Genomic DNA, 60,948 nt, shown 5'->3' on the forward strand with positions numbered 1-60,948 from the left:
CTCTTGTTTCTAATTTTGTTTGGGGAAAAACTTTACTAAAATATTTTTTATACAAAATTAACAAATAATTAGATTTATTCTTGGCTTTTATTAAGTTACATTTTAATGAGTTAAAACTACATTACGTCATAATACCTTTTTAATTAGATTTATTTTCTGTAAAACTTTTACTTGATTTTTGAAGGAAAATAAAACCTAATATTATTTTAATAAATATAATTTTATGCCTAAGAATAAAAAAAATGTGCCCGAACAAAGAATAAATTATTATTGACTTCATCTTTATAATTTCATTTGCTTACTAAAGTAATTATAAAAATCGGGAATATAAAGGACAGCAGTGTGAGATAAATTGGCAAATAAAAAACTTAACTTATTTTTAGAAAGAATCAAAGGTTAGAATAACCAACTAAAGGCAAAGATAAGTTGGAAGAGATTTATTTTAGCTTAATTTTTTATTTCCTAGATATTGTTCAAAGAGGAAATATTTTAGGCAAACTTGCAAAACTCTGATGATTCTCAGAGTCGAGTTTTTATTGGATACTTGTAAATAGTACTCTAACGTTCAAGAGTCACAAGATATTTTTAGTATTTATCTTCTATTAATAGTTGAAATTTTTATTTAATTGTTTGATAAATATTTTTTTTAGTAATTTTTAATGCTATTTAAAATAGTATTTTTTTAAAAATGCTATGACTTGTATATTCTAGTCTTTTATATTATTTTTTTTGTTTTTGGACATTTATTAGATTTTCTTTTTAATCTTTTCTATTTAAGGAAAACATTTGTATCTATTTATGTAATTTTATATTTTTTAACTAGTCCAATAGATAATTTTATCAAATACTTATTGTTCAATAAAATAATTTTTTAATTAGCTTTCAGTTAACAATAACTTTTCAGCATTCAAGTAAGTTTTCAGTTAATTTTGTCTAACATAACCTAAAGTTATGTTTCATAAGACATTTTTTAGATTAAAAAAATTATTAACTAAAAAATTTATTTGATTGTTTGGTAAACAGTATTTTTTTTAATAATATGTAGCGCTTTTTAAACATACTTAAGTAATATTTTTTAAAACGATAGCTTTTAAATTTTTATATTTTTTTTCATTTTTATCCTTAATGTATTTATTCAATTTTCTAATTATCTTTTTTAAATAAATCATAATTTTATTATTTTTTTGTTATTATATTTTTTAATTACTTCAACCGTTAATTTTAATGAATACTTAAAATTTAATAAATTAATTTTTAACTTTCAATTAATTTTTCTCTAAATCAATGTTTACTTAAACATATGGGAGAAATTGAGAGTACTGTACGTTAGGCTAGTTAGGCTTACATCTTCAGCCGAGGTGGCGTCATGATTAATTTGTGATATTTTTTATTAACAAACTGTGTTCATGAACTAATATTTCAAGCCCGTATACAAACTTTGTGCATAATAAGAAAGATTATATTAATAGGATTTAATTCATATAATTGAATAAGATATATGAATATTGTAATTTTTTATTACCGTATTCAATTCTTACTAATAAAAAAAAGTTATTGAGTCAGTCATGGGAAACATTAAATTGTTATATATGATCATGTGACAAATAATTTGGCATGGTAGCACTGAGTCAACGTATTTGCTTTATTAATTCATTTCTATGGGCCTAAGTAGGCCAGACATGGACCAGAATACAAGAGTTGCTTGAATTTATATTTTTTTTTTAAATACTCGACGATTTAACACAGATGTAGCATGAATAAAATTTGTAAGATTTAAATATATTTTTTATTCTGACAAATGTATAAATTTTTTATTTCTAATAAAAAAATTAATTGTTGATTCTTTGATAAATTTAAAATCTTGTTTTTTATTTTCTAAACTTATTTAGATAGTGGTTTAAATAGAGAAATAAAATAATTTAGATGGTGCATTAAGAATAAAAGTAAAACTTTAAATTTATCAGGACAACAACGATTTTTTTTAATAAGAATCAAAAATAAAATTCGGTCACTTATATAAAAAAAAATATTTAAGCTAGTTTATAATCAGGTGGATCACTCAATGTGTGCTCCTTGGCTATTGCATTTCAAAACCTCATAATAATTCCACATTTTTTTTATTTGAGTTGGTGAATCGCTTCCGAGAAAGAAAAGAAAATCAATTGCCATCTGAACACTGATGTAGAGCATGATTGGAACCGCGTCTTCCACCCAATAAATTCACGTCCAAAGGCTCTTTGCAGCAGAAGCTAGAACTAAGTGCTTCAGCTTTGACGTGGAAAACCACGTCCCGGATTCTAAACCAAATACACTAGTAATTGGGGGTAGCTTGTGCGTTAAAAGTAAATTGATTCTCACATGTGGATATTTTTAATTTCACGTCGGTACCCTTCATTCATACTTTTGGTAACGACATTTCAACAGTACGTCACCGGCATCCACTTTTTAGCTAGGAGCCATTTCTATCACTTATTATTGATTGGTTTAAGAGATTTTTAGTCATTGGAGAAGGTAGCATGATAGGGGATAATAAGTGATGAATCCCAAAAATTTTAGTTGTAGAATAATACTCAATAATCAAACGCAAGTCTTAAGAATTCTTTTCCCTAACTTGCTTGTATTGAAAAAAAGTTTTCTATAAAAAACATAATACAATCTTTCATTTCAAATGTTTTATTGATTAAGTGACACCCGTATTTGAACTGAGAAAAAAGGATTTACACATTTATAAATTAGTGAGAGCAAAACTTATATTATAATTTTTTTATAGAGGTAAATTACAAGCACACAAACATGTTATATTAAAGAAGAAGAAAAAATTAGTGGGGGCTATTACCTTCTTCCTCTTCTATGTAGGATAATTATGGCGAGAAGATCAGTAATATTACAAGAGTACCTATACGCTCAAGAATTTAACAGCTAGGATCTTCCAAAATTTCTAGATCATTGGATGCCACCTACTCATGTTGCTACAAAAGGAGATCAATTGACTAATTGTAATGCAAATGGAAAGGCTTGTTTCTGGTCATGCACCTGATCATTAGCTTGAAGTGGCTAGTTTGTGGCAATACATATTTTATTTTACTTTTTAACTTCGATATCAATGAGTTTACAAAAGACTACATAAAGAAAAATATGTGAATATTAAAACCTTTTTGTTAAATATACACACAATTAATTTTAAGTTAAGTTTTCAAACAATATTTTATAATATAAGAAAATCCAGTGGCGTATCCAAGAACTTGATGAGTACAGGTAAATTATAAAAATTGAAATTATATAAAACTAAATACGGTAAAATACAAAAATATAAGATTTAATTATTTGTATTTTTTTTCAAAAAATCTTACTTGAGATTTTTTCAAAATTAGGTGGTGCACTTCTACACCCTCTATCGTGTAGGTCTACTACCAATGCAAAAATTAATTTTCTAATATACGATATTTATACAAAATCACATTATTTTAAATTAATATTTATTTAATATTAATTCTATAAAATCATTTTTTATTACAACTATATATAAAAATCACGTTGATCCATAACTATTTTTACAAATATGCATCTAAATGTAATAGACAAGCATGCTATATAGTAAAGTTGTGGCTCAATTGATCAAACAATGAGTTGTAGTTCAATTGGTCAAACAAAACACATCCATAACTTATTATAAGTTTTAATGTGTATCTATATTTGATTCTTAGGGATAAAAAACATATTACAACCTTATCTACCTTTTAAATTGTTTAAAGGATGTTTCAGATGCATTCCACTATGAATCAAGTAACGAAATTATAATTTTTAAGATTGTAAATCCAACCCTTCATAAACTATCAACCCTTGAAAATGGTTGTGGTTGTCGTTTTGACTATTAATGGTGTGAATAGTCTACTCAACAAAAAACATCGTGTGAACAGTGGGTTGGTCCCTCCCCCGTATAATCTTGGAAAAAAGTGTCGTGAATTTTATAATTTAGTGGAAAAAGAACAAATTGTGAAAAATTGATTGAAAAACTAAGAGTTATTTTTGAAAAAAATATTCTCTATTTTTAGAAAGTAAAATATTTTTTGTTCCTTAAAATATTTTTAAGTTTAATTTTAGTTTTTTATATTAAATTTGATTTTAGTTTTTATATTAAAAAAATTATATACTTTTAGTCATTGCAATTTTTTTTAATTTTTTTTGTCTCTCATGATGACTAGAATTACATCATTTTTTATATATAATTATAAGGACTTAAAAATACTAAATTTTTATATGGATTAAAATTAAAATTCAAAATATTTAGGAGGAAAAAAAATACTTTACCCTTATTTTTAATTATAAAAACATATAATATTTATTTAATTTTTAAATGTTTATATAAAAAAATTAAATTTATTTATATTATTTTATATATTTTTTAACAAAAATATGACATTTTTAATTAAAAAATAAAAATATTTTCTTAAATCATGCTGCTATGCCTAACTATATAGCTTCTACTTTAGTGGAAGTGGATTTGACAATTTAATTTGTAGAAAAGTAGTTATTTGTTTTTAAAGTTGCTATAATATCAAGTAATTAACGGTGAGTTATATTAAGTTACAGGGTTGAAATTGAACTATTATTAGCATGTTTGGATGCCCTTTAAAATTATGGTGACTATCTCAGAAACCATGGTGTCATCATGATTTTTCCAAAGAAACTATATGTTGCTTCACATTCCCCGTGATTTGATAATTGATTTTTATTCATCTTATCGTCACCCCAAACATATTATATGTAGGTTGGTTGAGAGGGCAGAGGGTAAGGTGGGAGACTGAAACATGTCTTTCACCATGAGAAAGAGTTTTTACATCATTAGATATATTCATTTTAACATAAATGGACGAGTTTTATTTCTTTTTCGATTTATATTCAATTTTTTTTATCCCTATTTTCGAGTACCATAATACCCTCATCTTTGACAATATCCTCCTTCATCTCCTAGACCCTCGTTGTTGAGCCCATAGGTATAAACCTCATGGACTCCACCTCCGTAAGTCAAGTGTCAGGTTAATTATAGAGAAAATCACTCATGAAAAGTTCATGTTGCTAATAAGCCTTTTCAATTTTTATAAAGAGACGAAACTCATACAATAGTTTATGCATCATCATAATATTTTTTGTGTCTCTCTTGTTGGAGCAATAAAGTTCTCACACACACTCACATTATGCACTCACTCACTCTATGTTAGAGAATAAGAGAAGATGATGAAGGAATTGATTGAGAGAAAATAAAGGAAACTTAGAATTTTGAATTAAAATTTCTGCATTCTCATTCATCTCATTCATGATCACTATTATTTTTATATACACTGTACATGTAGCTATAACAACCTTCATAGCTGTCAAACTAACTTCAAAATGAATTACTAACTAACTCCTAACTAACTAACTGAATTACGACATACATCAACATCCTTCCTTAATTCAGATTTGTCAAGGATGTCACTCCTAACTTGTCTCTCAATTCCTTGAACTTGATAGACTTCAATGGCTTAGTTAGTATGTCTACAACTTGATCTTCATACATACAAAACTCCAATTCAAGCTTCTCCTTACTCACTTGATCATGCAAGAAATGAAACTTGGTTTCAATATGTTTACTCCTGCCATGTGCCACATGATGCTTAGCTAAATCAATTGCTAATTTGTTATCAATCAACAACCTCATAGGACTGCAATCTCTTAAGTTGAGTTCTTCCATTAAAGCTTCCAGCCATAGAGCTTGACAAGCTGCCATAGTAGTAGCAATATATTCTACTTCACATGTTGACAAAGCAACTACACTTTTCTTCTTTGAGCACCAAGAGATTGGTGTTGTTCCAAATTTGAAAACATACCCAACAATGCTTTTCTTATCATCCTTATCACCACACCAATCTGAATCACTATAACCAAACACTTCTCCTTCTAAATTCTTCTGACTGTAAGGATATAAAATGTCAAGATCCAATGTTCCTTTCACATACCTCAGAATCCTCTTTACTGCCAGGAAGTGAGGTGTCTTTGGTTTCTCCATAAACCTGCTTATCAACCCAACACAATAGCCAATATCAGGTCTGGTGTTACATAGGTACCTTAATGAGCCTACAATTTGCTTGTACAATGTAGGATCAACTTCTTTCTCATCCCCATCTATTTGCAGCTTAATTCCAGTTTCAGTGGGTGTGATAACAGAATTGCACTCCATCGTATTGAACCTCTTTAGAATATCTTCTACATACTTCTTTTGATGCATGAAAATCCCTTTACTAGTATAAACAAATTCAATACCCAGGAAGTATGATAGTTCACCAAGATCAGACATCTCAAATTCTTCCATTATTCTTCCTTTGAACACTCTTATATCTTCTTTACTACTGTCAGTCACTAGCAAATCATCTACATAGAGACATATTATCAAAAGCTCACCAGAATTTGTGTTTCTGACATAAATTTCATGCTCAGTAGTGCACTTGGTGAAATTTTGTTGGACTAGAAAGCTATCAATTTTCATATTTCAAGCTCTAGGAGCCTGCTTAAGGCCATATAGTGCCTTATTCAACTTGTAAACTTTATCCTCTTGTCCTGCCACTACATAACCAGGTGGTTGAGTTATGTAGACTTCTTCTTCAAGTGGCCCATTCAAAAATGCTGACTTCACATCAAGTTGATATAGAGACTAGTTTCTATTGCTAGCAGTTGCCACAATGAGCCTAATAGTTTCAAGTCTTGCAACTGGAGCGAAAACCTCATTGTAATCCAAGCCATGTTTCTACAAAAATCCCCTTGCTACTAATCTTGCCTTATACTTGGATACATCTCCATTAGGCTTTACTTTTGTCTTATAGACCCACTTCACATCAATTGGTCTTTTTCCTTGAGGTAAGTGGACTAACTCCCAAGTCTGGTTCTTCTCAATTGATCTCAATTCTTCTTTCATAGTTGCTCTCCAATGTGAACTTTGTGAGGCTTCATCATGTCTCATTGGTTCTGATTCAGCAAGTAGGGCAAAGTGCACAGAATCCCCTTCTATAGTGATTGTTGTATCAGGATACAATTCATACTCTCTAAGTGTTTGTGGTACTTGTCTCTCTCTTTGTGATCTTCTGAGTTGCTCCCCACATGATGGTACATCATCATCTTCACTTTGTTTGTCTTCAAGGTTCACAATCACCTTTCTTTCACCACTGTTAGCAACATTTATTTCCCAATTCCAGCCCTTTGTTTCATCTATCAAGACATCTCTGCTAATCACAACCTTCCTCATTCTATGATCATACAACTTGTAGGCACCAGTTGGATGATATCCAATGAGTATCATTGGTTCAGCCTTGTCATCAAGTTTCTTTCTGATCTGCTCAGTCACATGTTTAAAACATAGTGAACCAAATATTCTAAAATGTCACACTAGGCTTTTTTTTCTGACCATGCTTCTTCAGGTGTGTATCTCTGCAATCTCTTAGTAGGACATCTGTTCAGAATATACACAGCAGTAGAAGTTGCCTCTTCCCATAAATAATGAGGCATTCCCTTCCCTTTCATCATGTTCTTGGCCATGTTCAGAATGGTTCTGTTTCTTCTCTCAGCAACACCATTATGCTGAGGTGTATAGGGAGATGTCACTTCATGAATTATTCCCTCTTCATCACAAAATACTAGAAATTCATATGAGTTATACTCACCACCTACATCTGTTCTAAGCACTTTGATTACCTTATCACTCTGTTTTTCACTCAACAACTTAAACTTCTTAAAGATGTTAAACACTTCGTTTTTTTGCTTAATGAGATAGACCCACATTTTTCTAGTAAATTCATCAATGAATGACACAAAGTAACTGTTACCTCCTAGGGATTTCACTTCAAAAGGATCACACGCATCAGAATAGATCACTTCAAGCTTTCTTTTGGATCTGATTGGAATTTCTTTCTTGAAAGAATTTCTTGGTTGCTTTGACACACAACACTCAACACATAACTGTTTTGGTATCTCAATTTGAGGGAGACCATGAACCATTTTCTTACTTTTCAATTCACTTAAACTCCTGAAATTTAGACAACCAAACCTATGATGCCACATCCAGCTTTCATCACTTATAGAAGCAGCCAAGCATTGAAATTCTGCAATCTGAATTCCAATCTTGAATGTTTTATTTCTTGACAAAGGGACCTTTAGAATCAACCTCCTATTGCTATCAAATATCTTCATTTGATTATCCTCCATCTGCATTGAGTAGCCCTTTTCTAGCAACTATCCCAAACTCAACAAATTATTCTTCATATTGGGAACATATAACACATCATTGATAAGTGAGTGTTGTCTATACTTCCTCTGAATCATCACTTTTCCAATGCCTTCTACAGTTACAAAGCTGTTATCTTCAAATTTGATCTTGCTCTTCACCTTATCATCAATGTTTACAAACCACTCTCTATGTCCAATCATGTGATTGGAGCAGCCTGTGTCAAGATACCACAGATTAACACTATCTTCTTGTGAGTTTGTTATTTCCATTAGTAACACTTTAACAGAGTCAGAATCCTCATCTTGTGCCAATTGAGCATCATCTGCATTTCTTGGAACCCTTTTATTTCTGCATTCATATGCAAAATGTCCCCATTTCTGACAGTTATAACACTGAATCCCTTTTTTGTTGAATTTCTTCTTGCCCACTTTGTGATTCCCTCCATTTTTCTTGTTAGTTTCTTCATTCTGGTTATGATTTCCAGAACTGCTGGAGCCCTCACCTGACCCCTTCCACTTATTGTTCTTCCACTTTCCCTTTCCCTTCTTATTCTTGCCACCATCATAGTTGTTCCCTTTGGTTGTTTGGGCTTGCATAGCTTGCTCGGCTGAACTTTGTGAGTTTCTTTCATTGAGCCTCATCTCTTAAGCTTCAAGTATTCCTTGCAGTTCTTCAATCTTCATTTATTCAGGATCCTGGCCTTGCTCAATTGCCACCACTATATGATCGAATCTTGGTGTCAAGGTTCTTAATACCTTGTCAATGATCCCCAAGTCTGATTGTTTGTCACTATAAGCATTCATTTGATTTGTAATTGCCAAGATTCGAGAAAAGAACTCACCAATGCTTTCTTGATCACTCATTTGTAGAAGTTCATACTGCCTTTTCAAGGTCTGCAACTTCACCTTCTTGAGTTTGCTATCCCCTGTACAAGATTTCTCTAGAGTATCCTTTGCCTTCTTTGCAGTATCAGCAGATCTAATTTTCTGGAAATTATCTGCATCTACACACTGATGAATAATGAATAATGTCTTTGCATCTCTTTTCATCAAATCACGGTGAGCCACCTTCTGTGCATTAGTTGGGTTCTTGTCAAGTTCTTGAACCCCTTCTTGCACCACTTCTGTCACATCTTGAAATCGAAATATTACCTTCATTTGAGCACACCAATCATCATAGTTCTTGCCTATGAGAATAGGCATAGATGCTGGAAAATTTCCATTCGAGGAAGTCATCTCAATTTCGATATCGAAACTTGAACCTCAGCTCCGATACCAGTTTGTTGGAGCAATAAAGTTCTCATACACACTCACACTATGCACTCACTCACTCTATGTTAGAGAATAAGAGAAGGTGATGAAAGAATTGATTGAGAGAAAATAGAGAGAACTTAAAATTCTGAATTAAAACTTCTGCATTCTCGTACATCTCATTCATAATCACTATTATTTTTATACACGCTGCACATGTAGTTATAAGAACCTCCATAGCTGTCAAATTAACTTCAAAATGAATCACTAACTAACTGAATTACACAACATACATCAACATCTTTTTTTTAAGCAAAAACAGAAAATATATTAAAGGAAAAAGGAAACATAGCAACAAAACATGAGGAGACCAAGTCAATACCCATGAAAAAGAAAGCAAGATAACCTATAACAACGAATACCTATGCTATTGCTACAGTAATTCTCCAAACAAGAGGGAGAAGCATAAAACAACAAAAAAGCAAAAATGCAAGCTCTAAAAACAGAGATATCAATTCCCGCTACATAAAGAAGACAAATGATGTGTAGGAGAAACATAGGTAAAAAAAATGTTGTGATACAAACTGATGTATCAATTGTTAGACAAATAACATTTTTCTTTCACAAATTATCCAGTCCTTACTATTTTTCTTTTTCAAATTGGAAATGGCTCCTAATGTTTGACGAACGATCAAACCTCGCTGGTATACATGTGCAAATGAAATTTACATTATTAGCAAATACCATCAGATATTTACATTATCTCGGCTTGCTCTTTCATTTCTTTCATTCACTTCTTTGTTAGTTTCAAATTTCAAACACAACTATCACCAAAAAGAAAAAAAGAAAAAAAAAAGAATCAAAGAAAGAAATACAACTCAAAATCTTACGATTTTCGTTCCTTTTACATTTTTTTTTGTTTTCTAATAACCATATTCACTTGGATTATATTAAAACAGGGCGGCTAAGCATTTATTTGTTTCTTAATCGTAATGTTCCACACCATACTCTTTGGAAGATGATTATCCTAATGTGCTATTTAATTGACCATTTATTTGCATATATTAAAATTCAAACGAATCTTTTATACATTATTAAAGTTTAGGCGTTATAATTTTCATCTTCTTATTTTTTAAAATCTATTATTTTAGTTTTTTTATTTTTTAAATTAGACATGTGATCCAATACTTTTTAAAAAGTTGGCAATTTTAGGGTTGTATTTTTTAATTGAAATATTTTATTTATCATTTTAAAAAAATCTATAACCACTACAAAAAAAAAGAAGAATTACTGGCCGTTTATTTGTGGCAGCTGTTAAAACCGCCAGAAAATATCAAGGCATATGAATAATGTCCTTGGGTTTCCTAAGTTCAATACACACAAATTTTGGCAAAGAAGATAGAAGACCAACTTGTAAAGCACCTGATAAAGGTTAAAATATAGAATTAGTAATTACTTTAACATTTTGTAGTAATATGAGTCATTGTTGTTAACTGCTGAATTATTTGTATTAGTCAGATGAAAACAGTATCCATTTATGCAGGTGTTGAACCATGGTATTAGCTCTCAACTACAGAGAGAGATCCTTGACATGTTGGACCACCCTTTTCCTCTAGCATTATATGCTTCCTTTCAGGTTTGAAACTCCAGTGCACTTCAAAGTTAAATAAATAAATATTTCGTTCTAAACTTTGTAACCTTTTAATTCACTTTATTAAGGTGCCTAGCGATGGAGATTGAAATTAAACATTATATTTTTTTTTCTCTAGAGAATCAAGCATTATAAATGATATAGTCACAATTCAGAATTTGGTCAGCCAAATGCAATGGCTTCAAAATAGAAATACGTAAACCACTTTTAATTTATGTTATACTCTTGTTAAATATAATTGTAGCAAGCTTTCTGTCTTGAGCTTCCTCTTGCATTAATCTACCAGAAAGAAGTGAGGAGTTAAAAGAAAAATGAAATTAATTATATTGGAAAGTCAGAAAAATAAATTTTTTAGAAAAGGACATTCATGAAACAACCTTCATGAATTGAAAAAAAAAAAAGAAATAGTGAGAATGACTCCAAATATTATGGAAATAGAATGAAAAAAAAATGAAGTGAAGTTAAAGATCGAGTGAGAAAGATGGAAAGATATACAAAATGTTAAACTAGATGAAACAATACAAATAATGGAGTGTGTGGTTACAATATTGTTTTCAGAGAATGATTGTGGGGTTACCTCACATCTTTAATGGTGTGTAGTTACTCCTTATTTGCGGTACCAAATTTAAATTTAAATGAAAGATTTTTTGAAATGTGGAAACAAATTTTTCACTCACCATATCTGCACCACTCTCCGCATTATGTTGTTGTGTTGTTGCGGTTATACATGAGCAGATGAAGGGAAGGATATTAACCGCTAATTTCTTGATTAATTTAGGGGCAAAATGGGGCAACTAAAAGTGGACATCGAAAGGGGATATCTTCTTTATCTATTGTTATAGATAAGTCATTCATAGTTTATAATATATCAGTAACACTATTTCTTAAGTTCATTTTAATTTTCATTTGGTTAAGTTATAATTTATATTTCTATTGTTTCTGCGACAGACTAAGAAACCTTAAGAAAATAGTTGCAAGAAGATATGGAAGATAGTAGAAAAAGATAGTAAGTTTTTGTGGGAAACTCATCTCTTCAGATTCAATGTTTTTTCAATATTAATCTGATTCAATTTTCTAAGTCATTTTTTCACTCTACTGCAACAATTGTAAGTTTAAGAATGAAAAAGTAACTTGACGGGTGTAAGGTGATTCATGCAATGAGATACTAATTGAGCGAAATATATATATATTTTTATTTTCTCTAAAACCTTGTCCAATGGAAAGTTGCTTGAACTCTTGCTTTCTCCTTCGACCTTGTTTATGGAAGCATTAAGCTCAAGTACCTTGTTTGCATATACATTGTGTTGGGTTACAAGTGTGAGGTGAAGTCCCACGTCGAGTAGAAGTGGAAAGGTTGAACACCATATAAGTGAGGAGAAGACTCATAAACCTGAGCCTTAAGGTTTTGGGTTAGAGTGTGGTGTCAGGTCTCCTTATGTGGTGGTTCGTGGTCCACAGGTGTACCCCTCGAATCTCCCCAACAACTGGTATCAAAGCTTTTGGTTACTCCATGGGATTTCCTTAGTTTAAAGGAATGCAGGCTTAATGAAGGCGTTATCAGATATGTACGAGAAGCCGTCGGCAGCCAACAAAGTATACTTGATGCGCCGGTTGTTCAACCTCAAGATGGGAGAAGATATCTCTGTAACTGATCATATTAATGCATTTAATGCTATTCTTGCCCAGTTGGAATCTATGCAGATTAAATTTGAGGATGAGGTGAAGGCATTGATTCTATTGTCATCACTACCGGATAGTTGGGCTACTGCAGTTAGTAGTTCTACAAGGGAGAACACATTAAAGCTTAGTGACATCCGTGACTTGATCTTAAGCGAAGATGTTTGCAAGAGAGATTCAGGAGAATCTTCCAGTCATGTTTCCAATTCAGCATTGAATACTGAAGGCAGGGGAAGGACTACCCAGAAGGGTCAGAATGGTCGAGGCAGATCAAAGTCAAGAGGGAAAGGTCAGAGAAAATTTCAAAGTGACGTTACTTGCTAGAATTGTGACAAGAGAGGTCACTTTAGCAATCAATGCAAGGCACCAAAGAAGAACAAGTTGCACAAAAACAAGAAGCGCGATGATGATGAATCTGCAAATGCAGCAACTGATGAACTTGATGATGCATTAATTTGAAGTTTGGATAGTCCTGTTGATTCATGGATCATGGACTCAGGTGCGTCGTTCCACACTACTCCCTCTAAAGATTTATTGTCTAACTATGTTTCTGGAAGATTTGGAAAAGTTTACCTTGCAGATGGAAAATCTCTTGACATTGTCGGAAGAGGTGATATCAACATCAAGACCTCCAGTGGATCCCTATGGACATTGCACAATGTCAGACATATTCCTGCCTTAAAGAGAAATTTAATATCTATAGGGCAGTTGGATGATGAGGGACATCACACCACTTTTGGAGATGGAGCTTGGAAGGTAACAAAAGGCAATCTCATTGTGGCTTGTGGAAAGAAGCGAGGATCTCTTTATATGATTGCAGATAAGGATATGGTAGCAGTTACTGTGGCTGTCAATAATTCAACCATGTGGCATCAAAGACTTGGACACATGAGTGAAAAAGGAATGAAGCTTATGGCGGCAAAGGGTAAGCTATCAAGCCTCAAGCATGTTGATGTTGGTGCTTGTGAACATTGTATCCTTGGAAAGCAGAAAAAGGTCAGTTTCTCAAGGGCAGGGAAGACTCTTAAAGCTGAAAAGCTAGAATTGGTGCACACAGATGTTTGGGGGCCAGCCCTAATGAAATCTGTTGGAAACTCACGCTATTATGTCACCTTTATCGACGACTCTACCAGAAAGGTATGGGTTTATTTTCTTAAAAATAAACCTGATGTGTTTTCTGTGTTTAAAAGGTGGAAAACAGAAGTTGAAAATTAGATAGGTCTAAAGGTTAAAAGTCTGAAATCTGACAATGGCGGGGAGTATGATAGTCAGGAGTTTAAAGACTTCTGTTCAGAACATGGGATCAGAATGATCAAGACAATACCAGGAACACCTGAGCAAAACGGTGTTGCATAAAGGATGAATAGAACCTTGAACGAGAGAGCAAGGTGTATACAGATCCAATCTGGCTTGCCTAAAGCATTCTGGGCAGAAGCAATAAACACAACAACATATCTCATCAATAGAGGACCATCAGTTCCTTTGAATTATCAGTTGCCCGAAGAAGTATGGTTTGGAAAGGAGGTAAAACTTTCACATTTGAGAATTTTTGGTTGTGTTTCATATATACTGACAGACTCTAATAGTAGAGATAAATTGGATCTGAAGGCGAGGAAGTGTTATTTTATTGGTTATGGATCTGACATGTATGGCTACAGGTTTTGGGATGACCAAACCAAGAAAGTTATCAGAAGCAGAAATGTTACTTTTAATGAGAACTTATTTTATAAGGACAAATTTTCTGTAGAATCTACATGTGCAGGTAAACTGTCAGAAATTTCTGAGAAAACAACACTTGAAGAAATTTCAGAAAGTGATGTAGCCAACAGAAACCAGAGTACAAGCGTAGAGGTTGAGTCAGAACCAGAACCATCAACTCCTCCAAGAAAATCTAGCAGAATTTCAATACCACCAGATAGGTATTCCCTTTCATTGCATTATTTGTTGTTAACTGATGCTGGTGAGCCAGAATGTTTCAGTGAGGCTACACAGGGGAATGACACTATTGAGTGGGAGCTAGCGATGAAAGATGAGATGACATCCCTTCAGAAGAATAAGACGTGGTCTTTAACTAAATTGCCAGAAGGAAAGAAAGCGTTACATAATAGGTGGGTCTATAGGCTAAAGGAAGAATCTGACGGTAGAAGAAGATACAAGGCGAGACTTGTGGTGAAAGGGTTTCAGCAGAAACAAGGAATTGATTTCACAGAGATCTTCTCTCCAGTTGTAAAGATGACTACCATCAGAGTTATTCTGAGCATAGTAGCTGCAGAGAATCTTCACTTGGAGCAGTTAGATGTTAAAACTGCATTCTTGCATGGGGATCTAGAGGAAGACATCTATATGACCCAACCAGAAGGTTTTGAAGTGCCAGGCAAGGAGAATCTTGTATGCAAGCTTCACAAAAGTTTATATGACTTGAAACAAGCACCGAGGCAGTGGTACAAGAAGTTTAATGAGTTTATGAGCAACTCAGGATTCAAAAGATGTGACATGGACCATTGATGCTATGTTAAGAAATATACTAATAGTTATGTTATTCTTGTCATGTATATTGATGACATGTTGATTGCAGGATCTAGTATGACAGAAATTAACAAGTTGAAGCAGCAGTTGGCAGAAAACTTTGAAATGAATGATCTTGGTCCAGCTAAACAAATCCTTGGTATGAGAATTCTTAGAAACAGATCAGAAGGAATCTTGAAGCTGTCTTAGGAGAAATATATACACAAATTGCTTGACAGGTTTTACCTTGGAGATTCTAAGACCAGGAATACTCCTTTAGGATCTCATTTGAAGTTTTCAAAGAAGCAATCTTTGTAGACAGATGAAGAAAAATGTTACATGTCAAGAGTACCATATGCATCAGCAGTTGGGAGTTTGATGTATGCTATGGTGTGTACCAGACCTGACATAGCACATGCAGTGAGAGTTGTCAGTAGGTTCCTATCAAATCTAGCAAATGAGCATTGGGAAGGCGTAAAGTGGATACTCAGATATCTGAAGGGTACTTCAGAGATGTGTTTGTGCTTCACAAAAGACAATCTCACTTTACAGGGATTTTCAGATGCAGACTTGGAAGGAGATTTTGATACCAAGAAAAGCACCACAGGCTACATTTTTACCTTGGGAGGTACTGTTGTGAGTTGGAAGTCTAAACTTCAAGATAGAGTTGCTCTCTCAACCACGGAAGCCGAGTACATAGCTATCTTAGAAGCAGCTAAGGAGATGATTTGGCTAAAGAATTTTCTCAATGAATTAGGGAAAGAACAAGATGATGCTCCAATGTTTAGTGACAGTCAAAGTGCTATAAGTCTTGCTAAGAATCCAGTCTTCCATTCTAGATGCAAGCATATTCAATTAAGATACCATTTTATCAGGGAGTTGATAAATGATGGAGACTTATCTTTATTGAAGATCTTAGGATCATAGAATCCAGCAGATATGTTGACTAAAGCTGTTACAACTGACAAACTGAGGCTTTGCATTGCCTCAGTTGGCCTTCAAGGATAATTGAAGATGAAGGCGCTACACTAGGTAAAGAGTCGATGAACTCATTGCTTACAAGGAGCTGCTAGAGTTTGGAACTTAGACCCCAAGTGGGAGAATTGTTAGAGTTTGTGGTCTTAGTTCCTTTGTCCCACATCGTTTGGTCTGTAAAACTTGTGTGGTCTTAGTCCCACATCACTTGGTTTGTAAAAACTTGTGTCTCATTAGTGTTATATATAGAGACACCTTGTAAGCTTTTATGTGTAAGTAATAAAAAGTTCTCCTAGTGTAGCCGTGGACGTAGGCACATACATTGTGTGCTGAACCACGTTAAACATGGTGACCGGCTCAGACGAGTATGCGAGTACCGTAGGTGGCCAGAATGACTAGCGAACAGGGAAAGTACCGCAGGTGGCCATGGCTATACTCGTGGATGATAAAGACTTCCGCTCGAGGGGGAGACTACCATGTGGAAGAGACTCACACTTGAGGGGGAGATGTGTTGGGTTAAAAGTGTGAGGTGAAGTCCCACATCGGGTAGAAGTGGAAAGGTTGAACACCATATAAGTGAGGAGAAGACCCATAAACCTGAGCCTTAAGGTTTTGGGTTAGAGTGTGGTGTCAGGTCTCCTTATGTGGTGGCTCGTGGTCCACAGGTGTACCCCTCGAATCTCCCCAACAATAAATGTGTTGCTAGGACACCTTTGTCTACTAACCACTCAACATTTAATTTACCTTTATTCTTGTGATTTTAAGGTGATTTTTCTAGTTCTATTTTTTTAGAATTTCCCTTATTCACACAAGTTTTGTTTTATCTGTCATAAAAGGTTATTATTTGTATCAAGTATATATAGTGTGACCATTATCAGAAATGAAATCAGAAATAAAAAGAACAGATAAAAGCTTATTGTAATTTATTCATCAAAGTTGGTTTATATATAAAGGCAGTAACTAACTAACTTGAGTAACTAACTAACTGCTTAACTAACTTCTTAATAACTAACTAACTGCCATAACTAACTGCTTAATCGTGATCTCCCCTCAAGTTGGCGAATAGATGTTAATCATTCCCAACTTGACAATGAATTTACTAAAAACAGGCCTGGAAGTGCTTTTGTAAAAACATTTGTAACTTGGTGTTGGCTCTTGACATGGACAAACTTGATTACTTTGGACTGAACATACTCCCGGATGAAATGATGATCAATGTCAATGTGCTTGGATCGTTCGTGATGAGCAGGGTTTGAAGCAAGACTTATAGCAGATTTATTATCACAAAATAGCATCACAGATGGCACATCAACTTCAAAGTGAAGAAGTAAATTGCTTAACCAAACAATTTCACTAGTAACAGAAGACAAGGCATGATATTCAGCTTCAGTGGATGATTTTGAAACAGTTGGTTGTTTCTTAGAACGCCAAGAAAGAAGGTTGTTTCCCAGAAAAACACAAAAGCCAGAAATGGATCTTCTAGTATCAACACAGTTGGCCCAATCAACATCAACAACAGTAGTGAGGTTGAGAGAGTTCTGAGCAGGGAAAAACAAACCTTGTCTAGGAGCAGATTTGAGATATTGCAGAAGATGATGAATAACATGTAGGTGAGGAACTCGAGGTGCTTTCATATACTGACTTAATCGATTCACAACAAATGTGATATCAAGTCGTGAGATGGTTAGATAAAGCAATCTACCAATTAGCCTTTTGTACATTGAGGGATCAGGGACTAAGTCTCCATCATGAAGATTGAGTTTCAGATTGGGATCCATTGGTAGATTGGAAGGTTTGCAGGCCAAGAAACATGTATCCTCCAAAAGGGATAGAGCATACTTTCGCTAGGATAGTGAGATACCTCTGTTGGATTTGACTATTTCTAAGCCAAGAAAATATTTCAAAGGGCCAAGGATCTTCAATTGAAACAAAGACTGTAATTTGGTCTGAACAACTTGCACAGAGACAGAATTTGGTCCTGACAGGATGATGTCATCTACATATACTAGTAAAATGACTAAGGAATTTCCTGAGCCAATGGTGAAAAGGGAGTAATCATGCTTGGATTGATGGAATCCATGACTAAGAAGAGTAATGGAGAACTTACAGAACCATTGTCTAGAGGCTTGTTTAAGTCCATATAATGATTTGTTCAATTTGCATACCAAGGAAGGATTGGCTGACTTGTAACCCTTGGGAAGTTCCATATAAACTTCTTCAAACAAATCTCCATTCAAAAAAGTATTGTTAACATCCAATTGGAGGAAGCACCAGTTTCTAGCAGCAGCAATGCAGAGCAAAACTCTCACAGTGGTAAGCTTGGCTACTGGAGAGAATGTATAAAAGAAATCGATCCCAACTTGTTGAGTATATCCTTTGGCAATCAATCGAGCTTTGTATCTATCTATAGAGCCATCCATTTTGTATTTCACCTTATACACTCATCTACATCCAATATAGTGCTTATCAGGTGGTAATGGAACAAGTGTCCAAATGGAATATGCTTCAAGAGCTTGGATTTCCTCATTCATTGCTCGACGCCATTCAGGATAAGAAGCAACTTGATGATAAAATTGAGATTCATAGACAACTGAAATGTGATTAATGAAAGCTCTGTAAAGGGGGCTAAGAGGCAACAAGGAGCAATAATGTTGGATGGGATATGCAGCCTGAGATTGTGAAATGACATAATCAGACAAGTATAAGGGAGGCTTAGAGTGGCGTGTACTCCTTCTTAAAGTAACAGAGGGCAAAGGGTGAGGTTGATCTGAACCAGAGATTGAGGGTGAATCATTTGGGTCATGGTTAAAGCTATTAGGTGGCTGTGATGATTGGCTAGTAGTCTGATCAGGGTTAAGTAAGGTATTATTGAGGGGAATAGGGATAACCAAATCAAGCAAGGGATTAGGAATGACTTGGGGCTGTGAAATGGTTTGAAATGGAAAAATGGATTCATGAAAGACAACATCTCTAGACACAAAAAATTTCTTAGTGTCAAGGCTATACAATTTGTATCCTTTATAACCTTGGGGATAGCCAACAAAAATTGCAGGCACTACTCTAGGAGAAAACTTGTTTCGTGTTGATGGAAGAGTGGAAGCAAAGACCAAACAACCAAAACTTCTTAAGGCATGATAGTCAGGTTCCTTCTTGAACAGAATATTGTAAGGTGAGCTGTGTTGCAGTAATGGTGAAGGGGTTCTGTTAATGAGAAAAGCTGCAGTGGTAACACAATCTCCCCAAAAAGAGATAGGAACTTTAAACTGAAAAAACAAAGCTCTTGCTACATTGAGCAGATGTTGATGCTTCCTTTCCACAACTGAATTTTGTTTTAGTCTCTCAACATAGGAAAATTGATGAAGAGTGCCTATGGAAGCCAAAAACTGAGTGAGGGCAAGTTTCTTAGCATTATCAGACCTGAGGCATTTGATAGATACATCAAACTGAGTCTGGACCATGGTGAAAAATTGTTTCACATAGATTGAAGCTTCAGATTTGTGCTTAAGCAGAAATAGTCAAGTGAATCTTGAGCAGTCATTTACCAGTGTAAGGAAAAATCGCTTTCTCTCATAGGTAGGGTGAGCATAGGGACCCCATATATCACAGTGAAGTAAGTCAAATGGTAATTCAGATAAATGGTTAGAGTTAGAAAAAGATAATCTTCTAAATTTAGCAAGTGGACAAATAGAACAATTAAAACAAGAGAAATTGGGAGAAAAATGTAAACCAATTTTATGATTCAAATGTTTTAAAACTTTGTCTGAAATATGACCAAATCTAGAATGCTAAATATGAGCATTTTTACAAGGAATGAAATTTGTATGTGAATTTATAACAGAAACAGTAAATTTGCAAGCAAGAGTGTCCTTGAGATCTAAGACATAAAGGCCTTGGATGAGATCCCCTCTACCAATCCTCTTGCAAGCTTGCTTCTCCTGAATATCAAATGCATTTTGGGAAAAAGAAATGGACAAATTAGGATTGGTTAGAAGGGCACTAACTGAAATTAAATTGAATTTGAATTTAGGAATGTAGGCAACATTATGCAAGATTAAGGTATTGGTTAAGCAAACCGAACCAATGGCAAGGATAGGTATAACATCATTGTTAGGCAGAGTTACAGTTTTATCAGAAACAAGCTGGTAAGATCGAAAATGATGAAGGGAGCAAGAAATATGAATGCTGGCACCATAATCTAAAAGCTAGCAATCATGAAGAAAATTAGAAGTGGATGTAGAAAGGATCATACCACTGGCAGAAGAAACACCTTGAGGTATGACAACATTGGTAGCATGATTTTCTAAAAAATTCATCAATTGACTATATTGTTAGGCAATAAGCTGAAACTGGAAACCCGAGTCACCAGAGGAAGGTTGTGAAGGATACATATTAACAGATACTTGTTGAGCAACCTTGTGTGGTGGTTAAGAAGAAGAAGAATGTTTCTTGACTTTTGAGGAAAAATCAGTCCTCTTATAATTTGGAGGATAGCCATGCAACTTGAAGCAACAATCCTGAGTATGACCCAACATACCACAATGACCACAATGAGCAGAAGAAAGGCAAAAGCATGTGAAACTTCACTAGCAGAAGTTCCAGACGTGGAAGCACCAACTTCTTTGTGCTTTTCTTCTTGAACAACTAAGGCAAAAACCTTAGTTACTAAGGGAAAGAGATCCATGGATAAAATTTGACCTCGAATAATAGAGAAGGATTCGTTCAGTCCCATCAAGAACTACATAGCATACTCCATTTGTTCAAAATCACACCAAGGTTTCATTCCTCCACAGGTGCTGCTATGTGATGGCTTCAGTTCTGATAGTGACTCCCACAGAGAACGAAGCTTGGAATAGAAAGAGGAAACAGACATGGATCCTTGTTGCAGAGTGATCAATTCATGCTTAAGCTTAAAAATTAAAGGATCATTTCGTTGTTCGAAACATTCTTGGAGATCATCCTAGATTGCTTTAGCAGAAGAACAATGTAAGATACTTACTTGCATCTCTTTTGATAAAGAATTAAGGAGCCAGGATGAAATGATACTATCGTTGAGATGCCATAAAGCATGAGTTGAGTGACCCAAAGCAGGTTCAAGAATTGAACCATCGACAAACCCATATTTGTTCTTCCCATGAAGTGTCATGCGCATTGCTTTCTTCCAAGAATTGTAGGTGTCACCTGTAAGAGGGTGAGAAACTAAGGCAATGCCAGGATTGTTGGATGAATGAAGAATGAAAGGGTTAGAATCATCAATGGCAGTCATGGCCATGAGAGAAGGAAAAAAAGACTAGCTTCAAGAGGAAGCAAGAGGCATGGAAGCAAAATTTTCTGATACCATATCAGAAATGAAATCAGAAATAAAAGAACAAATGAAAGCTGATTGTAATTCATTCATCAAAGTATTACAAAATTGGTTTATATACAAAGGCAGTAACTAACTAACTGCTTAAGAACTACCTAACTGCCTAATCGTCATAACCATAAAGTTTCTGTATAAAATTTCTAGCATGTCCTACTTTTCTTGCATGAGATTCTCAAAGGCACTTTGATCAATTTGCATGCGGATTCTACAGAACCAATATTTAATGAGATATATGCTTAAGTTTACTGTGATATGGCTAGGGAATTGTGCTTTCCTTGCCACAGTGCCTAGGAGTTAAAGACCCTTGTCTAGGACATATAATAAGGTTTCTCTGCTGCAATATTAAAACTGAGGTAGAGTGGTAGAGCACTAGGATTAACTACTTTATTAGAGGCTTTCGTGTTTTGGGTTGCAATAAGCCATTAAATGAAACTTCATTCTGCTTCTGCAATCTGCAATCTGCATTTTATTTTGCTTATCTTTTTGTTGGTTAAATTTTGAAGGCTAGTATAGGTAGCTGCAGTCATGATTTATGGATTTCAACGCACTCGCCCCTTTTCTCTGGCTGCAGTAACGCCAGTGTCAATTTTGAAAGTAAAGATAATTCCAATCTTCTGTAAATTTTCATATTCTTTTCTTCCTCAAAATAAATTACAATCACAACAAAGATCCTTAATCTATTATTGGTATCTCTTTTCTTGGATCCTGATTTCTTCCCCGTGAGATTCTTCTTATTGAGAAAACTAATAACTAGTTACTGTGTATGTAGATTTGATATCAATGAACTTCTCCTTCACTTTATTTTCCTTTAACAAAAACAATGTAGTTCTGCAACTATGCTTCAAGATGCAGTAAATAAGATCCACTTGGTGTTTTTCGGATGTAATATGACTTTGTTGGTACTTTAGTATTTTTGTTTATATATGTGCATTTGTAATTTTTGGATATTTCTATGACTAAATATATGAGCCAATGACATTTGGTTATATATGAAAAGGATAACATTTGTTATTTGCTTCCATTTTATTTATGTTTTCAATTTTTATAATATTAAATGGATTAAAATTATTATCCAAAATTTAGGTATAGGTTATAGGAATACACAACACATGTTGTTATATGTTAGTAAATTTATTCCCACACTTATTAAATAAGAATGAGAATAATTATAGAACTAATGCAAATGATTAAAACTAGAAAAAGATTAATATAAGTTTTTTTTATAAAAAAATATTGTTTTGGCGAAAATAAAAATTGAAACAAATGCAAAACCACACTTTGTGGCGGTTTAGTAACCGCGAAAAATGAAAAAGCTTCAGAAATAAATATGAAAAAATGAACTCTGTGATGGTTTCTAATAGCGACAAAATTTCTGACAAATCATTTCTGGTAGTGATCTTTGGTCCTTGTGACCAACCAATTTTAAACGTTAATTTATTAAACCTTGATTGATATTTGTCTATTTATTATCTATACGATAATTTTTTGAAAATTATTTAATATTAACAACATATTTTATTAAAAAAACAAATATAGACAACTTTAAAATTGAAAAAAAAATGGATTAAAATCACAGGATTTTTTCAAAAGTGGGCCGGGGAATAAATGTCAAAATTATAAAAGTAAGAAGATTAAAATTATGAATATTTTAAAAATGAAAAACAAAATGTCTTAATTGAAAAACAAGAAAATTAAAATCACATATTAAAAAAAATAAAAAGTCTGCTTTTTTGTCTAAAGTTTATCTTTGGATATCCCCAAATATATTTTTTTTATAATTATAGTCACATAAGTCTATTATCCGTCGCAGGTTGTCATTGTTAGCGAAGAAATATAGTCCTTCACTCCTTTCCCTCACTAATTTTAATGTTTCTAGTAGTGTAAGCTAAATGCATTAATTAGAAAAACAAAAGGGATCATCTAACATGTACACTAAACAATCCAATATATACGCACAGGCTAATAAAACTGTTTCACTCAAACCAATGCATTAACATATCGAGCCAAAACTGATACTTTGTCCAATTAATATTAACGGCACCAGCGGTACCATATTACAACCAAAAAGCCTTCGAGGCTATAGTTATGAAGAGAGAAAGACAGTGTGATTTTCCTACTTTTGCCTATAAAAAGGAGTTTTATACATAGTGCAAATATAATTTTGACTAGAGTCTCTCTATTCTATTTTCCTACTTTAATCCCTAGCTATCATTTCAACGTATAACACGACATATATATTACAAGAAAAAAAATATAAAAACCGCCATATTCGGTTTAACTAAAAAATTCTACCCGGCTTAAAACTAAAACAATGTGATTTTCTTATATCGAAAAAACATGAGTTGACATATACCTCATTCATTTTTAGTGTAAAAATCAGAATAAAATAAATAATAAATTATACTCGCACTTCCTCTATTTTGTTCAAATTACACTTGATATTTTTTTCTTTTTTTACATTACTTTTATCTCATTCTGCTAGCGTCAATTAAAATATGTGAACAGATGAAATTATCCTAACATCTTTATTAAATACTCAATAACAAATTAACAATTAATTATGTGAATGGATCTTTCTTAAAAGTTTTTTCTTTAATATTTGACTCTTCATTATTACTAACACTTAAAAAAGATGCAACTCTTGATTGAAACATTATATCAAACATATAGTCATAAAAAATAAATATTTCAAAGAAAAGAGTTAAAACACAAATGTAAAAGCAAAACACTAAAATTGGAAACAAATGATCATATTCAATCAATAAACATTGTTGGGAATAGGTCTAACAAAAACACAACAACCAAATGACCAAACACGCACAAAATAAATTGAACTAAGAAGAAGAAGAAGAAGAAGGAAGAGTGTTAAGACATGCGTACCAACAAGGTAAGTTTACATCCAGCAAAATGTTGGGTTCACGTCTAATTAGAGAAATAGAAAAAGAATGAAGAATATTAAAATATTTTCAGGTTGAAAATAGTAACATGTCTTTTATGGAGTTAGGAGAAATAAGATGATGATATTTTAAACATAAATTTTCATTAAAAGTCATTTGATCAATATGTGTCTACTTTCTGTTAAATTATTAAACAATATTTAAAAGGAATGAAGGTCTCGATATAATGTGAGTTAAACAATTAAGAAATCTTTTGTATGGTAAAAAAAAGAAAAATATCAAGTACAATTAAAAAAAAAAACCAAAGATATGAGTGTAATTTACTCTAAAATCAACCCTATATTTACAAACTCACTAGAGTCAAATAAATACACCCACTTTTGTAACTGAAAATATTATTCCTATTCTAGAAGCTTTTGCCTTTAAATAAATCGAGAAAACAATAAATTATTTGAAGGTCAACTATGGTTAAGTTTCTTAATCTCCACTAAACCAAAATTCACTAGTTTATTTCAATAATTGGTCTTTAATTTGAATATTAGTCCGCAAAAGACACCTAATCAAAAGCAGGCTCAATTCTATAGGAAATATATAGCAATATAGTAGGTAAGAGATAAATAAAATAAACTAATGATTCCTTTTCTATCTCCTGAAGACATGGGAATCTCTTAAAAGTAAAATGCGATCTCTATCAGAAAAGGAAAAAAAAATGTACCATAATTTCATAAGGTCGATTTGTTACATATAATAACATCTTGGGATCCAACCACCTGCAATTATAATGCTAAATTAATGATATTTTAAAACCATATACAACCAATCTTCCTTTGGTCTCCCTAGATAAATACTTGTTAACTAGTACTCCTCACCACTAATCACTAAGACAGTACTAATAAACACTATCATATACAATTTATAGTGTCACAAAGATGAGTGATGATCAAACGGCAGTGCGTTTTGGTATTCTTGGATGTGCTAACATCTCCATCAAGCTATGCAAAGCCCTAAGCAAAGCACCAAATGCCAAGCTCCATGCCATAGGCAGCCGTTCCCTCGAGAAGGCGACGGCGTTCGCGGCTGAGCACGGCCTTCCCGAGGCTGTTAGGGTTTACGGGAGCTATGAGGGTGTGTTGGAAGATGAGGAGGTGGACGCCGTGTACATCCCTCTTCCGACGGGTTTGCACGTGACATGGGCGGTGAGGGCCGCGGAGAGGCGGAAGCACGTGCTGCTGGAGAAGCCGGTGGCGATGAATGTGGCGGAGCTTGACCGGATTCTTGAGGCTTGCGAGGCTCATGGGGTGCAGTTCATGGATGGCACCATGTGGGTGCACCACCCTCGAACGGCTAAAATGAAGGAGGCTTTGTCTGATGCTCAACGTTTTGGTCAACTCAAATGGGTATGTGCATATTAATTAATCAATTCATATATATGTTGGATCGTCGTATAGTATGGTATTTGGTTCATTTTTGTTCTTTTTCTTGTGACGAATATAGCTTCAACTTAGAATTGAATTACCCTAGATAATGCACTCATGCACGCGAATATATATATATATACACACACTTAGTAAAGACAGTTAGGGAACTTTGAATAGAATTACTCGTATTTTAAGGTCTCCTAGCCTCATAGGATTTGTGAACTGGGCGAATTAGGGGAAAGGTTTTGAAGTTTTTTCATTTTGGGGATTTGATGAAATTCTTCCATATGTATCAAAGTTTTAACATAATTTCGTTTTTGACTGTAAAAAAAAATAATTTCATTTTAAAGACTTAAACTCAAGATCATTTATTAAAATGGAATAATTTTATTATTCGGTCTAAACATTAATTAGTGGACAAAGGCAAAAATTATTATTAAAATTTAGAATAGTAGCCAAAAATGGCTGCACCACTTTCCTCTCCTTTTCTGCAAAAATAAAAATGTTTTATTTCTAGGAAGAATGAAAAGTTTAGGCAGACCCTTTGGGAAAAAAATTATTATGATTTGTACGTCTTTGACAAAAAGGTTAGAATAACACCTACTAGGATTGAGTCTAGTGAAAAATATAATGTCAAGATTTGAATCTCTACCAAAAACGTATGCACATATATTTAGTGTCTCAAACAAGATCCACTTAAAAAAAAAATGCACGTAGCAACCAAGAAGATGTATTTTTCTATAACATCAAGAGGAAAAAAAATAGTCAAAACAAAGTGTACATTTCTTTCTTAATTATACGTATTTTTAGCTTTTAATTATATATATATATATATATATATATATATATATATATATATATATATATATATATATATGCGCGCCTGCGCGTGTGCGTGTGATTATTTTCTTTCCCTAACTATAGGTCTTTAAAATGCCGAATATATTTTAAAATTAAAATTGATAGGCTGCAAAGTATATTAAGCAATTTGAAAATCACTTGATTAATTAGAGTATGACTGTGTTTTATACAGAGTATAAACTGTTGAGTGGAAAACTCACATTCTATCAATGACTCACTGTGGTCCGATCATCACCTGATATATATACCCAAGTGATTATACATTTTATAATTGATTAGTTCAAATATTTATTAATAAAACTTGTAACAAAATGTCACATTACTAACGTTACTACCATTTAAATAAGCTATCAAATTTATATATTAATTATATCTGCACTATACTAACAACCAAAACTTCTGTTTGTATTCTATAAGTTTTTTTCTTACAATTTTAAAATGGAAGTTATCTTTTTCGTTTAAATGAAAACAATAAATTTTATGTTTTACTTATCTACTTTCTTCGTCTTTTTCTTCAATTTAAAAAACTCAATGCTTTCTTTCGTCTTCTTTCACAACTTTTTGATTATTTTAAAATTGTATACACGCGTATATGTTTGTCTTTTGTCTAGCTAGCTAGTTTTTTTTATGAGACACAACTACACGTTTATACTTTATGCCAAGCTAAATTGTGATGCTCGAAGCAAATGGAAAGATAAATCTAGTAAGTAGGTCCTCGTTTATTTATTTAATTCCATAATATAAAAAAACTAAATTAAACTGAACACGATTTGTCTTTTGGTGTCAAAAGTTTGTCAGTACTTTACTAGACACACGGTATTGAGCTTTAGTAGATCGATAAGAATGCCGACTATTTATTATAGTTCCCAAATTTTACACGTGATAACACTGTTTTGATTAAATAAAAATATATCTAATGTGACCTTTTCTTGGTAACCAAGTTTGGTTCGAAATAGAATGGTTATAAGAGAAAGGTGTGGTTTTCTTTGCGTCCATTGGTGATTTGTATATTGTCGATGTGTTAATATGAAAATGTTGTCACGTGTAATCAGCATTACATTTTTCGTCATAAACATGATTATGGAAGATTCAGAAGTTAAAATAATATGTATTCTTGTCGATATGTGGATCCAGAAATTATCTGATATTTTTATGTTACTATGACATATGTGATATGTGATTCATTTTTGTTTATCATTTGATGAGTGCCAATATGTGTCTTCTAGTTATTCTTGAATATACACAGAAAACATAATGATTTTGCTCTTTTTGAGAATCGTTTAGTATTTGATCCGCCTACTTGTTTATGGATGATTCGTTAATCTAACGAGTTGAATAATATTTTGGAGAAATAATTACTTATCTTTTTAAAAGTTCCTCATAAAAAAACTAATAAAAATAAGTAATTATTTCTTTAAATAAGTTAAACTAAGCACATTCCATCATGGATATTTTACTCTATTAATTGTTGATATATATATATATATATATATATATATATATATATATATATATATATATATATATATATATATATATATATATACACACACAAAATTATCATACACCATATTCCTATAATGTTCTATATGAAAAAACCTTTTTTATATAAAAAAATAGTAAAAATCACTTTGAGAATTTCAACCCCTCAATAGAGATTATTTTCCAATTGTCGATTAGAGAACATTAATATACACATAAAAAATATATATGCAAGATTTTTTTTTTTTCCTATAGTAATACTTTTGTAATAGTACTTTGTATGGCTTCTAAGAAACACAACCCCAAATCAAGTGTTTTTATCCCATTAATTAGGTCAATTACGTGGATCAACGAATGTCATATTATTTTATTGTGAATATTATATCTATAATATAATAAAACGATGCCATATTATTTTATTCTCTACCTCTAGGGGTACTATATAGAGCTATCTGTCCTTTATTTGATCTAATTTTCTTGTTTGGACTTTTATATGTCTTGTGTTCTCCTCACATATCTAAACAACCTGAGGATAGATAACTACTTTTTTTTTTTTTAGATATTACTCTTTTCTTTCTAATACATTTATTCTTCATCCTTTCTTATCTAATACGTATACACGCACAAGCATTTAATATAACATTTTCATTTATGTTAAATTAAATTTATTTTGTTTTTTTTTACTGCCCTACACTTAATTCTAAATAATATTATAAGTCATATACTATTGTAACCAAAAAATATAAATAATAATTTTTCTAACGTTATGAAATTTTAGTCTCAATCTAACACACTACTAAACTCTTAGTTGAATTCATAAAAACAAATTGACCTAACGTAGTGTAGGTTTTTTGTAACTAGGAAATAGGGACAGGGTCTAGAGCAGTGGGACTTCTGCTGGGTGGAAACAACAGTGGGTTTAACCTTTTAACTCTCTCTCTCTCTCTCTCTCTCTCTCTCTCTTTATATATATATATATATAAAATAAATATTTCATTTCATACTTTAAAAAAGTTCATTTGGTTTTTAAAGAAAAATATCGATCAATATAGGCTTTCAAGATTATAAATGTAAAAATACTTTAGTACAGTAATTTTCTTTCTATTTTCTAGTATATTTAGTTCCTATAAAAATAAATATGTATCTAAAACGGAAGAAGAACTAAAATATCTCACTTGTAATTTTAAATGACTATTTAATGAATTCTCATCCTATAAAAAATTCTTTGACAATGACAATCACCAATGGTGAAGGGAATTAATTTTTGATCCAATGAGTTAGGAGACATTTGGGATCTATGATAAAAAAAAATGAATATTGAATGAATTTTATTTTAATGAACTAAATTAAGTCAAATAACTTTTTGACAGAAGAAATTGAGTGTTCTCTCTCTCTCTCTCTTTTTTTATACGAACGTCTACTTTTTTTTCGATCCACAACGTCTGGACGCTCTGGTGTTTTAACATATTGGGCCAGAATTAAACTAACATGGCCCAACAAACGTTTGCCAACTCTTCACTAAAAAGAAGATATCTAATGTTACAAAAGATTCAGCTCTCATTATTTAATAATAAATATTTAAGTTAGTTAGTTATTAAATGAATAATTACAAAAAACTGGTTATAGTATTTAATAAATTTAAAATGTTTATTACAAAAATACGTAATTAATAAATATTTAATATATTTTATGTATATAAAAAGGAGTGTTATAATCCCTTAACTTACTTTTTTTTTAATTTAGCTCCATAATATAATTTTTTACGTTATAAAACATGTGATATAATGTTTTTGTATATCTTAATGTACAATTTCACGTAACTTGATATGTTCTTATAATCTCAATCATCTTTTTTTGCATGTGTTCTTCATCAGATACACTCGTGCCTCACGTACAACCCTGGTCCTGAATTTCTCAAAAACAGCATTCGTGTGAAGCCAGATTTAGATGGTCTTGGTGCCCTGGGTGACACTGGTTGGTATTGCATAAGAGCCATTTTATGGGCTGTGAACTATGAACTTCCAAAATCAGTGCTTGCATTCCCAGGAGCAATTCTCAATGAAGAAGGTGTAATAATCTCTTGTGGCTCTTCTATGCATTGGGAAGATGGAAGATCTGCCACGTTCCACTGTTCTTTCTTATCCTATGTAACTTTTGATGTAACGGTTTTGGGAACAAAAGGGTGTCTTCGTCTCAATGATTTTGCTCTTCCATTTGAGGAAAGTTTAGGGTTTGGGAAATTTTTGGAGGCCTCAGAGTTGGATTATGGGAAGATTGAACAGGGAATGTGGTGTCCAAAGCCAAATGAGCATGTTGTTGAGACTGGGTTTTCTCAAGATATTTTGATGGTTAAGGAGTTTGCTGATTTGGTTCGAAAGGTTCAGGGGTGTGAAATGAAGCCTGAGAAGACTTGGCCAGTTTTGAGTAGGAAGACTCAGGTAGTTTTGGATGCAGTGAAAGAATCCATTGAGAAAGGTTACCAGCCTGTTGAATTGTGATGAGTTAGATGGAGCATATATGTTTTGTGCATGTTATAATATGTACAAAGATGAGAATCATGGCAAGTGGCTTGTAAATTGAAACTCCCAAAGTTGTTTTGGTTGATTGTTGAAATTAATTTATGTTAAATATGGACAATTCTTGCCATTTATGTTGTGGATTCCTACACTTGGGACAACATATATATGTTTGTGGGTAACATGAAGTTGGAAAATTATTTTTAACTGACAAATTATATTTTTTACTTATTTAAATTATATTTTCTGTGCTCAAATAAATTTTTGCAACACAAGAATTTATATAAAGTTAGAAATTAAACATTACTTATAATTGTCTTCTTAAGAAATCATAAATGTTTTAATAAGTCATGCATAGTAACAAAACCGAACGAAGTGTTTAGTCACGAAAGTATCCTTATATAATGAGAAAATTGTCATATGGTATATTTATTGACTTGAAGATTTCTATATTCGGTTATTAATTTTCCTCAAAAGATAGCTATTTCAGTTTTCTTTACAAGATATATCATTATTGTCAATGTGGATGAAAATTTGAAAAAAAGAAAGGAAAAAAAGATGAAAAAAATGCTTCAAGTCCCACATCGTTCAGAATAAACACTTGAATAGTGTTTCACTCCCTATATATATAGAGAGCTCCTTTCTTCATTTTTCTTTGCCCCAATCAACAAGTATTTCCTCAACTTTTCTTTCTCTCTCTCATATTTTAGTCGATGCATTTTCGGCAAACTTCTCCTTCTTTCTTTCTGTCGCTCTAAAAATTTCAGTTGGCTATAAGAGTGACTTTTTAAGTCATAATTTCGGTTGACTATAAGAGTGACTTTTTAAGTCATATTTTCGGTTGGTTATAAGAGTGACTTTTTAAGTCATATTTTTCGGTTGGTTATAATAGTGACTTTTCAAGTCATACTTTTCGGTTGGATATTAGAGTGACTTTTCAAGTCATATTTTTGGGTGACTTTTCAAGTCATACAAGAGGCTGTAATCCTAGGAAATGTTCCCTTAGTGCAGTTGGAATCTTATACAGTGATCTGGGCTGTTTTATCCTGGGGACTTCGTAGTTGATAGTCTGTTTACACATTTTCTGGCAGTGCCACGAAACGTCTTAAAGAAAGCGACATTGTCCGTGACTTAGCCAGTAATTTTTTCAGTTTGCCATAAACTATTGTTGCAACAATCATAAATAAAAGATTTCTGCCTCAAATCAAATCTCACTCCACTTTCATGACTCAAGTAGCCCATCATCAAGTGCGATATGCTTATTGCTCACTAGCTACAAGCATGGGGTGTATCATCTGAATGGCTGTTTGTCATATTAATTAGTGAGTCATCTGCAGATAACAGTTGATGGAAGAATTGTTATTGATTCCAACAACATAGTCCTTAGGTTCTTTAATTTGATAGGAATTTGTTATATATATCCTTTGTAATGTGCTTTTATTTCCATTATTATATGATATTTGTTTCCTAACTTTTTCGTATTAGAGTATGGCACACATTTTTATTATGAAGTTATAAGGCTGATTTTGTGGTAAAAAGAGTATATAAATAAAGAAAACATGGATTAATTTTGAGCAGTAAAACTAAAGATGAACTACAATCGGACAATTTTTTTAGAGGAATTGAAAGTGTTGATGGAAAATCAACAAAGAACTAAAAATTATCAACCTGAAAAATTAAGGAACTAAAAATTTAATTAATCTCAAAATTTATTATAATTTACTTATAGATTATTAACTAGTGACTAATTTTGTGTGTCATTAAAAGTTAAATATTTTGCAATGACTAATTATTCTTTAGATTGAATTATTTTGTAGGTTATTGAATTATTTAATCATTTTTAATTAGGTTTTTAAATTATTTTTTCAATTGGGTTTTTGAATTTATATTTGTTTTTTAGTTGAATCTTTTTGTTTAATTGTTACAAAAAATTGAGTTTGCAGTAGAAAGACTTATGAAAAAATGCATGGGCTGAGTGAACTTCCAAAGGTAAGAACACTTATTACTTGGTTGCGTACTAACTGTTTGCGCATGCGTATCTAGCACTAGGTTTAGAACCTAAAGAAGTAAAAATACAGGCTTCCAAAGGTAAGAATACTAATTTAAAGAGGTAAGAGTACTAAGTAAAGACTTGCAAATGTGATAATAATATTAATTAGATTCATAGACTAACTAGGTCTTTAGGATTAATTTTCAGTAAAAACGGTTAGAGAAAAAGATATAATTAAAATATAAATACAAGTTTAAGAATCTAATTGAATAAAAAAAATATTTCAATGACTTAATTGAAAATGGCTAAATAATTTTGGAACCTCTGATTAATTTATCCTATATTTATCATTTTTTATAGTAAACGCCGATCCATATGGTTCCTTAATAGCACCATGGGTACAATTTTAATTTTTCAAAAACTATTTGTAGTGCCTAAATTCTCAATCATGTTATGTTTGAATTAGTAGAATTTCAAAAAAAAATAAAACATATTTAAATTGTCTGAAATACAATACAATGGGATGAATCATTTCATATTATTGTTTCACATATATACCACAATTTCCCCCCAATGGAATGGAATTATTAAATTATATATTTATTTATAAAAGAGGTATAACTTAGTTGATTAAGAATAATATATGAGTGTTGCAAAATTTTTGATATCCTGTTTAATTTTTATGGATAAAAAAACTATATATTTATTTATTAAATTACCTATTATATATCCTGAACTTAAAATTGCAGCCATGTTCACTGAGATATCGATCAGATGTTGCCTAACACGTGGTCCACCGAACACAATGCCTTCCCCAAAATCAAAAGGAAGTTCACATGTCATTGCCCATCCCATTTCTTTGTTAACATCTTCTAAACCAAACAAAACCACCGAAAGCATGAAATGCACAGTACAGAGACTACTTGATAAGTTGATATAAAAATTAATGTTTTCGAAAGTGTTCCAGCACAGATCCAAACTTGATACGGTGGTGATCATGTTTGGCGATGAGAGGTATCTTTCAACATTCTTGTTCAAGTAAGTTAAAAAGAATTACTATAAGAGATAAAAATTTGGCTTTAAGTATTTAATATATGAGTAAAAATGATTTATTTAAAAAAATTATATTTTAATTCTTAATATATGTAAAAAAAAATTAGGTTAATCGCAGTTACAAACCGTGGACGACGTGATCTTTCGTCCAGGACAAAAATAATTGAGTATTTAAGATTTCAACTTAATTAACATCAATAATTAAATTAAAATAATTTTATATTAATTAATTTATACGTTCGATAATTGTTTTGTGAGGCTCTCTGTTATATATAGTACTTTCTTAACTCACAAGTCACAAATTTGATTTGATTTTACATGAAATAATTATGCTCAATTAAAAAAATAAAATTAATTTAAATTTCCAAAATACATTATATGTTAGTAAGCATAATTGCTTCAGTTTTATGTAATTGAATTATAATTCACTTTATGAAAACAATGTGAAATTGAATTTATAAACTTTTGGCCGAACAAGTTGTGGTCCTTGTTGGAAAGCAAAACATATGGGCTAGACATATTTTCTGGGGGCGAAAGGTATCATGTGACATATGGTCCTATGTTAATGTTAGTGTGAGGTATGGTGTGCAATCTCAGGCTTTTTCAAGCACTACGAAGAAAGCGTGAAAGCAATTTGTCATAAAGCAAACAAGGAACCGTAGACGGTCCATAAGGGCAAAAAAAGGGACACAAGCCCCACAATGCCCCATCATGGATTCACTCATCAAAATCCAGCCTTATGGGTCCCTTGTTTTCTAAAACATTGTCAAATTTCAAAACCTAGGCTCATGTACTATAACATATATTCCATCTATCTTTCCCATTAATTCCTAGGTGATTTTGCTCTCAAATCAAGATTTTCATGTCCGCGTACTATCAAAATCCAGCCTTATGGGTCCCTTGTTTTTCTAAAACATTGTCAAATTTCAAAACCTAGGCTCATGCACTATAATATATATATTCCATCTATCTTTCCCATTAATTCCTAGGTGATTTTGCTCTCAAATCAAGATTTTCATGTCCGTGTACTATATTAATTGCAAGTGTTTTATTCATCGATGTGGATGTAGTTGGCGTGTAAAATTTAGGCCCGCGGGTATTCTCATTTTTCAACTTTATAGGTTGCCATATCAAATCTTGTGCAATGGATCATTGTTAGCTTTCAAAAAGGTCAAAAGGGATCGTCACCTCATGCTACCGCAACCTGTAGATAGCTAAACTTTTGAAAGAATTGATTTTGACGTGATATTAAATCTTTTATACTTTTTAATGAAAATTGTTTTAGAATGACTCTCAGAAGGACTTAATTAAATTTCATCAATCCACATAAATTAAGCTTTTGAGGCAACTAAACTTGTAACTAAGACGATGGTCTTGAGCATACATAACTATAACATGTTTGGAGTTGCAGCACGTTAAAAAAAACTGTGTTCTATCTCTAGCTATTCTCTCATTAAAACCAAAACAATAAATAATTGTTTCTATTTGTTGTATTTTATCACCATGATTTGTTGGTTTGAGTCAATTCTCCATGTTTTCTAAACACATTATCAATAACTTTCTCTTCATGTGATTATGTGAACATCTAGTATTTTAGGAGATTTATCAAGATCATTCCTTATTAATTGTTGGTCCTAGACCTGACTTATAGATATTTAAGGACTTCTTGTGTTTTGTTCAGGCTGAGATGAGACAACTAGTGATAATAGCTTATATGAGTGTTCAGGCTGAGTTGAGACAGCTAATGATAATCACTTATATTTTTTTTCATGTTATTGATATAAAATATTTTTTTTATTTTATCAATAATTAATTTTTATCAAAAAATCTGATTAATCACCTTTAATTCAATTTCAATCATATTTTTCATCTGTTATTTAAAGGAAATCGAATCCTTATAATACCACTCCATCAATGACTTATCCATTGATAATAACTTATACGGGTGTTATAGTAATAGCCTTTATTTATCATCCAATGACCCTTATATACACCAAATTATACCTATCATAGGTAGGTATCTTATTCTTCTTATATATTGTTACTATGTTGAAAACTTTTCTGACCTGAGTCTTAGAATCTGTGTATGTGTTACAGCTTCCTCAAATTTTTACCTGGAGTTGTCAGTGTAGTAATTTATCAAAGAAATCATCCATATTCAAGTGTAAATTTATAATTTCAGCTACCTTAAGATGGGATAAAATAAATGGTTGATAAAATAGATGTGTATAAAGAGACTACGTTATTGCAATAATGCTGTTCATAAAATAAAGATTTTTGTTTTTATATTAAAATAATTTAAGAAAATTAAAAAGTTTATAAAAGTAGATTTGTAATTTTGTATCTTAATAATAAAGTTAGATCTCCTTGGAAAATCATGAGTGAGAGGAGCTGCAGCAAAAAACCTGCCGACGCAGACATTAGTTAGACAAATGGCTAACAATTGTTGACCATGCTAATCAATATTTAAAAGTGAAAAGTACAAAAGTCATTAATACTCTAGGCGTGCCAACACTCAATGGAGTTTCATTTCAGTGATTTTACATAATATTAGATTTCGTCCACTTATTGTCATTTAATCAACGTTTTTAAAATTAAATTTATTGCTAAATAAATGAAAATATATTTTTTCTCTTTTTGCTTGTTTGTTTTAAAAGATAAATATGAATTGTAACTTAATAAATTTATAGTAATCTGAAGTTTTTTATTTAATTATTATTATAACTTAAATTATTTTTTTATTATTTAACTAATTAATATATAGCTTTAAAAATTATAAAAATTAAAGCACAGACACACACACACACATATATATATATATAACGAAAATTGTAAAAAATATGTAACAGTAATTGATACTGGATAGGTAGATATCCATTTCGTTTCGGTTCACTTTATAAAAATTTGAATAATACTCATATCCATATTTATACTTAGTTAGAATAGATATTTTAAAAATGAGTGACTAACTTGACTTATTTATATAATGAGTCTAACCGAAAACCTGAGTTTTACTTGTTTAAAAAGACTAAAGCTTAAGTTATTTGAAAGAAAAAAAAAAAACTAAAGTTTGAGTTTGATTTGTTTATTATACTTATAACTAAATTAATTAATTTACCTTTTGTGAAAATTTTTCTGAAATTATTTTTAATATATTATCAATTTAATATTTAATAAAATATTTTAATAATAAAAAATAATCAAATAACAATATGTGATGGTAAACTAAACTTGTGAAATGTACGTTTGTGTAATTTCTCTTAAAAATTCCTATCATTTTCCCATAACCTCCATGATCCCTAGACACGAAAAAAAAAAAAAAAAAGTGGGGCCAATAGTTCTTGGATTGGTCCCCTATGTGGTATGCCCAATCAAGTAAGATTTTGGGAGCTGAGTTTGGCAGTCCGGCGGTGTGACTTTCACAGTGTGGCTTTCGGTTGGCATGTAAGGCCACTTGCTACACTTTTGGAATAATTTTGGTGAATGCGCCACAATATATAATATAATTCTCATATATAAAAGCTATCAAATTAGAAGGCCTAGCTATTATCACCTTATAAATACATATAACTATCACATGACATGATGCAAGAAATAAATGCAGCATATAATATTATATCTACCCTAAGAGGGACTTACATGAAGAGGAAGAGAGAGTGATGCAGCCAAGGATGACTTGCCGGCGTTATTATTTGCTCATGTTCATGCTCACCGGTTTCCTTGCCGGCAAGTTGTGTTTGGCTATGTTTTGCTCTCTTCTTCTCATGTAAGTGCCACTTAGGACCAATTGTTGGATCACCAGGAAGCCCTTCACTTGCATGATGAGGTCCAAATTACCCATGATATATTTTTTTGGTAAGTAACCACACTTGGTGCTTATGGAAGTTTTAATATGTTAAATGTCCCTTTCTTTTGGTCAACTTGAACTCAGAAGATTTAATTTATTTCGTTCAGAAACATATATATACCAATGGAAAAAAGATAAGTATATATATATATATATATATATATATATATATATATATATATATATATATATCATTACTCCCCCCCTCTTTTAATTTTAAAAGATTCCCCCCGCCCCTTATATTTTTTTTCTTTTATCAAGAGGTATAATTTAATTGATTGAATAAAGTATTTGAATTATTATAAGTTTGTTTTATCTATCTGTGATTGTTTCAGATAAAAAAAATTTTTTTTTTGTTACAGTAAATTGTACTGTATCTTTTTTCTCCGGTGCGAAACACTTCGTTAATAGACATATTGCAAGTGAGTGTACGTGTGAATAATGCAGCCTAATTGGCGTGGAGACCAAGATAATATGCCAGCATACAGCCAGGCCAAGTATCACAGAATCAAAATTTTGAACAGGTAGTACGTTCATATTATATATATTATTGTCATTTTCTTTGCCCAATTGAGCATGATACGAAAAACAACCACATTTTGTGATGAATAATGTGACTGATGAGAGTGAACAAAATTGAGCATGATACCAGAACAAATAATATTTATTTATTTGTATATTACTTTTATTTTTTCTATTTTTTTATATTAAATCTCGCATATTTTATCACTATCTTTTACTTTTTTTTTTCTTTATCTCTTTATTTGTTTCTCCCTTAAAAAATGGAGTGCGTAGGAAATCACATTATTCAAAATTATATTGGCTGAACCGTTATACTTAGGCCTTGTTCATTTCTATTGAAAGAAAGGCGAAAAAAGTGGAGGTTAAGATGAAAAGCAAAAAGTGTCCTTTTTCACTGTTAGTTTGAGTATAAAAAGTAACTATCAATTTGATAAAAAAAAAAAAACATATAGGGTTCACCCAAATAAGTTTTCACCCAAAACTGAGCGAATTTGTGAAAAAAAATGACAGAAAATAGAAATATTTACAAAATTATCCTTATGTGAGAAACACGAAACGCATCGAGAGAGTTGAATCTCGAATATGAATGTTCCTATTATATTCGAATATGACACACCGAGAGAACACTCAACATATTCAAATATGCAAAAACCATATTCGAATATATGGTAGACCCAAAGAACACCCAACTAGGAAGAAAATATGAAGCTTTCCAAAAAAAAAGTAAAAATCGTTTTAAAAATAAAAATAAATAAAAACAACAACACATGAATAAGATCATAATTTGATAAAAAAAAATTTATATTTTCTTACATATTACATCATTTTCTTTTCCTCTCATTTTATCTTTCTTTTACTTTTCACTCTTTTTATTTTTTTATCATTCCTTACATTTTTTTTTTTATCTTTCTCATCACAATGGAACAGTGTTAGCGAGCTGATCAATGTGTATCACGATATAAAAGTGAAAATATATATGGTTTTCACCTGTTGGAAAGACACATTTATTTGAGCACTGTCCATGTCCATGTGCAAAAACAAAATGCTTGCATGCACATGTTGAACTTTTTGTACATGGTGGCCGTCCAAAGTGGACCAAGCAATTATTATCTCTGCTCATGAACATTTTGAGTCTCCCAAAATGATTCCTGAAGTGTAGCATGTGCAGCAGTCATGTGTCATAGGTACGTAAGCAAAGAAAAATTAATTATCTCTTAGCGTGTCTATATATATGTTTTACGCTACACATAAAATAAAATGCTTTTAAAATGATATGATGTTCAGTTCAACCTTGAACAGAGAAAAGAGAAATGGGACAAAAGCTGCATGCATGAAATCATGAACTATAAAATGACATCCTCAAGGGAGAAAGAGAAAGATAAGATTGAAGTGACAAAAAGTCTAAAAGTATAAGATTTTGTTTAAAAGTTGATTAAAATTAGTATTAATTAATTCTTTTTTAATTGTAAAATAAAATTAAAATGTATGTCTACGTTAAATAATGATTTTCTCATTAGAACGTGTGCATGGTGAAAATAATTGATTCTTAAGGGGGCATTAGAACTGCTGCAAAGATAACCGGTCAATTCATTGACTCGATTGAGTACGATATTAATATGGGTGAGTCATTTATTAATTTAATTGATCCAATATATATATATATTAAAAAAATATAATATAATACTTTTAATAAAATATGAATTAATTTATATTTTTATATTGTAAAATTAAATTTACTGTAGTGATCACATTATAAAGATTTTATAATTAATTATGTTGTTGGATATTTCTTTTATATGTAAAAATCAAAGAAGGTACTAAGATATTTATAACACTTATATATCTTGTTTAACTAATTATATTAGATTCTTTTAGTATAAATTATTTTAAAAAAATTATTTTTTAAGATTAATACAAATTTATCATATGACCATAAAGTCTAATAAAAATATATAAAATACACAAATAATAAATAATATCATGATCAATAATTTTTATAATAATAATATTACTATAAAAATATATCTTTAAAAAAATAATTAAATAAAAAATATTATATGTTATTTAATAATTAATTATTAACAATTTAACATACTTCAAGAATGATAAAAAAAAAAACAATTAACCGGATTAAATCGGGATAACTTAGTCCGAATCACTGGATTTAATGAAACCCAACATGAACAAACTATACCAGATCAAGTTGCTTGCATTCCTGGTTCTATGCTTTAACTGAAATGCATAGGACATTGAGTCTTGGTAGAACCTGTGGATTGGCCAGACCAATCCGATTTTTATAATTATTGTTGTATCAGATGTCAATATTTTCCTATATCATATCATAATTAAGATCTTTAGTATTGAGAGATATTTTTATAATTTTTGATTATTTGGATTAATTACAGGATTAGTTTTCTGTTTGATAAAAAAATCAATACTTAAAATTTATTCTCTCTTTTTAAAGATGTTATCTACCATAATTGAACTCAAATAATTTTTTCACAAAGTATATATTATCTATTGAGTCACACTCATTAAGTAATAGATTCAGTTATTTAGCCAGTAAACATTATTGAATTATATTTATTTAAGATTCCATTTATTTTTTCCAAACGGTAGAATTCATTTTTTCTGAATTTTTGTTTGTGTACGAGACCATATAGAGAGAGAGAGATTCCACATCAAAAAGTAAATAGAAAATATGACTCTTGTGAAAACAATGAGATCAAGATAACAAAAATAATAGAGGATTAAGATTAATCAAACAAAAATCAAAATATAATCTGAAGTGGCACGAAGATCCAAATTGTTTCTCGTCTTCAACCACAAAAGTTGGTCCACCTGACTCAGCATCAACATAATAAATTCCTTCTTGTTGGACGCCCAACGAGCTTTTCCTTCTGAACATACTCTTACTCAGTACCGTATCATTAAATAGAACGCTCCTCGAGGTTTGTGTGTCAAGTTAAACACAGATGGTAGTTCTCATGGTAACCCCACCCCGACAGAGCGGGCTTTGGTCGTGGTCTTCTTCCTCATTCCTCTGGTCAGTGGAGCTCCATGCAATCTGTTTTGCTCTCAAGTTGACTTGGCAATTGGGTTATAGAGACATCATTTGTGAGTCCGATTCCCTTAGTGCCATAAATATGATCTCCAAGGGCATGTGCCATAGGGACTTTGTTTGCTAGATTATCCTAGCCCCCTTATCTTTTTTATGTACTTCCCTTCTCATTAAAAAAAACACAACATCAAGATCATAATAATTATTTTTTAAAATATCTTAATTAATTCATCATTTTTATCATTACCATTGTCATCACTTTTGTTGTTGTCATGAACATCGTTATAGTTATCATTATGATTACCATCCTTACCACTGTCGTTATTGACTGTCACCATTTCTGCCATCATGATCATTATAATTGTTATTGTCATCCGTCACACTGTATTTCTTAAAATAAAGATAAATATAAAAAAATAAACAAAAATCCTACTAAAAAGATCCAACTACACAAAATACCTGATTAAAGTCTTGCTCCAGATTAGGCACTTCGTCAACTTGGACTACTTAGAACAAGTTAGATTCTTCTCCTCCTAGATTTAGTTTGAGTGAGACTAAATTGTTCAATTCTTAATAGGAAAAAAATAGGTAATCGGATTATCACTATACCAGCTTCTACTTCATCAACTTTATGCGACTTGGATGTTGAGGACTCAATTTTCGTACTTGCTTCAATGTAATCCTTACACTGATGAGTGAACTCCCTTCAAACTTCTAATATCATTGGGAGGATAAGGATCTGTGAACCGAACATCCTCTATTCTACTAAATGCCCTGTTTACATGAACTCCGGTCCATTTGACTAATTCCAAAATTGGTGAATCTTCAATATATAGATGCAATCACAAACGAAACTTTCCCCTGAATCCACTCTTCTGTAGCAAGTGCTCTTCCAAACTCCGAATTGTTAGAAAATAAAATAAAAATGAAAGAAATAAATAAGAAGAAAAAATGCAAAGCCTTTAATTAAATAACAAAATAACAATAGCAAAATAATTTTAATTGACATCACATAAATCAACAATGCACTATATCATACAATAAGAATAAGAAAAAAATAAATTAGGAGAAGAAATATTTAGCCTGGATTGAAGCGCAGAAACACTATCCTTAGAGAGAAAGAAAACGCCTCCACTACACTGGTAAAAAAATTTGATTGCGCTCCTCTCCTAAGATACGACAACCCGTTGGTTCCGATCGTATGCAGCAAAAAGATCTCATAACCTTCTGAACACCAATGCTCTTGCTTTCAAAAAATAAGTTTTTTATAGAAAAAGAAAGAGAATTTTTTTTTGGGGAGAAAGAGATGAGACTGTCTGCTTGTGCCTTTTTTAGAAAAAAAGAAAAAGATATATATAGGCATTTATGCAACAACAAAATATGACCGTTGGAAACCAACCTACAATTGTCAAAACAAACGTAACAAACTAGTTGACTCATTAAAACGAAATCTTAGGAAAATCTAAAATAAATATTTTATTTTATAAAATAGAATTAATATAAGTAATATATATTTATAAATTTTAAATTATAACGCAAATATTTAGCAACATTCTCCCACATAATTTAAAATTTTAAAATATATTTTCTAAAAGATAATTTATATAGAAACATAAAAGAAAGAGCATGCGATATTGTATTTCGGTATAAGGAACCTTCTGGGTTTGAGCCTTATACCTAGTGTTTATGAACTTCCACCCGATAAAAATGTAGTGACTTAATTGTCTTGAACTACATATTTTTTAACCGGACTTTAGTACACAACCCCTACAATATTGGCGTTCAATTATGTTCTAATCAGTGGTAGCACGTTACACGGCCTTGCGCTTGTATCTTGTTTCATGAGTGTCACTTAGAGATTAATCCATATCTCACAATGGCGGCCCCACCACCATACTCACTAGGTGAATCCTCAGAGAGTGGGTTATGACCCCACCCCTACAATAATTGTCATCAGATTCATTAAGAGGTATTTTTTTTTTACCAAAAATACACATATAAATACATCAACCTTAATATTGTCACAATTTATAATACACCTCGTCATAGGAATGAGAAACGGAACAACTCCTCTGCCAAATTTCATTTTGGTGTACTTTAGTCAACAAACAATTTCGTTATTACCCGTTGAACTTCATTCATGGGATCACCAATCACACGGAGACGGGTGTCCATTGTTGTAACTAAATAATGGACTTTAGTCTCCTTCCCCTCGACGACTCAAGTACTTGTTGACGCGTCATCCCTTTTGTAAGAGGATCCGCAATATTATTTTCTGACCTGACAAAGTCAAGAGAAATGACACCATGAGAAATCAAATTTCTAATAGACTTATGTCTCACTCTTAAGTGTCTTCTTTTTTCATTAAAATTTTTGCTAGTAACTTTAGATATAGCAACTTGACTATCACAATGCATTGGAATTGGAGGTATAGGCTTATTCAACAATGGCAAATCACATAACAAATTTTTAAGAAACTCAGTCTTACTAGTAGCAGTATCTAAAGCAAAAATTTCTGCTTTCATAGTTGAACGTGAAATAATAGTTTGTTTAGTAGATTTTCATGATACTGCACCACCAGCTAAAGTAAAAACATAACCACTTGTTGATTTTGTTTCATCAGAATCAGAAATCCAATTTGCATCACTAAACCTCTCAATTACTACATGAAAACATGTATAATGAATGTCATAATTAATGGTTCCTTTTAAGTATCTAAAAATTCTTTCTAATGCAATCCAATGAGAATGATTAGGATTATTAGTATACTTTCCTAATCTACCAATTGCATATGCAATGTCAGGCCTAGAGAAATTTTTCAAATAGTACAACAAAGAACCAATAATTTGAGAATATTTATGTGAAAAAATTCCTTTACTCAAATTTTTCTTTAACTTGATGGATGAGTCATAAGGAATAGAAACAGGTTTCACATCAAAATAATTAAACTTCTTCAAAAGCTTTTCAACATAGTGTGATTGAGTTAAAACCATGCCATCATTTTTCTTTATAAGCTTAATACCTAAAATTACATCTACAGGACCAAGGTCCTTCATATCAAAATTTTTAAATAAGAAAGACTTCACATCATTTATGAATTGCATATTACTATCAAATATCAATATGTCATTCACATACAAACATAAAATGACACATTCATTATCATCAAATTGTTTCACATACACACATTTATCACTATTATTGACTTTTATATTAGTAAATACCAACCTTCGAGTTTATGAATATATGTGTCAGTGAGGTTGCAAGTAACACACCATCAATAGGTATGTGTCTTTGTTAATCATATAGCACAAACAAAAGCATAGTCTTAATAGAAAAAATAGAAGTGCAGGCATCACTATCATAGCCTCAAGATAATGTGAAGTTATATGCAATTACCAAAATGAATTGTAGTCAGAACCTGAGAGTTTCATGCATTTGCACCTCATTGATGGGAGGGAAACTGAGAAATATTATGAGTCTTCTTTGAAAGGCTCTGACAACCATAGAGATTATGGGTCAAATTTCATAGAAATAAATATGGATGTAAAGAATAATTGAAGGGATATCAATAAATAATACTTGAATTCAAAATTTTTTGTTCTCAACTTTAGCAGAAAATTATTGTTCATAAGAACACAAGCCTATAAACTTTTCGTCTACATTATGGTAGTGCACAGATACAAAAAATTTATGCTGACAGTATTTTATGAACTTACTAGTTCTATATATTACTTACTAGTTCTATAATATCTGCTGATTGTTGTGTGCCCATGAATTTTATCATTTTTATTTGGGAGAACGAGAGTGGAGGAGGGGTGGTGAAGCGGATCTCCAAACTCATGATTACCATTTTTGGGAATGGTTGAAAGTTCAGATACTTTTTACCTTGATAGGGCCCATAGTTCTAAGTCTGACATGGAGGGAGTTAAAGTGAGTCAGCCACTAGAAAGGGATGCCATTTGGAGTGTTCATTCTAGAAGTAGGCAGGACCCAGGATAGTTAGTTAGAAGGGGTTGAGTCACGTGAATAGTATTAAAAGGGGGTGCGTGCATAGAGAGGGGGGATTTCATGTGTATTCATGAGAGCCATTCAGTTGGGCAGAGAGAATTTATTTGAGGTGCTCTTACTCTAGTAATTGATATAAATTTTTTTCTGTTTTTTTTTTTTTGTTTTCCATCCAATTTTATGTTGGAGGCCAGAGTCTAATGACCAGTTGACTGACATGACCACCAAGTCCTTGACCAACTGATTTATATGTTGCTTTTAGGGAAAATCACTACTGATTTTGTGAACTCTAGTGACCAGTTGACTGACATGACCACCAAGTCTCTTAGAGGATCTCATGACTTCATTTGGGTCAAGTTTGACTCATATGATATATGTTGCAGGCTTCCAGCTTGAGAGGGTGTTAGATAGTATATTGAACACAAGTTATACATGTAAATAACTATTACTAGAAACTAGGGTTAGGGTTACTACAATTTTAGGGATTTGACTTATTCTTATGTATTTATCATTGATTCTGTTATACCCAATGATTATAAAAAAGACTCGTGTAAACATACAAACAACAACGTTTCATATTATGATAGATAACAAGTCCAATAAAACTGATAATGCAGAAAAACATATAACATCCATAAAATGGTAAACTTACTTTACTGTTATTGAAGTATATAGGATTAAACATAGAGATCCCGTAAACAAATAGAGTTATAACCATTTACGGGAAAATCAATTGTTGATATTTTCTCTTAATTCAATTAATTTCTATTTAGTGAATTCTAATAACTTATTCACACATACATCACAAAATCTAAAAACGTGTTTAAGAACACTAATAAAAAAACTGCTTATAATGGTGTTTTCGACACATGTTTTGTGTGTCAAACACAAACTCAATGGCTGTGCCAAACCAAATTAGCAAGAGTTCTGAAAGTGTGTGACTGTGGGAGGGATCTGATTAGTTGGCGAAAAAAGCTATGGGTAAAATTCCACCAACGGCTCTACTAGCAGTTCTACTGTTGTTGTTGCAGTATATGGTTTTCGTCCCTCATAGTACATGATGCCTCACTGGCAAGACTAGTAGACTTAGTAGCTAAGATGCTGGGTGAGGGATAGATATAAGGCACTCAAGTAGATCAAATACAACTATATCATGGGCACAACAAACTATGAGGAACAGTATGGATACTAATAGGAAGGAAGTCACCGTGAGCGACTGAGTTTATGTCAAACTTTACTATCATAAGCAGATTTAAGCCCTATACTATACATGCACCAACTTTTCATTTTAGTCTCTATACCTAAAGACTCTATGTTTTGTTCCCTGTACAAGCAAATTTTTTTATATGTTTTAGTCATTATTGTTAGTTTTCTAGATGTGTAAACCTGCCTCAGAATGAAGGCACAAGGACTAAACCGTTAAAAAAAATAAAAATTGATCTTATAGGGATTAAAATGAAGAGTTTTTTAGTAAAAGGACTAAAACAAAAAGCTACCAAACTGTAAGTATAGGGACTAAATGATTAATTAAACTTTCATTTTATTATTATCCTACAATTAACCTAATTTATTTGTTGCATCAGTCACAGTTTGCGGAGTTTCGATCCTATGAAGGCCAGGTTATGTATGTTGGGGAGAAGATTGTTCCGATCAAGGTCTCTGTTTGTTGCAATTTTGTGTTTTCTCTTGTTTGATTGAATGTTTGCTTTGCCTACTAACAAATCTTCTTGTTTCTTTTTCACAGCTTGATCTTTGTGTTAATCATACGCTCGTGAAGGACCAATTTTTATGGGTAAGATTGGAACACAACACAAGTGTTGTTTTGTGATATTGTTGCCCTTGTTTGTTGGTTCGTGTTTAATGTGTCTAAAATCTTTGAATTCTAGGACTTGGACAACTTTGAGAGTGATCATGAAGAGTTTGCCAAAATCTCTACAAGGACACGAGCATTGAATATCCCGAGGTTGGAGAAAGTATATAACTTACTATCACTAGTAATAAGTTAAGATAAAACTACGCATGTTGGAGCAGTGTTAAAACTTACCGCTCCCCAAGAAAGAATGATAACTGAAATCTTAACTTGTGCTAAGTGCCAACTTTATGTTGTTTTCCATGATCTTTCTTCTTATGAACATAATAGGTTTTTTTATAGAAAAGAAAAATTATGTTGGTTTTTAGAATAAGCCAATATTTTTATTGTATAGCTCATTTATTGGTTATTATTGTAGTTAGATTAGCTGTCATTTAATTATGCAGTTAGCTTAGTCAGTTACAACTAACTCTGCATCTGTTAATAGACTAATTCTGTTTTACAACTTTATTAGCTTCTTAGCCAATGTAACAGTTCCTGTATAAATAGGGAATTATTCCCCAATCAATAAGGTAGGTTCATTTTCACAAATCTAACATGGTATCAGTTGTTAATTGCTCTCTTTGATGAACTCTTTCTTTCTTGCAATTCAAGATTTTCGTGTTCTACATGTCTTTCTTTTCATCTTGCGCCATTGATTCTCTGAATTTTTCTTGCAATTCTTCATTCGCGATCTCTGCGACTCTTTGATTGCAATCTTTCAATGGCTTCTTCTGCTTTCGCATCTTCTACTCCTTCAACCGCGGTGACTTCCACTGTTTCATATGTTCAAGATTTCTCCAATCCATATTTCATACACTCTAATGAAAATCCTTCGAACAAGATTGTTACAGCAATGCTTGATGGATCGAATTACCATGGCTGGGCGCAAGCGATGACCATGGTGTTCGAAATGAAGAACAAATTAAGGTTTATTGATGGTACAATTCAGAAACCTAGTGATTTCGATCCTAATTTCACTCAATGGAAACGATGCAACAACCTGATTCGATCTTGGATCAATCATTTTGTGACACCAAAAATTGCAACCAGCGTCATTTGGCTCACTCAAGCCTCTAATGTGTGGAATGCACTACGTAATCGATTTTCTCTAGGCGACTACATTCGAATTTTTCAATTACATTCTGATCTTTATTCTTTGAAGCAAGGTGATCTCTCGATCACAAATTACTTCACTAAGGTCAAGATTCTCTGGGACGAACTTTGCAATTTCAGGCTGATACCTTCATGTGATTCTTCACCCACTGGTTCATGCAAATCAGTTGTGGCTATGCAGAAATGTCGAGACATTGATAGTGTCTTGTGTTTCCTTCAAGGCCTCAATGATCCTTACAACCAAGCTAGGTCTCAAATCCTTATGCTTGATCCCCTACTTTCTCTTGACAAGGTTTTCTCCATCATGTAGAAGCAAAGGCATTTTGATGTTTTGATGATGCCAAACGATCATGTGCTTCTCAAATTTAATTCAAAAGGATCATGTGCTTCTCAAGTTTAATTCAAGACAAGAATCCAAGAAATTTTCAAGATAATCTCTAGAAACTTAGGAAGGGGATTCCAAGTTGAAACAACAAGAGGTTTGGCCAATGAATTTAAGCTAAAATGTTTTTACAAGAGATTTACTCTCTGGTAACCGATTACCAGAGGATGTAATTGATTACCAGTGGCCAAAACACTTCCTGAAATGCTTTTAAAATGATTTTGAATACTTTTGAAAGCATGTAATCGATTACATGAGGATTGTAATCGATTACCAGCAGCTGAAAATATTTACAACAGTCATTAGAAATTTGAATTCAAATTTTACAATGTGTAATCGATTACACTTGGATGGTAATCAATTACCAGTAGTTATTGAACGTTTTAATTCAAATTTTAAAGCCTGTAATCGATTACACAAGTCTTGTAATCGATTACCAGAGGAGCTTTTCAGAAAATATTTTCCAAGAGTCACATCTGTCCAAATGGTTTTTAAATGGCCATCAAAGGTCTATTTATATGTGACTTGAAACACGAATTTGCTTAGAGTTTTTCAGAACAAAAAGGTCTTATCCTCTCAAAAGCAAAATTGTCTTATCCTCTTAAAAATTCCTTGGCCAATACACTTGCAATTCAATAAGGAATTATTTGAGTGTTCCATTGTTCAATCTATCTCTTTCAAGAGAGATTTCTTCTTCTTACTTTTCAAAAGGGATTAAGAGACCGATGATCTCTTGTTGTAAAGCAATTTGAACACAAAGAAAAGGTTGTCCTTGTTTGGTTTAGAACTTGTAAAGGGTGTTTGCAAGTTAGTGGAACTCTCAAGCGGGTTGCTTGGGGACTGGACGTAGGCACAAGGGTGTGGCCAAACCAGTATAAAACTGAGTTTGCACTTTCTCTTCCCTTAAACTCTTATTTATTATTGCTTATTGCTTCTATTCAGTAAGTTTAATTTGAATAATTATTTAGGAATTCATTTTAGAAGGAATCTTGGGATTTGGGTTAAAATCAAAATAGAATTTTTAATTAGGGAATAGTTTGTGATATCTTAATTCAACCCTCCTTCTTAAGATATTTGAGGCCACTTGTCTAACACATCATCATACAACAAGAAAGGCCTATGAATTTGGCAATTCTTCCCACTCCTACTATTGTGTTAGCTGTGCAGTCTGCACCTTCATTTACTACTGCCTCTCCAGGTCGTGGCAGAGGATACATTAAACAAGGCCAATCTCGCCATTGCACACATTTTGGCAGAAACAATCATACATTTGATACTTGCTTTGCAAAGCGTGGTTATCCTCCTGGTTGGAAGTCCAAGAAGGCATCTGCTAATCAAATTTCAGCTTTCGCTTCCTCTTTTGAAGAACTAAATTCATCTGCTATTTCTGAGGCATTTTTTGGTCTCTCCAAAGATCAACTCGCTAATTTGATTGCTCTGCTTCCTAATGCAAAGCCTACTGCCATTGCTGTGAGCTCAGCAAATTTGGTCAGCTCTCACAATATATCTGTTCAACCATCTTCAGGTACATCCCCTTGGCTTTTAGATTCTGGTACTACAGATCACTTTACATGTTCACTACACTGGTTTTCCTCTTTTCAATCCATTAAACCAGTTCCTATCTCTTTGTCAAATGGAAAAATTGTTGTGGCTTTATATAAGGGCACCATTGTTCTAACCGATTCTTTGATGTTGCACAATGTTCTTTATGTTAAACATTTTTATGTGAATATCATTTCTATGGCCAAACTCACCGAAGCCCTTGATTGTAGAGCTGTCTTCACCCATAATCTGTGTCTTTTGCAGATGAATACATGCCTGAAGATTATTGGTACTGCTAAGGAATTCAAAGGTCTTTACTATTTTATTCTTCCTGAGCATTTTAATTGTTAGACAGTTTCTCAATTACACAATGTAAACACCACTACTAGTCATATTTCTACTCAAGATGTGTGGCATTATAGATTAGGTCACCCTTCTCATTCTTGTTACAAAATTCTGCAGCAATTCCATTGTAATATTCCCACATATATCAATAAATCGTGTGATACTTGTCACTTGTCCAAACAAAAGCATTTATCTTTTAATTCCAGCAGAACATTAATTGAGTCTACATTTGATTTAATACATGTTGACATTTGGGGGCCTTATGCCACTCCTTCCATTCAAGGTCACAAATACTTTCTTACCTTAGTTGATGAGAAATCTAAGTACACTTGGCTTAAAATCATGAAGACTAAAGCTGAAACTAGACAACATCTTATTGATTTTATTGCTTTAGTTGAAACTCAATTTCATAAAGTAATTAAAAAAATCATTAGGAGTAATAATGGTCTTGAGTTTTCCATGCCTTCATTTTTCCAATCTAAAGGCATCATTCATCACACATCATGTGTTGAAACTCCTCAACAAAATGGTATAGTTGAGAGAAAGCATCAACACATTCTTAATATTGCTAGATCTCTCATGTTTCAATCTCAACTACCTATATGTTTTTGGTCCTTTTCCGTAACACATGTTGTCCATATCATTAACATGCTGCCCACACCACTCTTAAACAATCACTCTCCTCATTTTCATGTTTACCATGCTCATCCTGATCTGAGTAATCTTAGAGTTTTTGGTACTCTTTGCTTTGCTTCCACTCTTCAAGCCCATAGGACTAAGTTTCAGGCTAGAGCCAAGAAATGCATATACCTTGGTCATTCCTTTGGTACCAAGGGTTTCTTACTTTTTGATTTGCATACTAGAGAAATATTTGTGTCTAGACATGTTATTTTCTATGAGACTGTTTTTCCTTATCATGACAATACATCTTCTTTCTCTGTTGATTATGTTTTCCCACTCAATCTACCTGTTATTAACATCAATTTTGATGCTGTCAATTCTACTCCAGTCTTTTGCATTCCCTTAACCGAGTCTAACTCTTCTGGTACAGAGGCACCCATTGTTGTATCATCCTCCATTGATGATCACTCTGTATCAACCCTTTCTTCTCCTGTTTCAGCCTCATTACCTACTGATTTTGTAGCTTCAACTGCAGTCCCTGCAGATTCTATTTTTCCTGCAGCTAATGTAGCCCCTGTCCCAACCAAATTTTCTATTAGAATCAAAACTACTCCTAAATACCTTAATGAATACAAATGTAATGTACTTAATTCCTTGGGCAATGCGTATCATCATTCATGTACACCTTATCCCCTGACAAATTTTACCTTTTTTACTCATTTATCTTCTCCTCACACTGCATATTTAGTTTCTTTGTCCACTGTCCCTGAGCCTCGAACATATACTCAAGCTGTGAAACATGCTTGTTGGAGAGATGCTATGGACAAAGAAATTGCAGCCTTGGAGAGTAACAGAACCTGGACTCTTACTGCCTTGCCTTTTGGTAAAAAGCCTATTGGTTCTAAATGGGTTTATAAGATCAAGAGGAAAGCAGATGGAAGTATAGAGAGGTATAAGGCTCGTTTAGTTGCCAAGGGATATACATAACTTGAGGGTGTTGATTACAGTGACACTTTTTCTCCGGTTGTTAAACTTACCACGATTCGACTAGTTCTTGCCTTAGCAGTAACAAAAAATTGGTTTTTACATCAACTCGATGTAAATAACGCATTTTTACATGGTGATCTAATTGAAGATGTCTACATGATGGTGCCACCTGGTTTTCAAACTCCTAAAGAAGGTTTAGTATGCAAGCTTCAAAAGTCTCTTTACGGTTTGAAGCAAACAAGCAAGCAGTGGAATGCCAAACTTACTGTTGCACGGCTGTTTTTAGGGTACCACCAGTCTTCCTCTGATTATTCTATGTTTGTTAAGACCCAAGACAAGTTGATTACTATTCTCTTAGTCTATGTGGATGACATAGTCTTGACTGGGAACAATTTGGATGAAATTGTGGCCATTAAAGCCTTTCTAGATCAGCAATTCAAAATTAAGGACCTTAGTGTTGGATCGAGTGGTCTCAGAATAATTAAGAAGGGAGGGTTGAATTAATTATTCCTAAACCTTTACTAATTAAAAATTTACTCTTCTAAGGCTTTTACTTATGTTGTTAAGAAAATAAGGAGTAGAAGAGAAACTTAACCAAAAGTAAAAGCGAAAATTAAAGTGCACAACAGAAATTAAAAGAGTAGGGAAAAAGGAGACAAACACACAAAAGTTTTTATACTGGTTCGGCAACAACCCGTGCCTACATCCAGTCCCCAAGCGACTTGCGGTCCTTGAGATTTCTTTCAACCTTGTAAAAATCTTTTTACAAGCAAAGATTCACAAGGAATGTACCCTCCCTTGTTCTCTTTGAAACCCTAGTGGATGTACCCTCCACTAGAACTGATCCACAAGAGATGTACCCTCTCTTGTTCTCAGTCAAACCCAAGTAGATATACCCTCTACTTGTACCACAAAGGATGTACCCTCCAATGTGTTAAGACAAAGATCTCGGGCGGTTAAACCTTTGATACTTTGTGAATGGAGATACAAAAGAATTCTTAGGCGGTTAGTCCTTTGAACACTTTTGTATAAGGGAAAGGGAAGAATCAAAAGAATTCTCAGACTGTGTCGTTTTGAATTCTTTGACAAGGGAGAAAGGAGACACAAAAGAATTCAGGCGGTTAGTCCTTGGCGAATTCTTTTTGGCAAAGGGAGAAAAGAATGAAAAGGATGAATAGCACAAGTTTTCAAGGTTTGGAAAACCAGAAAACTTTGGAAAGCTTTTGGCAAAAGGAAGAAGAAGAAAAAGTACAAAGAGATGCAAAAGTTGTAAAGGATTGTATTGTAAAGGTTGTTCAAGATAATTGAAATAAAAAACAAAGCCTTGCTTTTATAGACTCTTCATGTCTGGTCAAGAGAACCATTTAGAAGAGTTATGACTTTTAGAAAAACTTAAAACTAATTTGAAAAAGTCAAAAATCATTTGAAGAGTTACATCTTTTGTTTTATTCAGAAACAATCACTGGTAATCGATTACCAAATCATTGTAATCGATTACACAAAGCTTTTATGTAAAAGGATGTGACTCTTCACATTTGAATTTGAATTTCAACGTTCAAAGGCACTGGTAATCGATTACCAAAACATTGTAATCGATTACAGCTTTTTTTGAAATCAATTGGAACGTTGTAAATTCAGTTGAAAAATTTTTCAAATCCATTTTTCTATTGGTAATCAATTACAATAATCTGGTAATCGATTACCAGAGAGTAAAAACTCTTTGGTAAATATTTTTTGAGAAAAATCCATGTGCTACTCAGTTTTTGAAAAAACCTTTTCATACTTATCTTGATTAAGTCTTCTCTTGATTCTTGAATCTTGAGTCTTGAATCTTGATCTTGATTCTTGAAAGCTTGATCCTTGAATCTTGATTCTTGAAATCAACTTTCCTCTTGAATCTTGAAGTGTTCTTCAACTTTCCTCTTGAATCTTGAAGTGTTCTTGATTCTATCTTAAACATCTTGAACTTATTCTTTGATTGACCTTTGAGCTTTTTGTCATCACCTTTGTCATCATCTTTGTTATCATCAAAACATCTTTGAATCAATCTTGATTCATCATGAAGCTTTGCTTCTACACTTAGATCTCTTAAATTCTTTTTAGGCTTGGAGGTTGCTCGGTCAAAATCAGGCATAGTGCTGTCTCAAAGAAAATATGCACTTGAATTGTTGGATGATGTTGGTCTTTTGGGCTGCAAACCAGCCTCGGTTCCCATGATGTCTAATTTTAAGCCTGAGATTTCCGTTGAGACTCTGCTGCCAGATCCAACAAGCTATAGGAGACTCATTGGGAGGCTTATTTACCTTACAAATACTTGGCCAGATCTGTGTTTTTCTGTGCATAAACTCAGCCAATACCTTGCTTCTCCTCATCAAAGTCATTATGATGCAACACTTCATATACTTAGGTATGTCAAGGGCTGTCCAGGGAAAGGTCTTTTCTTCTCTTCCACTAATAATCTTAAGCTCACAGCCTTCAGTGATTCGGACTGGGCAGCTTGTCCGGATACCAGAAAATCTATAACTAGTTATTGTGTATTTCTTGGTCCTTCTTTGATTTCATGGAAGTCCAAGAAGCAACCTACAGTTTCAAGAAGTTCAAGTGAAACTGAGTATAGAGCACTCACAAATACAACATGTGAAGTTCAGTGGCTATAGTACCTTCTTACTGATTTACATCATACTGCATCTCTCCCAATTCACCTATATTGTGACAATCAATCTGCCATCAAAATTGCCCAAAATCCAACTTTCCATGAAAGGACCAAGCACATAGAGATTGATTGTCACTTAATCAGAGAGAAAGTACAAAATGAAATCATTCATCTCATGCCTATTGCCTCCAAGGATCAATTGGCTGGTATTCACACCAAGGCTCTTCCATTTCCTAGCTTTTCTACTCTTCTTTCCAAGCTGAATATGGTTAATATCCATGATCCAGCTTGAGGGGGGCTGTTAGAATAAGCCAATATTTTTATTGTACAGCTCATTTATTGGTTATTATTGTAGTTAGATTAACTGTCAATTAATTATGCAGTTAGCTTAATTAGTTACAACTAACTCTGCATCTATTAATAGACTAATTTTGTTTTACAGCTTTATTAGCTTCTTAGCCAATGTAACAGTTCCTGTATTCCCCAATCAATAAGGTGGGTTCATTTTCACAAATCTAACATTGGTAATGGGCCAACAGCTTTTAGGTCGTGTTGTAGTAAGAAACAATTTGTTGTAAGAATGTAGCAATTATATTTTTGGTTTCATCAACGAATTTTCTTTCTTTCTCTTGCTTTCTTCTTAACATTCACAAGCACACAGACATTCTTGAAAAATCAAAATACTAAACTGTAAAATGTTTCTTCTGCTATGCAGCCAGCTATTGCCTTTGCTATCAGATAGCAGCTTTATGAGGTTAGTCATTCTATTTGCTGATTGATGTATCATTTTCAGGAATTGTTATGGTTCAATTGCCATAATCTTAATGTTTTTTTTTCATATTTAGATTGCAATTCAAAGTGTGGTTTCAGCAAGAGAAACCAGAATGAGCAACAAGGGTCGTCGAGGGGCTGAATATACTCCAGTCAGGTTTTTTATTACTATACACTTGTCTCAAGTTTGTGCGGTGTGGTAAATTCAATCTGTGTAATGGAGTAAGACGACACATAGTTAGTTGATCAACCACATAACATGCGGGTCTAAATCTATAGTTTGTGTAATTTTTTAAACTAATTTGAACATACTATTATGATTCGGAAACAGAATATGAATTTAGTGAGAGAGATATGAAAAGATAGAAGAAAGAAAAAAAAATGCTTCTGTTCTTGAATTGAATGACATAAAAGGAGAGAATTCTCTACTGGGCTAGGGTTTCCCCTTTACAAAGGGATTCCCTTTTCTTCTGCAGAGCAATGCTCAATTCCCAACTGCTTACAGATCTGAATGTTTTCCCTTTTATCTTTTCTATTGAAGCTTAAAGCCATTGCTCTTCCAACTAAAACCACTTTGTATCTAATTCTATGATTTGTGACTTCCTAAATCCTATCACACAATACAAGTCTTTGTTGCACCTGGAACTAACATATATAGTCTTGCATATGAAATTCAAATGAGAACTTCAAAGGCTTGGCCTGTTTTGGTTGAATGTAACAGGAAAAGAAAGGAGTGGGACGTATATGAACCTATTGTCGACCTACTATCCAACGAGGAAGTTGATGCCATTGAAGCAAAGGAAGAGAGAAATTTCTGGTGAATTCGCCCTGTGATCAGCCACACCACATCAGAAGGGTATATAGTTCAATGACAGCATATATTGGGGGTTAGAGTTCTAAGTTATTGTAGTTGTAGTATATACAAGTTGGCTTTTTAGTACCGGGAATCAATGATTCAGAATATTGTTATCGTTTGATTTCTGTAGTTTTAGTCTTGTAGAATTTGTTATTTATTCTCTGTACCCTCAGCAGAAGAGGAGAAAAATAGCACCCTCTTTGTATATTTTTCTGTCAAACTTAACAGCAGCAACAACAACAATGAAGTCATTTCTCATTAGGTGGGTTTTCCGGGAAACTAAGAAGTCTCAAAACTGTCAATAATGAGTTCGGAATACTGGATCTAGCCTATGATTAGTGTTTGAGCCAGAAGAAATTTCATGGAATCTACGATAGTTTTATATTATGTTATTTTAAAATAATACAAGAGTTAGACTTTCACTTCTTTTTCTCTTAACATTCTCTTTCATTTCCTTTTATTGTAAGTTGTAAATTGGACATAACTCGTAAGAATATAAAATTTCATTCTCTCTTCCCATTTGCAAAAGCATATGAAATCTCACAATTAAGCAATTCTTTTCTCTCTTAACTATCTCAAAATATCCTTATTTTATCTTTATTGATCTCCTGTGATCTCATTAGATGCTAAGCTCATTTTTGTTTTGAAGGAGATTAATATCCAACTATGGTTTTGGGAATACTTTCCGTGCACCAAGAAGATATTGGGTAGTGACCAATTAAGAAATCTTAGGGGAAGTGATAAATTAAGAAATCCAAATCCAAGGTGCATCAAAACACATGGAATTAAATAGACCATGTAGTTATGACTTGTGAGCTACAACTTTCAAAGAAAATGTGAGGTTATGGCTATATCGGTAGAAGTTTAATACCTCATTATTGTATCCAACCAATTAAAAGTTTACACCTACTCTATTAGAAAATGACAATGTCAAAAAGGGAATAACATATGACTTCATTTGAGAGAAGAAAAGTGTGGTAGTTTGGTTTTCGTCTGTTCTTGTTCCCCAAATTTCACCGTCCTCAAATTGAGCAAAAGGGGGTGCATGAATTAGAAATTGTTTATTTCTACCATTCAAAAGTCACAACGAATTTGGGGGTTGCAAAATTACCCCCACGGGTATCGACGGTAGAGCAGATCATAGAGAAAACGAAAGCTACAAATAGGAGAGAAATTGAAGACATGACCTTAATAACGAACACTCATCTCTCAAGAAAGGGAGACTTATGAGGCGAGAGAAGGAAGAATTGAAGAATCAAGAATGTAGTAGAGAGAAAATGTACCCTTAAAAAGCTCGTTTAAATTAAAATAAACTAGAGCACAATATATGTTAAGCTCCCGAGAGAGGCAGTGTAATTTAAAGATTTCTCTCGGAGGAGGAATTGAATTTACCTTTCTTTGTAAGAAAAAGATGAATCATGCTTATAACATTAATAAAAGTTTATGCAATAAAAAATAGTATGAACATGAAAAATACAGATGAATAAACTATTGACAGAAACCAAAACGGCCTTTTAGGGAATGTTTCGATAGAATTTTTAAAATGTCAAATATGTGAAAAAGGTTTATCTCAATCGTAGCCCAATGTCCTCCTTGCTCCACGTTAGACTTTGGGTAAACCTTGTTGGTACTTTGGTAGTCATTTGACACTTAGGACTTGTTAATTCAAGTCCACAGATTGTCTATCTCAACAAAGAGAATAGCTTCATATATAAAACATTTCTTTCTCTAATAATATCCAATTTATTACATACCTCTGATATTGGTTTCAGAATTAGTTTAAGTACTATCAAGTTTGTCAATGTCTTGCCAAACACCAGTCCTTCTTATCTCCAACTATCAAAGGTAAAAGTTACCATAAAAGCAGAGACAACATTGAATTTTCAAGTGCTATCAAGTACCTGAAAGTTGTCAAATAAGCTCTCAGTAGTACTTCATCTCATCCCATGGTCCATCTCCAACGCCAACCGAAATAATCGAGAGAGGATAATGACTGATAATCAGAATAGGTCCAGATTTAAGACAGATACATAAACAACAAAAGGTTACAAAAATATCACCAAAAAAAAGATTACAATAGAAATTACTCTACCTGGCAGCAACGATAGAATTAATGGTTGCTTGTTCTTGTGGGCTTAGCTTTCCACACGGTACATCTACATTTCTGGTTACCTGAAAAAACAAGAGAAGTAGGGTAAAACAATTCAATCATTCCATGAAAATAAAATAATGGAAGAAATTGGAAAAAACCTGTCCATCAGCAATAATCACAAGAACATTATATTGAGGTTTTTTGTCATAAATACATCTTCTCTCTCCTGCTTTTTCTCAATCTATATTACTTTACAATTTAATTCTCAATATTTTCTCTCAATTTTTTTTCGTAAATACACTTCTCTCTCCTACTTTTTTTCAATTTACACTACTTTGTAATTTAGGACTTTATCTCGGTTTTTTTTCATAAATACACTTTTTCTCTCCTACTTTTTCTCCATCTACACAATTTAATTCCCAATATACACTATTTGGAATTTCTCTCTCTTTTTTGTTTTTTTTGTAATTTAAAATATTATAAAATATAAATATTATATTATATAATTTTTTTAATTGATTTTAAAATTACTTATTTATTAAATTAAATTTTATAATTTTGTTTTTTATTTTTTTAAAGAAAAAATATAAAGATAGAGAAAAATAAAAAAATTAGATAAAATTACAGTATAATTTTTTAGTTACTTTGTATGTACTTTTGATATTTTTTTTTGTTATGTTCGTTAATTAAAAAAATAAGAAAATTAGTTAGTAGTATTAAAATAAACTAGAACACAGAACACAGTAAAGAAATAATTGATACATCTATCTTATACAATAGACATAAAATTTTAAAGGGTAGCAACTGCTATATTGAAAATATCTTTAAAATATATCTTTAAATAAAAATATATTGAAAGTATCTTTAAAAATATTTATTTAGCAGTTATTTTTGTCTTAAGCGATAAGAATTGATACTTTTATTATTTATGGCGTGCAGATATGAAAAGAAAAGATTAAAATATCTAAAAGATACAGATCAATGCTAAATATGAGTTATTTTTTATAATAAAAATATCTTTAAAATATTTAATTAGCAATTATATTTTTCTGCCACTCGAATCAATCTGAATATGAACGAGATCAGTGGGTCCTGATCCAAGGAGAAAGAGAACGGCAAAGGGTCCTTCCATCTCAACACACTCGCAAGATGGACGAAGAAGAAAATGAACGGGAAAGTAAAAAAAAAATGTGAAATTTGTCGGCAACATAGTCATAACAGAAATAATTGTCCTAACATATCTCCATCTTAAGTTTTTCCTTAGCCAAGTGTAATTGTTTAAGTATTTTATTGATAATGGAATATAATGTTATTCTATAAATAAGTTGTTAAACAAAAAGTCTTCTCATTATTAATTAAATCTAATGACATAAACAAATTAATTATATTTAGTAATATAATTATATTAAAAATAATTATATTAAAAAATTCAGATTTGAAATAAAAATATTCATCTAAAAAATATGTTTAAGTAAATTAAATAATAAAACAAAAATAATTATATTTAATAATATCATTTTCTTTAAAAAAATTATAAAATTTAATTTAATAAATAAGTAATTTTAAAACCAATTAAAAAAATTATATAATATTTATATTTTATAATATTTTAAATTAAAAAAAAGGAGAGAGAAAATCTCAAGTAGTGTATATTGGGAATTAAACTGCAAAGTAGTGTAGATTGAGGAAAAACAGGAGAGAGAATGTGTATTTACCGAAAAAGAACCCTTTCTGTCTCCTTTTTTTAATTTAAAATATTATAAAATATGAATATTATATTATATAATTTTTTTAATTGGTTTTAAAATAACTTATTTATTAAATTAAATTTTATAATTTTTTTATGAAAAGAAAAACAAAAACAAATCCAAAAGATATAAAAAATATAAATAAGGAAATTTTTTTGAGTCTCAGAGCACTCTTGTTACTACCTAGCCAAAGAACTCTTCCTCTCTTTTCTGTTATTATCTCTATCTCTTTCTTTACCACAATGGCTCTCCCTAAAGAAATTTCGACCATCATTTACCACAATGGTCACATTGCAGACGACCCAATTTGTGGATCAGTGTACACATCTTCGAACCCAATATTTATTTACGTCAATCCTTCTATTACATTTACACAACTCATATGAATTTGAAAAATTAACAATCGTCTCCCTACTCGAGCAATTGAAAAAGTTGCTCAATCGTTATTTCGACTACAAGACAATGACGATCTCAGAGACGCGATGGAAACAATTCTTCAGAATGAATCCATAATTGAATTCTGCCGAATTCTATGTTGTTACTCACCTTATTTCTCAACCACAACCATCATCACCACAACCCTCATGTCCACAACAACTATCGCCTCCACAACAATTATTGTTTAACAACATAGACCTCAATAATCCAGTATCTTCA

General features: G+C 32.2%; 3 protein-coding genes, 1 long non-coding RNA gene and 1 other non-coding gene across 7 annotated transcripts; 3 read left to right on the top strand and 2 right to left on the bottom strand.

Annotated features, from left to right (window-relative positions):
* Nucleotides 1-5,449: 5,449 nt before the first annotated feature.
* On the bottom strand, nucleotides 5,450-6,523 carry LOC106794434 (uncharacterized mitochondrial protein AtMg00810-like). Its single transcript, XM_014761702.1, has one exon. It carries the CDS (start codon nucleotides 6,521-6,523, stop codon nucleotides 5,450-5,452), a length of 1,074 nt encoding a protein of 357 aa, XP_014617188.1.
* Nucleotides 6,524-25,282: 18,759 nt separating this feature from the next.
* Nucleotides 25,283-31,088, top strand: LOC100783596 (uncharacterized oxidoreductase At4g09670). Its single transcript, XM_003533226.5, has 2 exons — nucleotides 25,283-25,968; nucleotides 30,207-31,088. Exons 1-2 carry the CDS (start codon nucleotides 25,501-25,503, stop codon nucleotides 30,828-30,830), a joined length of 1,092 nt encoding a protein of 363 aa, XP_003533274.1. The 5' UTR covers nucleotides 25,283-25,500; the 3' UTR covers nucleotides 30,831-31,088.
* A 6,292-nt stretch (nucleotides 31,089-37,380) lies between these two features.
* Nucleotides 37,381-57,334, top strand: LOC121172768 (chromatin structure-remodeling complex protein BSH). Of its 2 annotated transcripts, XM_041004960.1 has the most exons (8): nucleotides 37,381-37,746; nucleotides 38,101-38,262; nucleotides 46,913-46,984; nucleotides 47,074-47,121; nucleotides 47,216-47,292; nucleotides 55,540-55,578; nucleotides 55,670-55,752; nucleotides 56,317-57,334. In XM_041004960.1, exons 3-7 carry the CDS (start codon nucleotides 46,952-46,954, stop codon nucleotides 55,710-55,712), a joined length of 240 nt encoding a protein of 79 aa, XP_040860894.1. In that variant the 5' UTR covers nucleotides 37,381-37,746; nucleotides 38,101-38,262; nucleotides 46,913-46,951; the 3' UTR covers nucleotides 55,713-55,752; nucleotides 56,317-57,334. The 2 variants fall into 2 exon arrangements, 1 of the variants encoding a protein (XP_040860894.1); XR_005886376.1 differs by lacking the exons at nucleotides 37,381-37,746; nucleotides 38,101-38,262; nucleotides 46,913-46,984; nucleotides 47,074-47,121; nucleotides 47,216-47,292 and having other exon boundaries at nucleotides 55,405-55,578.
* MIR169A (microRNA MIR169a) lies at nucleotides 37,534-37,654 on the top strand. The gene has a single exon (NR_048601.1). It is a non-coding gene; the product is annotated as a microRNA MIR169a (primary transcript).
* Nucleotides 42,875-58,765, bottom strand: LOC102662657 (uncharacterized). 2 transcript variants are annotated; one of them, XR_005886377.1, is made up of 5 exons: nucleotides 58,702-58,765; nucleotides 58,544-58,623; nucleotides 58,353-58,444; nucleotides 44,721-44,817; nucleotides 42,875-43,601 (listed from the first exon to the last, which is right to left on the bottom strand). It is a non-coding gene; the product is annotated as an uncharacterized lncRNA (long non-coding RNA). The 2 variants fall into 2 exon arrangements; XR_416042.3 differs by lacking the exon at nucleotides 58,702-58,765 and having other exon boundaries at nucleotides 58,544-58,694.
* Nucleotides 58,766-60,948: the final 2,183 nt, after the last annotated feature.

Source organism: Glycine max, chromosome 9 (genome assembly GCF_000004515.6).
Source record: "Glycine max cultivar Williams 82 chromosome 9, Glycine_max_v4.0, whole genome shotgun sequence".
NCBI classification, from domain to species: Eukaryota; Viridiplantae; Streptophyta; class Magnoliopsida; order Fabales; family Fabaceae; genus Glycine; species Glycine max.

Coding starts and splice junctions, on each gene's coding strand:
- LOC106794434 (XM_014761702.1), bottom strand. CDS start 6,523: ATGAAAATTGATAGCTTTCTAGTCCAACAAAATTTCACCAAGTGCACT.
- LOC100783596 (XM_003533226.5), top strand. CDS start 25,501: ATGAGTGATGATCAAACGGCAGTGCGTTTTGGTATTCTTGGATGTGCT. Junction 25,969..30,206: donor GTTTTGGTCAACTCAAATGG/GTATGTGCATAT, acceptor GTTCTTCATCAG/ATACACTCGTGCCTCACGTA.
- LOC121172768 (XM_041004960.1), top strand. CDS start 46,952: ATGTATGTTGGGGAGAAGATTGTTCCGATCAAG. Junction 46,985..47,073: donor AGAAGATTGTTCCGATCAAG/GTCTCTGTTTGT, acceptor TCTTTTTCACAG/CTTGATCTTTGTGTTAATCA. Junction 55,579..55,669: donor TCAGATAGCAGCTTTATGAG/GTTAGTCATTCT, acceptor TTTCATATTTAG/ATTGCAATTCAAAGTGTGGT.